We start from the raw sequence: 72,089 nt of genomic DNA on the forward strand, positions 1-72,089 counted from the left end.
CACCCGCGTTCCCTCACCGGCCTGGGCCTGGGACGGGTGGGTCGGGTTACCCGGGCCTGGCGGGGCCCGCCGTGCAGCCTGGGGTGCCTTCTGGCGGTGCTGGATCCCCCCGGGGAGGGGGAAACGGTGCGTGATCGTATGTCTGTGTCGGTGAGAATGCGGTATGGAAGGGTCCTGCCATGGAGGATTTGAGCCTCCATTGGCAGGACATCAAAAACTTAATAATTTATCAATATTATATTATACAAAGATGGTTATTATTATTATTATTATTAGTATTATTATTAGTATTATTATTATTATTATTATGTATAGTATATTATATTATTATTAGTATAGGTATCGGATAGGTGAATGGATGAATGAATGGGATGCCTGGGTCTGGCGCCCTCCGTTGTCGGGCCTGCGCGGGTGTCGCCTTGTTGGGGGGTTCCCTCTCTCCGGGCCCGTCTCCGGTCCCCCCCGCTGCCTCTACGGCGGGGCGCCCCTCTGGTCTTGGAGGGCCACTTTCGTGGGGGACGGGTGCGCCTGCCCGCGTCGGCGGCCGGGGCGGCTCTGTCTCTCCGGGCAGGCTGGCCCCCTGCCGGGTGGGGGTCGTTGGCCTGAAGGGTGAGGGCCTCCTGGCCGCGTGTCCGGCCCGGACCGGGTGGCCGGGGATTGCCTGGGTCGCGGTCCGCCGCCGCGGGGTCCCTGGCTGCTTCTTTCCGCGCTGTGGGGGCCCCGCCCGCGGGCCCCCTCGGCCGCCGCCGGGTGGGGGGGGGGGCCTCGCAGGCGGTGGGTTGCCTCCCTCCTACTTCTCCCCTCTGTGGGGTTGCCGGTGGCCTGGGTTCCGGGCTCTTCCTTGTCGGCCTCTGGTCTCACGGGTGGCGGGGTTGCTCCCCCCCCTCCCCCACTATAGATACACTTCAGGTGGAGCTTTGTTTGGTTTATTACACACACACACACACACACACACACACACACACACACACACACACACACACACACACACACACACACACACATATAGTCATTTAGTCACATGCATACATATGCATACACACACACACACACACACACACACACACACACACACACACACACACACACACACATGCATGATCATATACATACACACACACACACATAGACATACACACTGGCTTGTTCACCTGCATGCTGGCTCTCTAGTTTTTGGGTTTAGGTAGCGGTAGCGATAGCTTAGCTCAGACTGCGATCAGATCTCAAGACTTAGGTCGATTGCTGTTCGTGTTTTGGATGGCTCCGTGCCGGTTTCGTGCTTTGTTTGTGGTTTTTTTGTTGCAGATTTCCAGTGCTTGACGTGTGTCTCCGTGTGTTCCTGCTTCCTGGATTGGCAGTGGATGTCGTCACCACCCCCCCCCACCCCCTCCCCCCCCAAAAAAAAAAAAAAAAAAAAAAAAAAAAAAAAAAAAAAAAAAAAAAAAAACACTGGGTTTGTATGTGTATATTTATGTATGTGTACGCATATGTGTGCGTATATATATGTATATATCACATATAGTAATAATGCACATATATACACTTTTGGTTTCTACCGTCATGGTATCAATCAATAATATGTGTGCAGACAAGGTAAAAAAAAACATACAGTAAGATAAATAGGGAACAATCAAAGTGCTTTACATCAACATTAAAAGCGGCAAGACACAATTAAACAGTAAATAACAAATAAAATGAAATAAAATGATAAGAAAAGAGGTAAAAAAAAACCCATGAGGGCTTGTCGAGTGGTCCTCCTGTAATGAAACAAACAATATCTACAGAGATATGTACATAGGACAACTGAGGAGAATAAGCTAAATTAAAGCTGCAAGCAGCAATGAACGGGCCCTCACACTCACGGCCACCGCCCCCCATAAGCATATCAGAAATGACACCAGCCACGACTTCCTATGTCAAACCATTCAAAAGTTATAGCAGAAAGTAGGGACAACCAATCAGAAGAAGGGGTGGGGCTAATTCAGGCCAAATAAGGTCAAGGGCTCAATACCGAGTCCGATGACACCACCCACGACTCTTTATGTCAAACCATTCAAAAGTTATGGCAGAGAAAAGTATTCTAGGGGGCGCTGTTGAGCCGTTAGGCCACGCCCATTAATGCAAACCATGAAATATCAAATTTATCGTCAGGCCTGACTTGCATGTAAAATTTGGTGACTTTTGGGGAACTGTCAAATATAGACCAAACAGATGAAGGGGGGCGCGCTTTTTGGCGTCCAGCGTCGCCACGGTAACACTTTTGAAAGAGAAAAGTAATGCGTGTTGTCGCAGGATGGAGACGCACATTTTGATGTATAACACACCTGGGTGCACGTTACGGTTCGGGCCGTATTAATTGCCGAAGAAATGGCATAAATTTCGCCAAAATTACACAATTAATTCAAAATGGCCGACTTCCTGTTCGGTTTCGGCCATGGCGCCAAGAGACTTTTCTTTAAGTTGTGACATGATACAGGTGTGTAGTGATTTTCGTGCATGTACGTCAAACCGTATGGTGGGGCTTGAGGTACAAAGTTTTCTAGGGGGCGCTGTTGAGCCATTAGGCCATGCCCATTAATGCAAACCAGTAAATATCAAATTTATCACCAGGCCTGGCTTGCCTGCAAAATTTGGTGACTTTTGGGCCACGTTTAGGGGGGCAGAAAGGCCCTCCTTTCGTCAGAACAATAATAATAATAAGAAGAATTCCTACAGATACAATAGGGCCTTCGCACTGCAAGTGCTCGGGCCCTAATTACCGTATTTTCTGGACTATAAGCCGCACCTGCATACAAGCCGCATCCGTTCTATTTAAAAAAAAAAAAGATATGCGAGCCGCAGATATTTCTGTTGTTAGATTAGATATTTACTACATGTACAGAAGGATTTTGAACTGTAAATGATGTACATGTTTGTACCTAAATAGTACCTTTCCTAACAGTGTCTTTTAACACCGGTGTAGCGGCTTATAATCCAGAAAATACGGTACTAGAAAAACAGGAATCTGATGAGGATGTGCAGAGAAGTTCTGGAAATGAGTGGTTAAGCTTTGCTAAGCTGGGTTAGCAAAAAAGTGGTGATTTGTTTTTTGAAATGATTTGTGCTCGAGCATTGTCTAATATTGAGTGGTAAGGTGTTCCAATAAAGAGGAACCTCTGAATCTAACTGAAAATTGGGAAAAAGTAGTCCTGAAAAAGATGGGATGGAGATTGTTTGCAGACCTAGTATTAAAGTGATTAATTTGGGAATTGAATTGAAATAAAGAATGAAAACAGGTTGGTTGGTTCTGTTTCTGGAACCACAACAAACCAGATCCAGATGAATCTCAGGGGTCTGGGAGCTTCATAGGAACTAACAGATCCAGATGAACCTCAGGGGTCTGGGAGCTTCATAGGAACTAACAGATCCAGATGAACCTCAGGGGTCTGGGAGCTTCATAGGAACTAACAGATCCAGATGAAGCTCAGGGGTCTGGGAGCTTCATAGGAACTAACAGATCCAGATGAACCTCAGGGGTCTGGGAGCTTCATAGGAACTAACAGATCCAGATGAACCTCAGGGGTCTGGGAGCTTCATAGGAACTAACAGATCCAGATGAACCTCAGGGGTCTGGGAGCTTCATAGGAACTAACAGATCCAGATGAAGCTCAGGGGTCTGGGAGCTTCATAGGAACTAACAGATCCAGATGAACCTCAGGGGTCTGGGAGCTTCATAGGGAACTAACAGATCCAGATGAAGCTCAGGGGTCTGGGAGCTTCATAGGGAAACATTAAGAGTGTGTTCACTGAAGCCTGTGATCCAATGAGCAAACTTTGTACAAAAAAGGCTGTTAATCCAAACTTTTTAGCTTGTGACCTCCACAAGCAAATAGATTTTAGTCGCGCCTGTGTGATCACAGGGTAGAAGCATAGTTTAGATAGAGCAAGGCACTGCAAGAGGTTGCACTGTTTTCTTCTTGTAAAGCATTTTCAGAAAAAGGAGATAAAAACATTTGACCAAAAAAAGAGGAGAAATCTGTCCAGAGAAGTAGTTTCATCAGTTTTCTTTGACCCTTCAGATTTATCTTGGAGCCAACGGTGGACTCCCCACGTCGACATCAACTACATTAGTCAATCAATTGATTGAAAGATGGATTCTGTGTCTGTTCTGTTTTGATAATTGATTAATGGTTTAACTCGTATCTGGGTTACAAAACCAAAAATGTGGAGTCCAGTGGATTGATGCACCCTAAAAGGGAGCAACGCTTCGGTGGATTTTGCCAGTCTTGGGGGAGAAGTCGGCATCCTTCAGCGTAAACGTCCGTGTCACGCAGACGCAGCGTCTGCTGATCCTGCAGATCCTGCAGCACGTCTGCAGATCCTGCAGCACGTCTGCAGATCCTGCAGCACGTCTGCAGATCCTGCAGCACGTCTGCAGATCCTGCAGCACGTCTGTAGATCCTGCAGCACGTCTGCAGATCCTGCAGCACGTCTGCAGATCCTGCAGCACGTCTGCAGATCCTGCAGCACGTCTGCAGATCCTGCAGCACGTCGGCAGATCCTGCAGCACGTCGGCAGATCCTGCAGCACGTCGGCAGATCCTGCAGCACGTCTGCAGATCCTGCAGCACGTCTGCAGATCCTGCAGCACGTCTGTAGATCCTGCAGCACGTCTGCAGATCCTGCAGCACGTCTGCAGATCCTGCAGCACGTCTGTAGATCCTGCAGCACGTCTGCAGATCCTGCAGCACGTCGGCAGATCCTGCAGCACGTCTGCAGATCCTGCAGCACGTCTGCAGATCCTGCAGCACGTCTGCAGATCCTTCAAGCCAGACAGCATATGGAAAAATCAGACTGTGTTTATGAATGTTGACTGTTTTTGCCACATTCAATTCAATTTTATTTATATAGCGTCTATCTAATACAACAAAAGTTGTCTCTAGACGCTTTCCAGAGACCCAGAACATGAACATAAACCCCGAGCAATTATTACATAAACAATGGCAGGTAAAAACTCGCCTAGTGGGAGAAAAACCTAAGGCCCCGTTTACACGGAGCAAAAACGGAGGCGTTTTCATGCGTTTTTGGCCGTTCGTTTACACGAAAACGAAGCTCAAAGTCACCAAAAACGATCATTTCTGAAAACTCCAGCCAAAGTGGAGATTTTCAAAAACTCCGTTTTCACGTTTGCGTCTAAACGGAGGAAAACGGAGAAAACTGAGATTTAGGCTCAGAACGTCACATTATGCAACAGAAACGTCACCAGCGTCATGTGTGCGACCTGTGTTTAGTTTGGTCACTCCAAACCAAAGACTCTCGTTCCGTCTTGGAAGTAAAACCTGAATTATGGTTCTGCGTTAAATCAACGCAGAGCTACGGCGTAGGGTACGCGGCGATGCGCGCCGTACGGTGTGCGGCGCCGCGTCCCCTACGCCGTAGCTCTGCGTTGATTTAACGCAGAACCATAAATCAGCCTTGACTGGAAGTTACACGTGTCATTTGTTGATGTTTTTCCAGAATTCTGATTGGCTGGCATGACGTTAACAGCCTATTTATGCGGATTCGTGTAAACGAGGAGATTTTTGAAAACGTGGAGGGGAAAATATCCGTTTTTGCAAATACCTGGCTACGTGTAAACGTGACCTTAAGCCAAACAGTGGCAAGAAAAACTCCCCTTTACAACAGCTGTTTTTAGACAGAATTTTCCAGTATTTTCTCCTTCTTCATTATTAGACAGTGTTACAATCTTTTTTTTTTTTGTCTTTATGGATCCTAACCAACAGTAGCTATAAATGCTGTTTTTAGCAGCGTTCATAAATGACACCAACATTTGGAAGCGCCGACCGGTACGCCAGTGCACCTTCACTAACGCTAACTACAATAACCTTTACAAAGGCGGACTGGTTTTGGAGAGAGACACTGATTTCAGTATCCTTTGTGAATCTTTTACAGAAAGGGTACAGTTGTTCATTATTTGATTAGACGTAATGATGTAATGCGGAACAGCAGCCAGGTTTTTAGAGGAAACAGAAGCAGCTCCGAAGCAGCTCCAGCTCCAGCAGCAGCTCCAGCTCCAGCAGCAGCTCCAGCTCCAGCAGCAGCTCCAGCTCCAGCTCCAGCAGCGGCTCCAGCTCCAGCAGCGGCTCCAGCTCCAGCAGCGGCTCCAGCTCCAGCAGCGGCTCCAGCTCCAGCAGCGGCTCCAGCTCCAGCAGCGGCTCCAGCTCCAGCAGCGGCTCCAGCTCCAGCAGCAGCAGCAGCTCCAGCAGCAGCAGCAGCTTCACGTTGGTTGCAAAGGGGCATGCGTGAAGAATGGGGAGATTTGTGATGGAGCAGACGGGGGAGGGGAAGTCAAACAAAAGAAATGCCCTTTGTAGCTCAGATGTTCAGGGAAATGCAGAGCACAAGTCACAAAACAGCTCAATTAAGATGAAATCTAGTCCAATTAGCATTGCAGTAGGTTTTTAAAAGGACTTTTTAGCACGTATGTGAGAGGAGCAAGGTTCAGAAAATAAGAACCATGGCAGGAATACTGAAGTCTTGTTTTGAAACTCTTTCACGTTACATGTGCTTTTGTTTCCTTTAGTGTCTGCAGCAGTGGTCAAACTTACTATTGAAGTTATAACTGCAGTAATTCCATCGAATGCATACAGGACTGTCTCAGAAAATTAGAATATTGTGATTTTCTGTAATACAATAACAAAAACAAAAATGTCATACATTCTGGATTCATTACAAACCAACTGAAATATTTCAAGCCTTTTATTATTTTAATATTGCTGATCATGGCTTACAGCTTAAGAAAACTCAAATATCCTATCTCAAAAAATTAGAATATTCTGGGAATCTTAATCTTAAACTGTAAACCATAATCAGCAATATTAAAATAATAAAAGGCTTGCAATATTTCAGTTGATTTGTAATGAATCCAGAATGTATGACATTTTAGTTTTTTTAACTGCATTACAGAAAATAAAGAACTTTATCACAATATTCTAATTTTCTGAGACAGTCCTGTATATTAATAGTGATAAAGATGCTGATGACGATAATCTGCATTGTACTTTACCACCTATCTTATTGTGATACTGTAGGTGCTGATCGTCATCACAATTATTAAAGCCCGGGAAACTGACACGGATTCATTTGCTTTAAATAAAAATGGTGAAAGCCAAAATACATATTGTGAAATAATATAATAAAAGGGATCATGCTCTGGGTCTCTGGAAAGCGACCAGAGACAATTAGACACTAAAAAGTAAAACTGAATTGAATAAATTATAACATTCTTGCACATAACAGGAAAAAAACAACAAACAAAGACAACAATTGTGTCCAGTTCATCTCTTCATAAATGGTAAATAAGCACAGGACGCAACACAAGGAGCGCTACAAAGGTGATGTCAAGGGTCGTGTGTGTGTGTGTGTGTGTGTGTGTGTGTGTGTGTGTGTGTGTGTGTGTGTGTGTGTGTGTGTGTGTGTGTGTGTACCATCATTTCATCAACAGAGAGCTGATCCAGTCTGACCTTGGGGTTGTGCTTGATCACAAACTTAGTGTGACTGTCTGTGGCCAAAGACTGTACTTTTGAAAGAAACTGTTAATGGCAAAATGGTCCACATGTTTTACTGGACTTTTATTGAAAGTGATTTAACTTTCTGCATCATCTGCTGGTTTGGGAATAGCTCAGAGGCACAAAAGAGGTCTGTTAGGCCTGGGATATACAGGACTGTCTCAGAAAATTTGAATATTCTATATAGAATAAAGTTCTTTTCTGTAATGCAATTTAAAAAAAAAAAAAAAAAAAAAAAAAAATGTCATACATTCTGGATTCATTACAAATCAACTGAAATATTGCAAGCCTTTTATTATTTTAATATTGCTGATCATGGTTTACAGTTTAAGATTAAGATTCCCAGAATATTCTAATTTTTTGAGATAGGATATTTGAGTTTTCTTAAACTGTTAGCCATGATCTATTTAAAAGTTTGGACACACTTCCCATTTGCTTGAATGAGAAGGTGTCCAAACTTTTGGTCTGTACTGTGTGTATGTGTATATGTATGTGTGTCCAAACTTTAGGTCTGTACCGTATTTTAGGGCTGTAGCGATAATACACTGATCTTACAATACGAATCATGATATTCAGCCAAATATACGATTCAATGGGATTCCATATAATCTGATACACTTACATCATTTCAATTAATTGAACCGAAAACTCCAAACATCAATTAGAGTATAGCTTGAAAATGCTGAACAAATGAATCAAAGATGTATTGAGAAAATGAGTTCCATTTATTGCAAACTGTAGTTAAGCAGCCTTTGAAGTAATGCAAGTGCAGTATTACAATTACTGTAACATTAGAGAGTTAAAAAGTGCAGCAAGAGGCGTGTTCTGAACACATTCTACCATGGCTTCTCCAAACCATCCAATAATCCAAGTCACTAAGAATAACATTTAAAGAATGAATATAAAATGTACTAGTCCTACAGGGCTGGATATCACCAGGCACGATACGATACTATCACCATATTTTGCCAACGAAAATACCACGAGTCAGCGATTCTGCGATAATCGATATGTTGCATTTCATCCACGACACATTACAATATCTGTCTCTGAAGAAATTCAGAATGTATTAACTGCACTGAATCCACTTCACACAAATATTTGCTGTCTATACAAATTAACAGAAAATGATAAAAAAAAACAAAATGAATGCAGAAAATACACATTTCCGTGCTCGTATTCTCAACTTTTATGTAAACATGGACATGTCAGTGCTGCTTAAGCAGAATCAAATGATTTAACCCCATGTATACAATAAAGTCGTACTGGATATACTACCAGTCTGAAACATGATTTATTATTTAAAAATAATAAATAAATAAATACAATTTAAAAAAATATATATATATATTTATTCACATTTTGGATATCGAATTGGCCAGCAAAGTATTACGATATATTGACATATCAATATTTTTGCCCACTCCTAATATATACGTGTGTGTGTACAGGACTGTCTCAGAAAATTAGAATATTGTGATAAAGTCCTTTATTTTCTGTAATTCAAAAATGTCATACATTCTGGATTCATTACAAATCAACTGAAATATTGCAAGCCTTTTATTATTTTAATATTGCTGATCATGGCTTACAGTTTAAGAAAACTCAAATATCCTATCTCAAAAAATTAGAATATTCTGGGAATCTTAATCTTAAACTGTAAACCATAATCAGCAATATTAAAATAATAAAAGGCTTGTAATATTTCAGTTGATTTGTAATTAATCCAGAATGTATGACACTTTTGTTTTTTTAATTGCATTACAGAAACTCACAATATTCTAATTTTCTGAGACAGTCCTGTAAGATTTATGTTGTTTTTTTTAACAATGTCTTTGTATTTATAAAATAATTAGTTTTTCCTTTTGCTTATTTTTCAAATGTTAACGCTTGTTGAAATAAGTTTATTGCATAAATCTGCGTATAGACACACATCCACCCACATCCTTTCTGCAAGTCTTACAGTCAACACAGCGACAAATGGTAGTAAAGTGTTAATAGTGTGGGAGACAGTGAGACTGGATGTGATCACCACAGCAGGTTAGACATGTCCTCATATTTCTACCTCCCTCCCAACGGGCCCATCAAGCCCTCCAGGTACTGCCAGGAATCCTCTGGATTTCAGCAACACAGCGCTGTTTCTCTCCACCTGTATCCATTCATAAGAAGCAACTTGGTTGGGTTTGAATGTGAAAAGCTTCTTATTTGTGACTTAGTGTGAGCAGGGTCATTAGCATTCACATGGGGGGCAGGGCCCCTGGGGGAATATGGCTGAGCCCTGGTGCTGGGAGAGGGAACAAGTGGTATTAGGCGAGGTGGAGCTCTGGAGAGGGAGGACTGGAGAGGGAGGACTGGAGAGGGAGGACTGGAGAGGGAGGACTGGAGAGGGAGGACTGGAGAGGGACGACTGGAGAGGGACGACTGGAGAGGTTGACCAGGAAAGGCTCGTCCAGCCAGCGCTGGGAGGTTGGGAGAAGGTAGAGAGGAAGCTTCTGGGTGTGGTAAGAGTCAGCTCGGGCAGGGGTGGCTGTCTCCTGAAATACTGGATGCTTCTCACTCTGATCCCCTGGCCAGACCACTGGAGGGGATGAAGGAAGAGAACCCACAGTATGGTAAGATCTCTGTAAGATCTCTGTAAGATCTCTGTAGCCCACGAAAGACTAAAGGCTGAATTCTGGTTCAGAGCCTACGCCGTAGGGTAGGCGGCTACGCGGGAGTCTCTCCGTAGCTACACCGTAGGGTACGTGGCTACGCGGGAGTCTCTCCGTAGCTACACCGTAGGGTACGTGGCTACGCGGGAGTCTCTCCGTAGCTACGCCGTAGGGTACGCGGCTACGCGGGAGTCTCTCCGTAGCTACACCGTAGGGTACGTGGCTACGCGGGAGTCTCTCCGTAGCTACACCGTAGGGTACGTGGCTACGCGGGAGTCTCTCCGTAGCTACGCCGTAGGGTACGCGGCTACGCGGGAGTCTCTCCGTAGCTACACCGTAGGGTACGTGGCTACGCGGGAGTCTCTCCGTAGCTACGCCGTAGGGTACGCGGCTACGCGGGAGTCTCGCCGTAGCTACGCCGTAGGGTACGTGGCTACGCGGGAGTCTCTCCGTAGCTACGCCGTAGGGTACGTGGCTACGCAGGAGTCTCTCCGTAGCTACGCCGTAGGGTAGGCGGCTACGCGGGAGTCTCTCCGTAGCTACACCGTAGGGTAGGCGGCTACGCGGGAGTCTCTCCGTAGCTACACCGTAGGGTACGTGGCTACGCGGGAGTCTCTCCGTAGCTACGCCGTAGGGTAGGCGGCTACGCGGGAGTCTCTCCGTAGCTACGCCGTAGGGTAGGCGGCTACGCGGGAGTCTCTCCGTAGCTACTACGTAGGGTACGTGGCTACGCGGGAGTCTCTCCGTAGCTACGCCGTAGGGTACGTGGCTACGCGGGAGTCTCTCCGTAGCTACTACGTAGGGTACGTGGCTACGCGGGAGTCTCTCCGTAGCTACACCGTAGGGTACGTGGCTACGCGGGAGTCTCTCCGTAGCTACGCCGTAGGGTAGGCGGCTACGCGGGAGTCTCTCCGTAGCTACGCCGTAGGGTAGGCGGCTACGCGGGAGTCTCTCCGTAGCTACTACGTAGGGTACGTGGCTACGCGGGAGTCTCTCCGTAGCTACACCGTAGGGTAGGCGGCTACGCGGGAGTCTCTCCGTAGCTACGCCGTAGGGTACGTGGCTACGCGGGAGTCTCTCCGTAGCTACGCCGTAGGGTAGGCGGCTACGCGGGAGTCTCTCCGTAGCTACGCCGTAGGGTAGGCGGCTACGCGGGAGTCTCTCCGTAGCTACTACGTAGGGTACGTGGCTACGCGGGAGTCTCTCCGTAGCTACACCGTAGGGTACGTGGCTACGCGGGAGTCTCTCCGTAGCCTACACCGTGGCCTGACCTGCACCTCCAAAAAATGGAACTACGCAGACAAGAGGGCTGTGATTGGTCTGCTTGGTAGCAACGCATTTCTGGTTCTGGTTCTCTCTCGGTGGCCATTGTTCACTGTGACCAGAACAACCGGAAGCTAAACAAAGAATCAACTAGAGACGACGATAACAATAAAATGGTTGTAATTCAGCCACATTGGAGGGTTTGAGCATGAATCACCTTTTCTTTTATCCAGAAAAGAACGCGCCCCCCTAGTGCTCTGGGGGGGTACTGCACCGTGGAGAAATGGAGTGACGGAGAAGTCTGAAGGTTCACGATGGCGTCACAACGGCGTAGGCACTGTGCTGGTTTAACTCAATAAATCAGGCTTAACACAACAGGAGGAGGTGATTGTGGGGTCATTACAATCAAAAATCTTTCTCTTATCTTTTTCCCCCACTTTTTACTGCAAACTAGGGATGGGTATGGACTAAAAAATGTATCACGATAATTTCTGGCATTTATCCCGATAACGATAAAAATGACGATAGATTTATAGTTAAAAAGGTGGAGTTGAATTGGTATTTTTTCTATCTCCACATTCAGTCTTTGGAGCCCCCTAAACACTGCTCTAAAAGATACTAAATGCTACTAAACTACACTAATTAAATGTAATTAATAAAAACCAATTAAATGAGTACACCTGTACTGCAAAACTGTAATGACTCAAATGAATCAAGTTTGAAATGTAAGAACAGATTCAACATTTATTCAAACTGTATGGTTAAACAGTGGGATAACAGTGCAAACAGGCTTCACACAAAAACGGCATCAATGGGGATTTATCGTTTTTACCGCGAAATGACAAATTCTTACCGCGGGGAATGTTTTTGACGGTATATCGTGAATGGTAAAATATCGCCCATTCCTACTGCAAACATTCTGATCTTATAATCATTATGAACTTAGTTTTTGTTACCTCACTGAGAGCAACGCAAAGTCTCACTAAGCATTTTGTCAGCTTTTTTTTTCTTAACATTTTTGTCCTCTGTGTATTTATTAAAAGTATTGTCCTAGTCAGTTGGGGATAGAGAGAGTTGAACCTGGAGCAGCTGTCCAAAGGGGGGGCCTCCTCCACCGCATACCACAATGATTAGCTGCTCCAGTGCTCAGCTGATGCTTGTGCAGTAGATGCTTGTGTAATGTATATTTTCAGCCTAATTGTTCGCATTAACGTTTTTTCTGATGCTATTCCCCTAACAACTGGTTTCTTTTGAGCTCTCCTACAACTTTGAGTTTAACCTAACGTGGTTGTTGAACTGCGTGCCTCACTTTGTTAATGTGTGTGTGTTTTGTCAGCTTGAACCTGTGTTTATGCTTGGGCGTGCACTTTGGTTTTCCTCAGCAAAGCCAGAGGCATGGTTGAAGGGAAGGCTAATTTGGGTGAGGGGTTGGGGGTATTGTTGCACGCCGGGGGAAAATAGAACTATCAGTTCCACTCAGATAACCCTAGCTGTCATTGGACCTCAAGCCAAGTGGTGACCTCGGGGGCTTGAACTCTAGTGGCCATGTGACCAGGCAGTAAAGTGACCAGTGGCGGTGCAGGGCTCCGTCCCTGCTGTGGCCAGAGAGGGGCAGGCTGTCGAGGAAAGAGGTAGCTGGGGGAGAGAGCAGAGGAGAAACCTGCAAGAGGCAGACATTGCAGAAGAAAGTAGAATTTTAAAAAAAGGCAGAAAAAGCCAGTCATGAGAAGAGCAGGGCTAGTTTTCTTCAGCAGGGTCTGTGCTTGAATGGGCTCCAGGCAGACTGGGTGAAGCATGAAATGGATACATGGGAAGGTAAGGAAAGCTAGCTGAAAAGCCTGCTACTTTATGCTAAGGGACCACACTCACCACAATCAGATGCAAGTAAGAGAGGCTCCCAATATGTGTGTTGGTTTTTGCAGAAAATGTATATTGTAGTAAATGTATGAGTATTTTTCCATGTAAAGCTTGGTAGTTTGATTGGGGGAGCTGGGTGTCCTTGATTCAGTAGAGCCTCATTGTTGTGTTGCAGGTAAAGCCATCACACTCTTGTGTAATATCAACATTGTATTTTCTAGGAAATGTTCTTTTCTTCTTTTTTTTTTTAAATTTCTTTGAAATTGTTACTAAATATATTTAAGAAATGATGAAGTACGGTTCTTATAAGATCTTAATCCTGACATGGGTAAATGATTTTCAGAGCAGTTGGATTCCAGCTCTTTTCAATATGATCAATGATCAATGCTCTCAGGTGCTTTGTCTGTTTGTTTGTCTGTTTGTTTGGGCTGATACATTATTAGTGCTGTAAGCGGAACAGTTGCACCTCCATACGAGCTGATCTTTGGTGTGTGGATGTCGGTTTGTCCATAGTTAGCTCTCTGGTAAAAACGTGAGGGCACTTTTGTCATGCTGTTGACTTGTCTTTTCCCCCGTTTTTCCTTTTTATATATGTGTATATATATATATATATATATATATATATATATATATATATATATATATATATATATATATATATATGTGTATATATATATATATATATATATATATATATATATACTCTTGTTCTCTCAGACTTTTTTAGGACTTTCCTTTGTTGGTCCACAAGTGTTGGAGTAAGAATAATGTAAGAAAAGAATAACCTTCTTTTGGTAGCTTTCACATTACTGTCCCACCCACCCAACCACCAAACTGCCCCTCCCTCGTTCTCTTGTATTGCAGGAATTTGGAATGTGATCCCTCCTTAACTCTTCAGAATCGGCCCACATGGCCAAGCAAAATGAATCTGCATGGCCGGCTGACGTTGGTCCTGGTTAATCACTTGTCCTTCTCTCACACAACCTACTAAAATGATGTTCTCTGTAGTGTCGTTCCTTGCAGTGTCCTTGGTTAGTTATCTTTCCTTGAAGTGGCATGTGAAAGAGGCATGTTACTGTATTCCTCCCCTCCCCCCCGCGTTAATCCCCCGGCCAGCACTGCTGTTTGTTTGTGCTCCTGCTGAAGGAGGGTTAAGTCCTTACTATTACCCAGGCACCACAACATGCATATGTTCTGCTTTCCCATTCCTTTGCGGGTGAGGAGGTCTGTTTAAAGGCCAAACTAACCTCAGGAGAGAGCAGGAAATGGAGAATGAGCGGTTGTTTATGTGGCTGTAGTTGGAGGCAGCAGATCAATGTGTGAACATCAATAGCTGGCGTGGGGGGAGGTCAGGGAATCTGGTGACTCCGTAATGCTCGCCTATAAATAGCCAATGACGGAGCGCCCGTTGCTGCCGTACATTTCCCCTAATTTCACTGAAACGTGTATATCTGTGTCACACTCAACCATCAGGTCCGTCATGTTGCATATCTTTGTCTTCAAGGGTGTGTTGTTTCAACCGCCCCTTCCCCCAGCACAAACACGCACACACACGCTCGCACAACTAAACTATATGTTGCATTTTCAATTTCATTTTCATTTTAATGAAAGAAATATAGATAAATATACAAATTGAGCCAGAAAAAAATGTCATGATCAGTTATTTGCAATATTTAAAACCCCCATGCTTGTTATAAATTGCATACAAACAAACACACACACTTAAATAAGAGACAATGTTCAGTGATATATAATTGCATTTCCTTTCAGTTCTGACTAAAACCACCATAGTGTTTAACTGATAGATGCAAAATGAGCTAACAAAGACACAAAACATCAAAATGAGAAAGGAAAAAAGAGGCTAACTTTAAAGTGAGAAGCAGCAGAAAACTAAGTTTTGGCCTGCTCTACACTGGTGTCGCGTTTAACCTCAACACTACTGGCTATATGCTGCAGTTTTTAAAACCAAACTGAAATGCCATAATCTGGCATTATTTCCAATCACATTTATTAATTGTAGTACAGTAAACGCAGATATAATTGCAGAAAATTTTGATTTTGAAAGAAATATTTTGCTATTGCGGCTTTGGATCAGCACAGCTTTAATAGGTAGCCTTTCTTTTCTTTTTTTTTTTTGGTCTGCTTTTACTCAATGTTAATGAGTTAGCCTTTAAACAAGTTGTATATTATCAAGATAGCGAGTCAACAGGTCACCATTGTCTCGCGGCCGAGCTCGGCCTGCGACTGCATGCATGTTACTTTGAAGATTAGCATCACAGTGTGGGCTGCTGGAATGCTGGATGGCAGTCCCACAGGGTCTTCACATGCCTTTCACCTCTGTGTTCATGTACATACCAGCCCCGGTACACCTAGCTGATCCGTGTGTGTGTGTGTGTTTTTATTTAATTTAATGTTTGGGTGGGCTGGGGTTGGTGTTCCCCCGTCAACCTCCACCCACCCAGGTAGCTGAGATAAGTTCCAGAGAAGAGATAGAAGGAGAATGAAAGGAAGATCTGGGTTGAGGGAGGAGGAAGGGTGTAGGGTGTAGGGAGCGGAAAAGTACAGCAGATTCCTGCAGCCCCCACTCTCTGTCTCAGCTGGGCGTGATTGTGATGGAAAGCCCAATACAAAAACCTCTAAAGTGGCAGGCCTGCTCCGTCAGCCATTCAAAAGGCAGCATTACACTATGCATCAGCCTTTGTGCTCGTGGGGGGGGGGGACAATAGGAGGATTTGTTCATGATGCACCTCTGTTCTCAACAAGTTGCAACTCAAAGGGTTGAAAAAAAAGACTTGGAGGAAAAATAAAGATGTCAGCAGCAGCATTAACATTTCCTGTGTTTTCAGAGCTGGTTTCTAAGGCCCCGTTTACACGGAGCAAAAACGGAGGCGTTTTCATGCGTTTTTGGCCGTTCGTTTACACGAAAACGGAGCTCAAAGTCACCAAAAACGTTCATTTCTGAAAACTCCGGCCAAAGTGGAGATTTTCAAAAACTCTGTTTTCACGTTTGCGTCTAAACAGAGGAAAACGGAGATTTAGGCTTCAGAACGTCACATTATGGGACAGAAACGTCACCAACGTCATGTGTGCGACCTGTGTTTAGTTTGGCCACCGTCAATATTTTCTTGTATTTTAGTTTTATATTCTAAAGTCACACTTAAAAGTAACTCCACTTCTCTGTCACTCCAAACCAAAGACTCTCGTTCATCTTGGAAGTAAAGCCTGAATTATGATCCCGCGTTAAATCGACGCAGAGCTACGGCGTAGGGTACGCGGTGATGCGCGCCGTACGGTGTGCGTGGCCGCGTACCCTACGCCGTAGGCTCTGGTTGGTGTAACGCGGAACCATAAATCAGCCTTGACTGGAAGTTACACGTGTCATTTGTTGATGTTTTTTCCAGGATTCTGATTGGCTGGCATGACGTTAACAGCCTATTTATGCGGATTCGTGTAAACGAGGAGATTTTGAAAACGATCTCGTGTAAACGATGGAATCTTTCAAAACGTAGAGGGGGAAATATCCGTTTTTGTAAATACCCGGCTATGTGGAAACGGGGCCTCAGGTCTTGCTTCTGTTCAAGTCCAGGCAGAACTGGTGTTCTGGAGAATGGTGCAGCCCAATCTGCTTCTGAGACGACGAGAAAAATGAATGAACCGAAATGAAGTGGCATGTATGTGATAAGGGGCTTCTTGGCTTCCTGCACACCCCGATGGCACTGAACTGCCTCTGTACGGTGCACAGTGGCCACGGTTACGGGATGGTTTTTAATTTGGAATTAATTATTCCGAATTAAATAATTCCGAATTAAACTATTTTCCTTCCAGTTTACATGGAAATAGTAATTCTGAATTGAAGTTTACATGGAAAACACGTTTGATGGTCTTTCTCCAATTCCTCTCCAGGTCTGGGGGTTGGGAAGGTTCTGATTGGATAGGGGGGGGACCGGAAGTTAAACTACCGGAAGAAAAACTAACTTAGCCGCTACAACTTTGAAAAGCTCACCATTTTAATGTTTCCTGTTTCCATCTGTTCTTTTAATGATTTCTATTTATTAAATAAATGGTCTCTGCTCTTGACCAGTGTTTACTGCTGCTGCATCTTGAAACTTTGTTTGGAAAACCAGCCCAGCAGGAATATAAGATCATGGAGACAGACGGGTGAGGGAACGAGCAGAAAGAAAGACCGGGATTAATTTAAAGAGGAATGAGTGTAAACATGATCTGGAATTATTCTATTCTGATTTAAAATGTACCATTCTAGCACTAATATGACACAGCTGTTGAATAATGGTTATAGACACACACTTGGTACGTTTATTTGCACATTTAATCAGAACTTCAGCTTTAGCTCCACTAGTTTAATTGAACTCAGTCCCAGTATACGTGCTTGTGAGGGAAATCAGTTTATCCAGCAAAGGAGTCAGTGTGGTCACTTACATGGACAAATGTCCAATTACTGCATCATTGTAGTTTTAATATGCATGTAAAAATCTTAGTTCAGATTTGTCCAGAAGAACCTAACAAGCTGATAGCTGTGTAGTTTTTATTATAGCTTAGCTCCAGCTTTAGCTCCAGCTTTAGCTCCGCTGGGCTGTTAAAATTGACTCCTTTCTTTGTCCCAGTATCCATCAAGGAAATTGGTGTATTTATCACGTAATACACCCAATCCACACATAAATATCTGGTTTAACTGGTTGAAACAAATTGGGAAAAATGGTGAACGGTGATTTGGAGAAACAAACAAAATGGCCAAACTCTGGGCATTTTGTTCATCCTGTATACTTGAGTTAGTTTTAGTTTTTACCCCTGGGTTGGGCAGGAACCGTGGCTCCTGCCCATCCAAGGGTGGACCAGTTTCAGTCAGGTGGAATATGGACATGACTCACGTGATTTAAACCACATTACTTGGACGTGTTAGTCCAACGATGCAACATTTGGTCTAGCGTGATTTAGCCAGGCTAGGATCTTTACATGCATTATGAAAATACAGTTTCAGTCAGACGAATGCATTCAGTTTATCTAACATAGCATTTGAGGTGCAAATGCAGACATAAGATTGTCAATAAATGCATTAGAAATCATAAAAACCTTATATAATAACAGACGGTGTATTCATTTGTGTATGCTAGCTTAGTTTTTCTGGCTGACCCATGACAATCTCTTCTATCTCATGGAAGCTGCATGAGAATAGATCACAGATTTAAAGATTAGCGTGTTCACTTATGAACCTTTTAACTTCACCTTGCAGTGTTTACACTGGATCCATATTTGTGTTTTTTTTTTTTTTTTTTTTAAGATTCCACGCAGAATGACTTTAGCTTTCTCTCTTTTTTTCTATTTCATTTTGGGTCTATATTAGTATGTTTTCATTTGAAAATGTAAAGCTTTTACTTTAGTTAACCCTGGCATCCATAACTACCTAAACTTAACCCTTGAAGATCCCAGGGGACCAAGCCAGTATCATGTGGCCATCGCTGGAATATTCTGCTTAAATAAGGTGCAAAGCAGCAGAGAGAAAAGCCGGCGGTGCTGCTGTTCCTCGGTATCAACGGTTACGTAGCCAAACTTTGCAACTACCTGCATGCATTGGATTGAAGCCATCATAAGATATTATAAGAATAATTCAATTCAATTGTATTTCTATAGCGTCTATTACAACAGAAGTTGTCTCTAGGATCTTTCCAGAGACCAGAACATAAACCCCCAAGCAATTATTACATCATTACATCGTCTGCAGCAGTGATTATTTTCAGCATGTTTCCCTTGCATGTGCAGGACCAATGATCATGTATGGCCCTTGGGTGTTTGTAAGCGGTGGTGTAAACGTGTATCATACTGACACAGAGCTTGAAATTTCGACGTTTTTCTCGACATTTCCACTTTTTTCTCGAAATTTCACCTTTTTTCTCAACATATCAACTTTTTTCTCGAAATTTCAAGCTTTCTCGACATTTCGACTTTTTTCTCAACATTTTGACTTTTTTCTCAAGATTGTACTTCAAGATTAATCTTGACATTTCCACTTTTTTCTCGAAATTTCCACTTTTTTCTCGAAGTGCATAATGAAAAAATCTCCCCCCAGTTCTAACTAATATAGAAACATGCAGCATGTGTTGTCTTCATTCTAAGGCTTATACAAGACTTTTCATTTTTTGCGGCTCCAGACATATTAGTGTTTTGTGTTTTTGGTCCACTATGGCTCTAAAACATTTTGGGTGGTCCAGCCTAGCAGGACGGATGCTGGCGTTCTGGCTCGTCCGTTGTCGTTTGCGTTGCCCTGTCACGCTGGTGGTGAGGGTGCGGGTCCTTCTCTGTGCTGCTGCAGCTGCATTCTCCATCCTCTCTCTGACTCTCTACCCGAGGCTCAGACGCGGCAGCAGAGCTCGTCCTCTGTGAGGAGTTGCAGCTGATACAAGTTGAGCTTCAGTCATTTTTTTCAGTAGTAGGCAACAAGCAACCGAGCACACCATTCATAATGACTTCAGTTCACCTGAACTGATGCCACGAGACACATCCATGTGAGGGTTTAAGTTTAAGTTTATTTTAGACGGGACAATGCATATTAATGAACACTACATGAATCAGTGTAAATACACCGGGTTTTAGCAGAAATGCTAGTTTCCATCTGCAGTCCCCACAGAAAACATAAAAACTATTCAGTCAAACAATACAATCAAACGAGGGAACAAACATAAAACATACATAGTAGCAAAATACGTTACGTTACGGATTCCCCATGACCAGGGGTCGGCAACCCAAAATGTTTTAGAGCCATATTGGACCAAAAACACAAAAAACAAATATGTCTGGAGCAAAACATGAAGTCTTGTATAAGCCTTAGAATGAAGGCAACACATGCTGCATGTATCTATATTAGTTAGAACTGGGGGAAGATTTTTTTTTTCATTATGCACTTCGAGAAAAAAGTCGAAATCTCGAGAAAAAAGTCGAAATGTCGAGATTAAAAAGGAAAGGAAAAAGAGAAGAAAAAAAAGAGGAAAAAAAAGAAAAAAGAAAAAAAGGTCAAACATTTTTGAAAAAGCTCCAGGAGCCACTAGGGCGGCGCTACAGAGCTGCATGCGGCTCTAGAGCCGCGGGTTGCCGACCCTGCCCATGGCGGTGTGGGTACACCATGACGGTGTGAGTACACCATGACGGTGTGGGTACACCATGACGGTGTGGGTACACCATGACGGTGTGGGTACACCATGACGGTGTGGGTACACCATGACTGTGTGGGTACACCGTTGGTTCCAAGCTGAAGCACAAACATGCTGTCATTTACGCCACGGCCAACCAGAGCCGGGTCCAGGCCTCGTGCTGCATACTCTGAAGGTTTCTTTTAGCCGCTACAATGAATGTCCAGTTTAGATGAAAGACAGGTTCTGTTTGTTATAAATGAGAGAAGGGTTTTGGTTTGGAATAAAAATGGAGGTCTCCTTCCACCACTCCCGTTTGTGATGGGGTCCTAGAGGGGCACCTAGAGGGGCACCTAGAGGGGCACCTAGAGACCACTCGTGTTGTAATAGACGCTATAGAAAGGAAATGGAATTGAATTAAAAAAAGGTGACTTCTCCAACCATCAAAGCGCGACAATGTGTAGGTGATTTAGTCTCGTCTGGTACAAACTGTCACACTGTGATCAGTATTGTGCCAGTAGACGTATCTGCTTGTGGTACAATCAGGACTTTACTTTAAACTTCCACATGGATTGAAATGTGTGTAAAAATGTACAACAGTTAACCCGTTACGTAAAATGGGATGTAAAAAGTATGTTGACAGAGCTGTGGCTACGGCACTTCTCTTCTCTTTAAAGTCATTGAACTAGTGAAAAACAGTAAGTCTTGTCTGCATGTCAGTTACCAAAATGGTTTAAATGTTTTCTACTTGTCTCCAAAGAACCAGGTCCTTTTTTCAGGTGTGTCAGGTCATTTGAGTGAGTTGTTCCAAAGCCATTCACTACTGGTTGAACGTACCGCTTCCTTTTCTCACGCTTATTTGGATCTTTAATGAACATTATGCACCACAGATGATGAATTTTAACATTGAGAAACACTTTCTTTCAAATACAGTACATCATACACAAATGAGTCCATTCATTATTACCAGTACTCGAGTTGTAAAAACATCAGGGGGGATGGTGGATTTGATCATATGGGGACAGATAATTTGTGCTGATTACAAATAATATAATATATTACAAATAATAGCAGTGACCAAAACACCTGCAGAAATACTGCAGGAATGACATAGCAGCAGTTAAATGCAGCCTTCTGTAAGCTTTAAATATCCACTGGGCTTACATCAAATACATCAAAACACAACAATAAAAAACACTTTTCTGAACTTATCAATATGACTCTGTCCTTCACAGGATAAGTAACATGGATCACTGCAAAAACTCACAATCTTAACAAGAATATTTGTCTTATTTCTAGTTAAAATGTCTCATTTTAGTAAAAAAAATCTCATTACACTTAAAACAAGACTCATCACTGGAAAAAACAACAATTTTCACCTGTTTCAAGTAGATTTTCACTTGAAATAAGTAGAAAAATCTGCCAGTGGAACAAGATTTTTTTGCTTGTAATGAGAAGATAAATCTTGTCCCACTGGCAGATTTTTCTACTTATTTCAAGTGAAAATTTACTTTAAACAGGTGAAAATTGTCAAATAAGTTATTTTTCTGGTGTTATTTTTCTGGTGATGACTCTAAATGTTGAAATAGCAGTAAAACCACATTCATTGATGAAATGACATAAGGGATGGAAAGGAGGGATGGAAGTTTTACAGGGGGGATGATTTGGACCGTTTTTATTTCAGGGGGGATGATTAAGACCGTTTTTATTTCAGGAGGGATGTCATCCCCCCTCATCCCCCCTCATCTCCAGTACTTATTATTACTTCTGAAAGGCTCAATCTCTTAAAGACGGTAGTTGATGGTTGTTTCACTGTATTTTTTCTTTCTTTTTTTTCCAAATGTGATACAAGCTTTCTTGTCTTCATTTCCCCATAGCAAGATTTTTGAGCAATTTTACCCCAATGAACTTAAAAATGAGCAACAGTTTGATTTCTTTTTACTATTTTCAGTTGAATTTAAATCCTGATTGATTTGTAAATGTTCTTTATTTAGTTCATGCTTCTTGACTTCCAGAATCCTGACATTTCCATCGCGGGAAGCCTCTGTAACGGAACCGCTTCCCGCCATGGAAATGTCCCAGTTTGGATCAAACGTGTATCAGATGCAGCTCTTTGAAAGTGAAATCCTGCTGTAGATGTCATGAATATTTAAGTGACATGTGTGGAGGAGAGGAGGAGGGATGGTAGGACACGACACGCCGGCATCAAGTGTGTGGAGGTGTAAATCAGCTGCTTTATATGGTGGCCATGCACTTGAAAGAGAAGGTGAGAGATCTGGCAAATAAACTTGAGCTAATGGCTATTGTGCTTTTCACTTGGAGAAGGAAGTCAGGCATTTCACATGGGGTGGCCGGTTCCCCGGCCGGCACATGGACCGACAAATGGCTGGCCCAGGGTGTGACGGGATTTCCACTCATTTATTTAAATACATGGATTTCAGCTACTTTACTCCATATGTAAGGTTTTTTTTCTCCCTTTTTTTCCCCCTTGCTGTTTTAGAAATTCAGTTCTATGTTTGGTCCTTCTGTTACTTCAGAGAGATGTTACAGGACTGGCTCCGAAAATTACAATATTGTGATTTTCTGTAATGCAATTACAAAAACAAAAATGTCACACATTCTGGATTCATTACAAATCAACTGAAATATTACAAGCCTTTTATTATTTTAATATTGCTGATCATGGCTTACAGCTTAAGAAAACTCAAATATCCTATCTCAAAAAATTAGAATATTCTGGGAATCTTAATTTTAAACTGTAAACCATAATCAGCAATATTAAAATAATAAAAGGCTTGCAATATTTCAGTTGATTTGTAATGAATCCAGATTGGATGACATTTTTGTTTTTTTAATTGCATTACAGAAAATAAAGAACTTTATCACAATATTCTAATTTTCTGAGACAGTCCTGTATGTCTGTTTTTATTTGAAAAACAAATCTGCTACAAAGATGTTGGTGTCCAATCTGTGACTGAACATTTCCTCTCTTGAAATAGACAAACGGATGAAATTCATACAGACAAGCCTTCAGCGCATTCAGTCATTTACGTTGTTTGTAAGAACTTTTTAAAATGTGGTAATAAGGCAGTAAATTCCCTGTTTTGTTTTAGCCCCCCCTCCATCTTCCCCGGGTTAGAGACTCACTCACAATTATTACACACCACATAAGCATGATAAGAAGAGGTAGATAAAATGAGTAACATAAGCATGTAGACGGCTCGTGCACCTCGTGCCTCATGACACATTTAAAGTTGCAGTTGTCAACATTATTTTTGTCACGTTGAATGAAATAAGCACTATTTTATGAAAACAGGATATAAAGTCAGTTATTTCAGAAACAACTGTACACATTTCCATTTCTCAGCCACTTTTTGGGGAAGTTTGAGACTGCAGCTTGATTTGAAACACCGTTTCTAGGATGGCAGCTGTAAATCCTGATATTAGAAAAGAAGAAGAATCTTTCCTTATAAAATTAAGATGTACAATTCCTGTCTTTGCTGCTTCTTTCTTTTAATTTACAGATTTTTTTTCCCCATTTTTAAACATGTACCCCATTTTAATTTCTTAGAATATTCTCTTATTTTAGCTCTGTTGTTTCTGTCACACTAGTTGGCTTGAACGATGTGTCTTGTATTCAAGGCAATAAAGAGATGCTGCTCATGTGACTCCAGCTTCATCTCAGGATGACTGATCCTCACCATGCACACTTAATCACCAGAAGAGTTAAGTTCTAATCCCAGGACGGCTCCTGGCTAACGCTCCATTGTCTGTGTACAGTCGACCCCTGCGACAGACGCATAAAGCTCCACATTTAAATGCTGATGGCTCTCCAGGTGTTAGAAGAATGTATTCACCGTTGGTTATCTGGCCAGGGCTTAATGCCACACTCCTCCACCCCTCCACCTCTTTCTAATTACCTTCAGTACATGAAGTGTGAAAAGCCTCTCTCTGCGGGGGGTTAGTCCCCCCTTAAAACCGGACCAAACACAAGAACTTCATCATGCTTATTTGAATATTCAAGGCTGACTAGAATCTGTTTATTGTCAAAAACAATATACCCACAGAGCTCTGGTCTGAATTGTGTGGAAAAAGTCTTAACTGCCGCTATTAACTCCAGATAAAGGCTGACCTGTTATAACTTTCTCCATCAGTCCTGTCTTACGCCACTGAACCCACCAGTCTGGACCTCGGCAGGAGGGTCCCCCCTTATGAGCCTGGTCCTGCTCAAGGTTTCTTCCCTCCTAAAGGGGAGTTTTTTCTTGCCACTGTTTGGCTTAAGGTTTTTCTCCCACTAGGGGAGTTTTTACCTGCCATTGTTTATGTATTAACTGCTCGGGGGTTTATGTTGTTCTGGGTCTCTGTAAAGCGTCTAGAGACAACTCTGTTGTATTAGACGCTATATAAATAAAATTGAATTGAATTGAATTGAAATGGCATAAATGTAAAGCTGAGATATCCAGCCTGTGTTTTACATGTGGTGTAGAAGAGGAGCTCATTCCTGCAATGCTCTTGGTTATGCACAAAGCTTAACACATTCTGGCAGGATTTTTCTAGAAGTGATTCTTCCATTAGATCCTCAAACATGCTTATTAGGAGATATTACAAATATTGATGCAAGATTAAGAAAAGCTCAAAAGAAGTTTCTCTCCCTGGCCTGGTGTGTTGCAGGAAGTGAATCCCCGTCACACGGAAGTCTGACTCCCAACTTTCTACAGAAAGATGAGTTTCACAAATGAATAGCTGTGTTCCACTTGAAAAACATGACATATACCGTACACTCAGGAAAGACTATCATACTATTACAGAGATGTGGCAACCCTATCTGGGATATATGGACACATTGACTACGTTTACATGCAGTCAAAATTGGGGTTACGGTCAATATTCCGTTTACTGAAACATTGGGAATAATGTGTTTCCATGTGTGAGCAAACAGGGTTATCCCTGTTTCCATGGTTATTAATCATTAGGATATCTGGATCAAACCAGCGACGCACGGAGAACGTGATGACGCAATTCCTGTCATTTCTGCTTCTTCTTCCTGTATCCAGATTCAAAACAAATTATGTTTCGCGTAACTTTTCTCTCACCTTCTTGTAAATCTTCTATCCCGGTACTTTGTACCGTCTACAAATGCAGAAATGTTCATATCCTTCATTACATTTATGAAGTGATTAGTCTCCTCCTGGTCTTGTTTCTCCGTGTTTATAAGAACTTCCTGGACTCAAAAGACCAGGATTCCTTGTGAACAGAGCATGTGCAGAAAACTAATTCCTGTTCCGTTTGATGGGGATATTCCGTTTGGCGTTTACATGACCCAATATTCAGGTTTTAAAAGGAGTAACCCAGGGCTCATATTGGGGTTTTTAAAAACCCGAATATGAGCAAATTCAGGTTATTCAAAGCAGGGGTTATTGGTGTTTAAAGGAGCTTGAGGCCGGATTGAGGCAGGATTTATGAAAAAAATGTGTATACGTTTTAAGTTTTCTAGTAATAATGTCAGATGAAGCGTTCCAAACCAAAAGAATGTTTCCTCTAGTGTATCTCTCCGTTGCCTTGAACAGGCTGTGTGCTGCAAAATGTGCTGCAATTCCGGTCCCGAATTTCCCGCGCTGGGCTGTGGATGTGACGTCACATGACGCTGCATGCACGTTCTCCCCGTTCTCCCGTGCCGGCTTCACTGTTGGCTGCAGTACCCCCGACGGCCGTCGTGGTGAAGGGTGGCGCTAGAGAGTCTCATTTCTTAAAAGGAGCCTCATGCTCCTTTAAATGGCCGTGCAAAACCGGGTTATTGCCAATATTCAGGTTTTAAAAGGGTTATTAATGCATGGAAACAGTCATTGTCAGCCTCTATGATGGACGGGTTGTAGATTTATAAACTTGTTTTTGCTGTCAGTGCTAACTGTTGTCTATCTTGCCTCTCAACCTCATTTATTTGTTATTTATGTTTTCTCTCTCTCTCTCTTTTTTTTTGGGGGGGGGGGGCGGGTTGGGGAGGGTTTTGAAATATACCCTGTAATCAGGGAGCCGGGGCTTGGAGTCAACATAGCTGGGATCGTGAAGTCCCAGAATGCACTGGGGGTTCTCTGAGCTGCTGTGTGGACGACACCAGTGTGTTGGGCAGGGAAACACTTTCACTAGATGACAGTTGAAGATTAGGTGGTTTACACAACACTGGCCACGGTTACGTGATGATTTCTAATTCAGAATGAATTATTCCCAATTAAATCATTCAGAATTAAACTATTTTCTTTCCAGTTTACATGGAAATAGTAATTCTGAATTGAGGTTTACATGGAAACACGTTTGATGGTCTTTCTCCAATTCCTCTCCAGGTCTGGGGGTTGGGAAGGTTCTGATTGGATAGGGGGGGGGACCGGAAGTTACACTACCGGAAGAAAAACTAACTTAGCCGCTACAACTTTGAAAAGATCACCATTTTGATGTTTCCTGTTTCCATCTGTTCTTTTAATTATTTCCAGGTCCTCCAAGCTATTTATTAGATAAATGGTCTTGAAACGATTCTTGAAACTTTGTTTGGAAAACCAGCCCAGCGGAATATAAGCGTCATGGAGACAGACGGGAGAGGGAACGAGCAGAAAGAAAGACCGGGATTAATTTAAAGAGGAATGAGTTTATACATGATCTGGAATTATTCTATTCAGATTTAAAATCAGAATAAACCAGCCACTTACTTCGGAATTAAGTTTAATTCTGAATGGCCATTTTCATTCGGAATTAGGTGTTTACATGGTCATTTTTAACCATTTTAAATCGGATTTTAATTCTGAATTAAAGAGAAATTAAACTTCCCATGTAAACGCACTGATTGTTAAAAGTTTGATTGACGTTAATTCACTGCATCATCTTCATGTGCATCCATCCGTTGTCCTGGTCCGTTCACTGACTGATGAGTTGATGAGCAGGGCTGGATTAACAAGTAAATGAGATAAAAACACGTCTGTTCATCAAACATTTTAAAAGTAAAAAAAAAATGTTATCTTAAAGAATAAAGTATCATTTAATATCACCATATTTGGAGAAAAATAATGTGTCTAAAATGTGGATAAATGTACACATGCAATAGTAAATGATCAGACCTGCCTGTGTGACGAGCTGTAATTGAGTGATTAAAGCTGCAAGGACGGGTGTTGGAAGTGGATAATGGAGTGGGTTTCAGGAAACGGGTTCTTCTGGCTCCGTTACTGGCCTTGCAGGAACTCCGTCCCAGCCTGTGATGGACTGCAGTTTGATGCTCATACGAGGCTGGCGTTAATCAGATACAGAGTTCCCCTGGAGGCTCAGCAGCCAGCATGAACCGGTCTGACAGAACACTCATCCTCCTGGAGCTGCACATCTGTAGCATCACAACCTCACACTTCACTGCCCAGGAACATCACGCTGGTTAGACGTCACTATTGTTCTGTAACTCACATGAGCAGAAACAGCTCAGCGTTGTCTAGGGGGTTGATTCTGCTGGAGATTGGGAGGTCAGAAACACAGAAACAGCACCTGTAACCTAAACACACGACTACCGTACTAGAGAATAACATCAAACTGCAGGAATAGCCATATACAGGACTGGTACAGGAAGTACAGGACCGTCTCAGAACATTAGAATACTGTGATAAAGTTCTTTATTTTCTGTAATGCAAATTAAAAAAACAAAAATGTCAAACATTCTGGATTCATTACAAATCAACTGAAATATTGCAAGCCTTTTATTATTTTAATATTGCTGATTATGGCTTACAGTTTAAGATTCCCAGAATATTCTATTTTTTTGAGATAGGATATTTGAGTTTTGAGAACTTTATCACAATATTCTAATTTTCTGAGACAGTCCTTTATTGTAACGTCATTTTGAACAGAAGCATAACTACAGTTTCTGTAGTTTCTGAGCCTTTTCTGATCCATTTATTTACTGATGATGTGGTACTTCCCTCTCTCTCCACATGAGGGTTTATTCTGCTCCGTGACCTCCTCCCTGCTCAATCACAAGTGTCTGTGGTTCATCCGGTTTACAATCTGGATTCCAGTAAGTCCATCCATATGGAGGCTAAGCGTGATAATAATAATAATAATTCATTTTATTTAGATGCACCTTTCAGGTCACCCAAGGTCACCTTACAAGTGATACAAACACACATTATATAAAATACAGTTAATGCAAAAGCAAAAATACAATCCAAAAGCAGCAACAGACAGCATTAACAAAGTGCATAGACTAATAAATAAAAGAGTAGCGTAGCGTGGTGTCGGTGCAGCTGCACCTGCAGGAAACAGCCTAGCGGCCGGTACTGGAGCATCAGCCAGTCCATCGGGGGTAAAACGACATGCATGTCCCCAGAATCCCAGGATAAGGCCAGCAGAACGCTAGTTAGAGAGGTCATTAAGGTCTTTTCAATCAACAGCACTTGAAGCTTTTTTAAAGGACCCAAGTGTTGTTTCTCCTTCCCCTCCCCTCCCCTCGCCTGCTCCGCTCCGCTGACGTCTAAACTACACATCCCCTCAGGCAGATTGCGTCCAGTGAAGTGTGCAAGGTAGCAGTGTAGCCATTACCAACGAGACGGGCCAATTTTCCACTTGATCTGCTCCCACTGCTCATTGGCTGATCACACTTTTATTTATTTATTTATTTATTAATATACATGGCCACTCACACATGTTGATTTGATACCCGGAGCTGCGTTCACTGCTTTTATTTCACTTTTCTGTTCTCTAAAATGTGACACTCGAGGCCAAAATACAAACGAGCAGGACATCCTTGAGAACAGCAGACAACGCCCGGATCTGACATGTTTCACTCAAGTTTAGAGTCCCATGATGCATCTGTTGGGTTTGCTCCCTGAGCAGTCAGAGCTTGCAGAGAGAGGGAGAGGGAGAGAGAGAGAGAGAGAGAGTTTCCACTAGCACCTACTCCACTTGCCCTCGTTTCTTTTCTACACCCGGATCAGCAGTAGGAGGTTGGAGAAGCTGCTGTGACGTATTTGATTGTGTATCTAAACAAAGAAGACAACAACACTAAAGATGTAGAACCTGGAGGAGATGATGTACAGGACTGTCTCAGAAAATTAGAATATTGTGATAAAGTCCTTTATTTTCTGTAATGCTAAAATGTCATCCATTCTGGATTCATTACAAATCAACTGAAATATTGCAAGCCTTTTATTATTTTAATATTGCTGATCATGGCTTACAGTTTAAGAAAACTCAAATATCCTATCTCAAAAAATTAGAATATTCTGGGAATCTTAATCTTAAACTAAGCTATAATCAGCAATATTAAAATAATAAAAGGCTTGCAATATTTCAGTTGATTTGTAATGAATCCAGAATGTATGACATTTTAGTTTTTTTAATTGCATTACAGAAAATAAAGAACTTTATCACAATGTTCTAATTTTCTGAGACAGACCTGTAAATGTGCTGCTGGGTCTGTGGCTTGTGTTCCATATCAAGTTAAAAAATGAGAGTGATAGAAGCTTCAAACTTTTTCATTTTAGTTCATCTCTGTGCTGCTGAAAAGTCAGCTGCAGCCGTGAGCAGCTATGAAGAGACAGAGCTCCTGGTAGATCTGGTCGTTCCTTATCTCCGTCTAGATCCCTTTTTAATTCTCTCCTCAGCACCAGGTTTATGAACATCTGACCCTCAGAGTTGGATCATGAAACAGACTTTTACTGCCGTTGCTGTTGAATAAAATGAACAAGAATCCGTCAGAGTCTCTTTCTCTGATTTCCTCCTCCTGACTCAGACGTCTGACTCCAACCCCCCGACCAATCGGTGTCCTGTATTGTGATGATGTCAGATACAGCTGACTCAGCAGCTTAGAACCTCGGCAGAATAGATACAGAAAAGTATTTGTCTCAGGAAACACAATCCTCCTGGTGCTTCCCCGTGTTCCAGGCCCATCCATCCATCCATCCATCCATCCATCCATCCATCCATCCATCCATCCATCCATCCATCCATCCATCCATCCATCCATCCATCCATCCATCCATCCATCCGACACCTGTTGCATAAATTATATGACTGTAGTTCTGCAACATATTAATACTAGTATTATATTGAGATTCAACAGCAAGTATTGCAGCTAATGATGCTGTAAGGACCAATCAGCTCCCAGAATGCTGATAGAACTGCTTTCAGAAACATCGTGGGTCAGAATTACCAAACAGATCAGGGAGGAAACTTATTTTCTCCCACATTCTATTTAAATTTTTTTCCATTTTCATACTATTTCGGTTTTTGAGAATTTGGTTTTTATCATTTTATGCAAATGTAACCCCATGACAGTATATAAAGTAATGAAATATAGGCAATTTATGCAATTATAACTGAAAACTTTAATGTTTTCATGCCTTTAAACATATTTAATGGCAAAAACATTCCTTTTTTGGGCATAAAAAAAAACAACCAAAAGTTGTAATGTAATGATGTAAATGAGGGGCAGGGTTATGGGGCAGGGTTATGGGTCAGGGTTGAGGTGCGTTCAGGCGCTGCTGGTAAATCGTGAGCGTGTGCTCAGACCTAACCCAGCCTGCAGGTAGACGGAGGGCTAGAAGAAGATTTTCAAAAGCTTTTTTGAAAAGTCCTGCCATTTCCATTTGACAGCAGATGCAGATGCTGAGTGTGATGTTTTTCCTCTAACATGTGCCACATGTTTGTGTAAACCTGCAACACCTGGACCCGTTGATTTCCCCCCCCCCCCCGAAATCTGCTTGTGCTTTTGTTTACTGGCCAGTGAAAGGCCCAGCCGGCCCGGCCTGGTCTTTAATGCTGTTGAAGCATCACACCCCCTACTCCATCACCAGCTCTGCATCTCAGCATCGGAGAGTCTAGCAGTCTAGGAGATTAGGAATCCTCCGGATTACCGTCGCCTGCTTCTTAAGCTTCAGCTCCAACCCCATGATGTCAATGAGAAAAGTTTTTTGCTCCCACTTTCTATTTAGTTTTGTACAGAGCTGGTAGAGGAGCCAAAAATTGTACTCAAGTAAAAGTACTGTTACTTCAGAATAATATGACTCAAGTAGAAGTAAAAAGTAGTCATCCAAATAATTGAGTAAAAGTAAAAAAGTACTTGGTGAAAAAACTACTCAAGTACTGAGTAACTATTGAGTAACGTCTGATTTATTTTTTTAACACAACCATTGAAACAGACAAAAGTACAAAATAATCATCTTCAGGCAAATTAAATCAATAAAATAATAACATTAATAAAAGATAGCTTAAATTGAAATAATCTTAAAGTAAATTCAAGTACTTTAATAAATAATAACAGATAAAAAAAATAAATTAAGCACAAGTAGCACAAAATTTCCAGCCTTTGTACTTTTCTTTTTTAACCAGCAGAACTAGAACAAACATGAACTCATAGAAACTCTGTGTGTTTGAGTCTGTGTAAATGTGACAAAACATGCAAAAACAAACATTTTTCCCAAAGAATCACCCAGTGATGTCATGAGATTGACGCGTACGTGGATAAAAGGAATAAAAGAAAAGTAACAGCTCAACGTAGCCTAATGTAGCGGAGTAAGAGGAACAGTTTCTTCTTCACAAATCTACTCAAGTAAAAGTAACAAGTATAGTGATTCAAAACTACTCCTAAAAGTACAACATTTCCCAAAACTTACTCAAGTAAATGTAACTGAGTAAATGTAACTCGTTACTACCACCTCTGGTTTTGTACGACTTACGGTGCAAAGGAAATGGTGCAGAGAAGTGTTTGTAAATCCCTCTCCCGTCCTCCCCGGCAGATGATACAGCGGACCAGCGGACCTGCCTTATCTGTGGAGATCGCGCCACGGGCCTGCACTATGGCATCATCTCCTGCGAGGGCTGCAAGGGCTTCTTCAAGCGCAGCATCTGCAACAAGAGAGTGTATCGCTGCAGCCGCGACAAGAACTGCGAGATGTCGCGCAAGCAGCGGAACCGCTGCCAGTACTGCCGGCTGCTCAAGTGCCTGCAGATGGGGATGAACCGCAAAGGTAAAGAGGCTTAAATCATCATGGAAAAGATCCTTCTTTGTAGAAATGAAATGATCTAGCTGGAAATAAGCAGACGATATTAAGATAAATAAATAACCCAAAACACAAGTCTCGTAGAAAACAAATCAGGCTGATCACTCAGAACAAACGGGTAAATATCCTCCATTTAAATTCTATTCATTGCCAGTGTTGCAGGTTTTATCTTGTTCCTAGTGAATTTTAAGGCGGTGGATGTGTTGCCATGGTTACCCCCCCCCAGTTCCCAGCTTCTAATGTACTTACTTTTGATTAATGTGATCCACAATCAACAATAATAATGATAACAATACATTATATTTATAATGCACAAATGCTCAAAGTGCTACAGTTTGATAATTAAGAGGAAACAGAAATCATAAAATCAAGATAAGAGATACAAGGGATAAAAAGTCAAGACATGGCAGAAAAGAGAATAAAACAATTAAAAACAGCAACTATGGGAACTATGTGGGACTGAGGTCCAGACCTCTATGGGACTGAGGTCCAGACCTCTCTTACCCCTTTTACACCAAGCTGGTTCCAGGGCTGGTGCTAGTGCTGGTGCTAGAGCCGGTTCGCGGCTGGTTCTAAGTAAGAACCGGTTGCTTTTACACAAGCTGGTGCTGGCCTGCAGCTGGCCAGAGAGCCACGTCATCACGTCACCACGCCCCCTCGTTTTCATCCCCACCCTGATCCCTGATCAGGAAGCTGAGAGCCAAAAGCTGTTTTAATTGCAGCTGTAGCGCTGTTAATATGGCACTTTATTAAGTTTTAATATTTTTTCAGGTAAAGTAACCTTTAAGATCCCCAACCTGGGCTCAGTTTATCCAAATAACGCCTGTTAAGAAATTTGCTCTGAAAATTTCGGAATTTCTGGCTGACTGCCGGCTCCGGAGCTGATTTATGGTTCCGCGTTAAATCGACGCAGACCCTACGGCGTGGGGTACGGCGCCCGTCGCCCGTCGCCGCGTAACCTACGCCGTAGGCTCTGCGTCGATCGTCACACCATATGAGGAAGCAGACAGTTAAAAGCTGTTTTAATTCCTGCTGTAGCGCTGTTAATATGGCACTTTATTAAGTTTTAATATTTTTTCAGGTAAAGTAACCTTTAAGATCCCCAACCTGGGCTCAGTTTATCCAAATAACGCCTGTTAACAAATTTGACTCGAAAGCCAGCAGCCCCGGGGGACAGCAGCTCCTCTCCTCTCCTCAGGAGCTCCGCCGTAGGCTCTGCGTTGGTGTAACGCGGCGGAACCAGAACGGCGGGCTGGGAGGCGTCCCCTCGGGCCGGGAATTTTTATGAAATAAATGGATGGAGCTGCGCTGCATCGGCGGGCTCCGCAGCCTCGCGTCTAAGCGTCCCGGGGCTGGAACGCTCCCCCGCGGGCTCGGACGCGAGGCTGCGCCGCTGCATCGGCGGCACGGAGCCCGCAGACGTTACTGTTGATGGATTGTACCGTAGACCACTGCTGCTTCTGTTTTACATCCACTATTAAATAAATGGATGTAATAATAAAAGAGTCTACTAACTTAACCGCCGTCTTCAACGCTACGTTGTTTAAAAACGGCGCTCTTCCGGGTTTACTCTGCTCTGGTTGTTCAGTAACACCGTCCATAGCCCCGCCCCCAACCCCCAGCGTAACTGGTTCTTTGAGCTGGCCCAGCAGCTCAAAGGGGCTGGCGTAGCACCCGTTTTGAGAGCCAGGAGCCGGCGCTTAGGCTGTGTAAAACCAAAGAACTGGTGCTAACTCTGGCTCTAGCCCAGAACCAGCCCTGGAACCAGCTTGGTGTAAAAGGGGTATCTGTGGGGCTGAGGTCCAGACCTCTGACAGCTGATCAGCTGGAGCTGCAGAGCTGCAGCTCTGGCTCTTACACATGACCACACTGCCCTCTAGTGGCAGGACCAGGCTGACCTCCTGCTCGTCTGCTCGTCTTTGCTTAAAAGGTCCCCTTTAAAATGATTCCATTCATTCAAGCAAGTTGTGTGGGTATATTATACATTTCCTGAATCCTTATGGTCCTGTGATTATTCCAATTTTTGTATTTTGTGTCTCTGTTGTTCCTAGATGACACAGGGATAAAAGATAGTATATCATTTAGGTGAAAATTGTGTAAAAATGTGTGTTGTTTATAGTTTAAAGAGCTGCAGTGACCTCTATGTCGGTCAGAAAGATTCACATCTCAGCTTGAATGAATGCTTAAAAGGTCCCCTTTAAAATGATACCAAAGACAATATAGTGAAACATTAACAGATCTAAAATGTAATGTTCTGAACTTCATGAGCTGATAACTCTGATCCAGCTGCCACTCAGGAAGGTTATCATACCAGAATATCATCTATAATGTGGATATTTTCAAAAATTATAAGTAAGTTTAAGTTTTGTCACCTTGAGTGGTGCTGACAGGTGAATGTTTATGTTGGGGTCAGTGGCCACGCCCCCCCCCCCCCCTTTTAGTTTTGGTTCCACCCCAAGAATTAGCGTGGCCCCCTCTGGCCCCCCCTATGAAACATGTTTGGAGCCGGCCCTGCTTGGGACGGGAAACAAATACACAACCAGAATCTGACAATTAGTTTCCAGGAAGCAGAAACGCAACAGAAATGCAGAAATGAAACCCCGGTGAGAGGATCACCGTGCTGCAGCCACTAGGTAGCACTGTGATACTTAGCTATTTATCAGGAGAAAATGTTGACTTTGCCTCTTTCTTTTTTATCATATAGCAATCAGGGAGGACGGCATGCCCGGAGGGAGGAATAAAAGCATTGGTCCTGTGCAGGTAAATCATGTGAAATGTTGTTTTTACTCTGACTTTTCTCCAACACAGAATAAGTCTGCACACTTATTCTCCGCTGGCTCATTTTCACAGATCGCATGCAACAATAAGTGCAATTAAAGAACAACCCATTCACTTGAATAACGGAGTTTGAGAGCTGTAGTGGTTCTCATTTGGCTGTAGGGACACTTGTGGAGCAATGAGATTGAACCCTGACCTCGTTATATCAGCAATTATGTAGCCGTTGATTATTGCTATTCAGCTGTGTCTTCATGGGCAAAGGCAGCGCTGGGTGACACGAGCAGAGACACCAAAGAGCAGCCATTCAGCAGCAGGATGTGGTCAATTCTTCCCTTCCTGCTTTATTCTCAGCCCACATGGAAGGAGAGCCGCTCTCTCATTAATACGGGATGAATTGCCTGTTTCTGTTTATGTGCTGAATTGATGCAAATGAAATGAATTGACCCTCGTCACAGATGGAAGTCATAGCATTTTCTCGGATGGAAAAGGCTTTTAAAATGTTTTTTTTTTTTTTTTTTTTTTGTCTGTGTTTTCTGCCTGTACCGATGTGCAAAGATTCTGGTATTTTAGGTGAAAGCAGCACTCGAGTTCTGCCTCTCTCTCCCTCTCTTCTCATTCTCTCTCTCTCTCTCTCTGTCACACACACACACACACACACACACACACACACACACACACACACACACACCTCCAGTCGTCATTGCTCCGGCTCCTCACCTCATTGTGCGATTGTGTCCTTGCTCCCCGGTATGGGAGTGAAAGGCAGTGCAGGGCTAGTCAATGTTAATCAATCGACCCGAGACAAACACACATCTGTTACTTTTAGTTAGGTAGTTTAAGTTTATTTCAGTCATATATAGCTTTCAAGGCAACAAGGAAAAGACAAATTTTACAATTTGACTGAAAAAGGCTAAGGCAGAAGCAGAGCTTATTAATGTTAACGCCTACTATACAACTACTACACAATACATGGTGTCAAGTGTGAGGAAAAAAACAAGCATATCATATATACATATACTGTACATACACTTGCATACATACATTCAATTCAATGTTATTTGTATAGCGTCTAATACAACACATGTTGTCTCTAGGATCTTTCCAGAGACCCAGAACATAAACCCCGAGCAATTATTACATAAACAATGACAGGTAAAAACTCCCCTTTAGGAGGAAGAAACCTGGACCAGGACCTGGATCATAAGGGGGTAGAAACCTGGACCAGGACCAGGATCATAAGGGGGTAGAAACCTGGACCAGGACCTGGATCATAAGGGGGTAGAAACCTGGACCAGGACCTGGATCATAAGGGGGGTAGAAACCTGGACCAGGACCTGGATCATAAGGGGGGAAGCAGCAACGGGATGACCAGAGGGGGGGTGGGGGGTACCACAGGCAGGTGGAAGCAGCAACGGGATGACCAAAGGGGGGGTGGGGGTGGGACTGCAGGCCAGCACGCAGCTCCCGAGGCTCCGGCCTGCAAACATGCACAAAAGAGAAAAAGGGGGGCCGGCACAAGAAACTACAGGAACGATGGACAAAAATGATAGCTATGAGATACTTATAATAAATAAAAATGGTAATGGAGAAGAGAGGAAGGGAAGAGGAGAGGAGAAGAAGGGTGAGAGGCACCGCCCAGTGGATCATGTCGGTGCCCCCCTGCAGCATAAGCCTATAGCAGCATATCTACCACCAAGCTATATTTGAGACTAACTATTATAGTCTTGTTCTATAGCTGCAACTATGACTACTGACTCTAACACACTAGAGTTTACACTACCTAGAGATTTACCAACACCAGCTAGAGGTTTACTAAAGACTAACTAGAGATTTACCAACACCAGCTAGAGGTTTACTAATGGCTCAACAGCGCCCCCTAGAATACTTTTCTCTGCCATAACTTTTGAAGGGTTTGACATAAAGAGGCGTGGGTGGTGTCATCAGACTCAGTATTGAGTCCTTGACCTTAATTGGCCTGAATTAGCCCCGCCCCTTCTTCTGATTGGTCGATATGTGATACTTCCTATTTTCTGCAATAACTTGAATGGTTTGACATAAAGACTCGTGGGTGGTGTCATCGGACATGGTTTTGTGTCTTTGACCATAATTGGTGCAAATTAGTCCCGCTCCTTCTTCTGATTGGTCGATATTTCATAGTTCCTATTTTCTGCTATATCTTTTGACTGATTTGACATAGGAAGTCGTGGGTGGTGTCATTTCTGATATGCTTATGGGGGCGGTGGCCATGAGTGCGAGGGCCCGTTCATCGCTGCTTGCAGCTTTAATTTGTGTTACGTTTGAAAATGTGCAGCAAGTGTTTTGTGCATTTCAGATCACAGAGGAGGAGATAGAGCGGATCATGTCGGGGCAGGAGTTCAAGGAGGACGCCCCGGAGCACACCTGGGGCAACAACGGAGACAGTGACCACAGCTCCCCCAGCAACGGAGCCTCGGAGGGCAACCAGCCCTCCCCCGCCTCCACCCTGTCCTCCAAGTGAGTCCCCCGCCTCCACCCTGTCCTCCCCCGCCTCCACCCTGTCCTCCCCCGCCTCCACCCTGTCCTCCCCCGCCTCCACCCTGTCCTCCCCCGCCTCCACCCTGTCCTCCCCCGCCTCCACCCTGTCCTCCAAGTGAGTCCCCCGCCTCCACCCTGTCCTCCCCCGCCTCCACCCTGTCCTCCCCCGCCTCCACCCTGTCCTCCAAGGCCCAGTCCCAATCCCCCCCCCCTACTTTTCAGCACTAGCCCTAACTTTTGCGCGTTCCTGTGAGGGTAGTGGTGTCCCAATTCCTCTTTTCACCTAGGGGGAGTGGGGAAAAGGAGGGCTAGTGGACATAACGAGGGCTAGTGTGTATGAATCTGGCCCTTCAGAGTGAGGGATTTCAGATGCTGACTAGCTGACCGAGGGCCAGAAAACTTTCCCAGAATGCTTTTCGTCGTCATTTGCCGACTGAATTAAAAAAAAAACATGGCGGACATTTCTTATTTTTTAGTGAAATCAAAATTTTGCAAAATCAATATTTTGAGTTAGTTTCTGCATAAAAATGCATTTTGATTACATTTCTAGCGAGAAATATATATTTTACTTTCAGAATATTCACTCAGTGAACGTACATAATCATTTCAATTTTATTTATATAGTGTCTAATACAACAAAAGTTGTCTCTAGACGCTTTTCAGAGATCCAGAACATGAACATAAACCCCCGAGCAGTTATTACATAAACAATGGCAGGTAAAAACTCCCCTAGTTGGAGAAAAACCTTAAAGGAGCCGTCTGTAAGAAATGGTCAAAACTGGTACTGCAGTCACTTTCAAAATATTGTTGAGCGGCGTGTACCCTCCCCCTCCTCCCCCCGACCAGAGGTTGCCAGGTAGGCTGCAGAATGCAGCAGGAACGTAGGCTGCCATGGCTGCGATAATTAGAGCCGAGCTGGCAATCCGGATGCCGAAACAATACTGACTTGGTGATTGGGAGATAGGTGGAGGGTGGAGCTTCAGAAACAATACTGACTTGGTGATTGGGAGATAGGTGGAGGGTGGAGCTTCAGAAACAATACTGACTTGGTGATTGGGAGATAGGTGGAGGGTGGAGCTTCAGAAACAATACTGACTTGGTGATTGGGAGATAGGTGGAGGGTGGAGCTTCAGAAACAATACTGACTTGGTGATTGGGAGATAGGTGGAGGGTGGAGCTTCAGAAACAATACTGACTTGGTGATTGGGAGATAGGTGGAGGGTGGAGCTTCAGAAACAATACTGACTTGGTGATTGGGAGATAGGTGGAGGGTGGAGCTTCAGAAACAATACTGACTTGGTGATTGGGAGATAGGTGGAGGGTGGAGCTTCAGAAACAATACTGACTTGGTGATTGGGAGATAGGTGGAGGGTGGAGCTTCAGGCCAAAACAAAAAATGACAACATAAACATCAGTTGAGGGCTGCAACTCCTCTTTTTAAACTGGAATATCCTGGCTTGAGTGCTGTTGTCAGTGACATAAGTATTTGAAATTAACATGATTTTTAAATGTCTGTTGACATATCAGGGTCATTTTATGATTCGTTTTATTATTGCTCTTACATACAGCTCCTTTAAGCCAAACAGTGACAAGGAAAAACTCCCCTTTAGGAGGGAAGAAACCTTGAGCAGGACCAGGCTCATAAGGGGGGCCCTCCTGCTGAGGGCCAGACTGGGGGTCAGGGACGTCAGCAGCACACAGCAGGCAGGTGGAAGCAGCAACGGGATGACCCGGGGTGGGGACCGCAGGCCAGCATGCAGCTCCCGAAGCTCCGGCCCAATCAGCAAGTCCCAGGTTAGGTTCAGGGTCGGGGAAAGGTTGAGAAGGGGCAAGGCCAGGGAGAGGAGTCTTGAGGGACGACCCTTTTCCTCCGCCCAAAAGGGGCAGTTACCCTGCCCCCCTCACTCCCACACTGCAGGATCCGGTGTTTTGCATTCAGAGATGCAATCACTCGTTTGCCCGTTGTTGCGAAGTCTTTTTCAAACCTCGCCAGAATAAAGGCTGGTTACGCTTTACACCAACGCAGAGCCTACGGCGTAGGTTACGCGGCGACGCACGCCGTACCCTACGCCGTAGGCTCTGCGTCGATTTAACGCAGAACCATAAATCAGCTCCTGAGCCGGCGGCTCTTCTCATCCTGAAAACGTCAGAGCAAATTTCTTAACAGGCGTTATTTGGATAAACTGAGCCCAGGTTGGAGATCTTAACGATTACTTTTACACCTGAAAAAATATTAAAACTTAATAAAGTGGCATATTAACAGCACTACAGCTGAAATTAAAACAGCTTTTAGCTCGGGGCTTCCTGATATGGTGTGACGTATGTGCAAACGTAACTACGCAGTCGCTTACGTACCCGAACGTAAACCACGCAGTGACGTAGCAAGTGGTGTCCCAATCCCTAGGGAAGATTACAAGGGCCCTACGGCACAGGCTTCATTTTTAGGGCTAGTGGTAGAAAGTAGGGGGTGTATTGGGATTGGCCACAAGCGAGTCTCTCTTCTCACCCGCCGTGCCACTCGGTGCCACATCCCGGCCCGTCACTGAGACAGTGAGCCGGCCATGACTACCTGAACACCTCCTCTCCACCTCCTCTCCACCTCAGCCAGACTTTAGTTAAAGGTATTCAGCGACCAAAGAATGCCTGAATATGCAGCTCCTCATGTTTGGAGGATGATGGCAAACACAAAGAACTCACTGCACAATCTGCTTTTCTTGCCGTGGAGTCGAGCACATTGTCTATCTGCACTCATCAAGGACAAATATTGTCTAGGTGCTTGCATGACTGCATTTATTTTAGTCTCATTTTGTGTAAACATGGGGTTTATCTCAGCAACCAGATTGCCCAATAGCTATTCAGCGGAATAGTTGTTTTATCAAAATAAATCTGAGGAAAAATGAACAGCAGCCACACAACGGCTCTGCGGTGTAGGCTCCGGTATGCGGCTCCAAAATGCTAAGTTTTGTCTGCAAGTTTGTGAAAAAATGTTAAAATTGTTAATAGAAAAGAAAAAGCTGCTACATCATGCTTCATTTCCAGATAAATATGAAAGGTTATGCAGTTCACGGAGCTTCTCACGTCCACGGTGCATAAGTGCGATATAGTGTTCAGCCTCGCTCAGCATAATCTCTTTTAATTCCTTCATAAAAAAATATGAAGTCTTTTTTTTGCGCGACCTTGAATCCTTTTGTGCTTGCAGCCGCTCTGTGGAGATGAACGGCTACACGGCGGCGCTGCGGGACCAGTACATCAACACGTCCATGTCCACGCACTACCAGCTCCTGCCCCACCTGTTCAGCTACGCCGCCCAGTCGGGGCTGCTCACGCCCCAGCCCCGCAGCCTCTACCCCCAGTCCCACCCGCTGGTGCTGCAGCTGGTGGCGGCCGAGGACCTGGCCCCCCTCACCACGCCCATGCTCATCGAGGACGGGTGAGTCAAGACAGACACAGCAGGACACAGACATGCCAGGCCCAGACCCAGACCACTGGTGACCACGTTTACAGGCAGTCAGGTCAATATTCCGGTTACTGAAACATTGGGAATATTTAGTTATTTATTTATTTAATTGGATCCCCATTAGCTGCCACCACAGTGGGGTTTATTTGCATCTGTATTTTGAATAGAATGTGAGAGGGGAAGATTTTTTTTATTGTGCACTTCGAGAAAAAAGTCGAAATGTCGAGAATAATGTTGAAATACAAAAGTCTAAATTTCGCCTTTTTTCTCAACATTTCAACTTCATTCACAAAATTTTGACTCTCTTCTCAACATTACGACTTTTTTCTCGAAATTGTACTTCAACATTAATCTCGATATTTTGACTTTTTTCTCGAGATTTCAACTTTTTTCTCGACATTTCAACTTTTTTCTCGAAGTGCATAATGGAGAAAAAAAATCTTCCTCCTCTAAAATATTATTTTATTTTTTCCTGCCTGGTCCTAATACTCTTCCGTAGAAAACCGGCCCTTTGTTTCCTGTCTAGTGGCATATGGATACGACTCTAGATTGTGTCTTAACTGATTGTACTGATATAATGGAGTTTTAGATTGTAAAACCTTCCATATTGAAACCAGGAGTGCAGCATTCATTCTGACCATGTAGACAGCAGCGTCTGCTGTTGAGTCTGCTGTTGAGTCTGGGGTTGAGTCTGGGGTTGAGTCTGGTCTCTGCTCTGTCCCGGTCCCCCAGGTACAAGGTGACCCAGGTGGAGCTGTTCGCCCTGCTGTGTCGCCTGGCAGACGAGCTGCTCTTCCGCCAGATCTCCTGGATCAAGAAGCTTCCGTTCTTCTGCGAGCTGTCCATCGAGGACTACACGTGCCTGCTGAGCTCCACCTGGCAGGAGCTCATCCTGCTGTCCTGCCTCACCATCTACAGCGCCCAGATCTTCGGAGACCTGGCCGACGTCACGGCCAAGTACACCCCGTCTGACGACGAGCTCCAGGGGTGAGTGTACCGGATCTGGAGGCAGAACAGAGTGGCGTTGTTTCATCCCAGTGATCTTTGACAGGTTTACTACTAAGTATGCCACACTTTTTCTTATTTGTTTGCTTTTTGGTGGGTATAATTGCATTAAGCATCACAAAAGAGTGGCCAGGCTTCAAACTGTCTAGCCCGGGGGTCGGCAAGCCGCGGCTCCAGAGCCACATGCGGCTCTTTAGCGCCGCCGTAGTGGCTCCTGGAGCTTTTAAAAATATGTTTGTTCTTCTTTTTCTTCTTTTTTTCCTTTTTTTCAAATTTTTTCCCTTTTTATTCTCTTTTTCTTTTTTTCTTTTTTTTTTCCTTTTTTTCCTTTTTTCTTTTTTCCTTTCCTTTTTAATCTCGACATTCAGACTTTTTTCTCAACTTTTCGACTTTTCTCAAGATTGTTCTTCAACATTAATCTCAACATTTCCACTTTTTTCTTTAAGTGCACAATGAAAAAATCTTCCCCCAGTGATAGCTAATATAGAAACATGCAGCATGTGTTGTCTTCATTCTAAGGCTTATACAAGACTTTTCATTTTTTGCGGCTCCAGACATATTTGTTTTTTGTGTTTTTGGTCCAATATGGATCTAAAACATTTTGGGTTGCCGACCCCTGATCTAGCCAGTTAAAGTCAGCGCTGCAGGGATCTACTAGAGAGGCTGAAGGGCCTTCTGTTTGTCAGCAGACAGCGGGGGCCGATCCCCCGCCAGGACACGCAGGCCAGCCCCCTCCATCTCCCTGCACATCCACACAGACCTGTATCCTCCGAGCCCGGCTGGAGCCGCTCGGACCACACAATCAATATTATGGAGCTTTTCCACTAGCACCTTCATGTGCAAAAAACCAAAACAACCCAAAAAAAAAAAAATCACACACGAAGAAAAGAGCGCTGAAAGTTCACAACTTCACGAACCGGAACTGGAAATGCGTTGCTACCAAGCGAACCAATCACAGCCCTCTCAGTCTGCGTTGGGTCGTAGTTCCATTTTTTGGGAGGTGCAGGTCAGGCTACGGCGTAGCTACGGAGAGACTCCCGCGTAGCCGCGTAGCCTACGGCGTAGGTTTAACCAGAACCATAATTCAATTCAATTCAATTTTATTTGTATAGTATGCAGCTAGAACAGTCTCATAATTCACAAACGCACAGACCGATTCACAAATGCACAGAACAATTCACACGTGTGTAGGACAAGATACACAAATGCATTTTTGATGCACACACAAATATAACCTGATTTACAAACGTTTTTTTGTCTGTGAGCTGCACTGGATTTGCAAGTGACTTTTGAGACTCCCCTGACGTGACTGATCCACAAATGCGTATTTTTACCACTGAAGGATCTGCAACCAATCAGATGTCTTCCCTTGTTTCAGCCAATCATAAGAGCGCACCCCGTGTGAATTGTTCTGTGCATTTGTGAATCGGTCTGTGCATTTGTGAATTATGAGACTGTTCTAGCTCCATAGTATAGCGTCTAATACAACAAAAGTTGTCTCTAGACGCTTTCCATAATTCAGCCTTTACATGTGGCCTGCTGGACCCGAGCCAATCCCACATCTATTAAGAAGGCAGGTGGATAAGAGGAGTTAATGTTCCACACTGTCATAATAAACCTCCACAAAGCCAGGCGTTCCAGTCAGTGAGCCCGGTATATCTGATGTTCCTCCACCCGGCCCAGCAGGGTTGTTGTTGGTGCGGTGCCAGCCCGGCGGCCCTGCAGCACCGGCCCACATGGGAGATCCCCCCCCGTCCAGCGCCAGGTACAGGAGGATGAGGGGGAGGAACGTTGGCTCTGGTGTAAATCACAGCAGAATGATCTGACCCCGTGACACACCTTCTCCTAATAGACAGCGCTGCTCTGCCACGCGGGACGGTTAGCTCTCGCTCCCAGAGTACTTCATTTCCTCTGGTGTTTTATGAGGCCCAGAGATGCAGGAGCGGGAGGTTTGATGGAGCAAATCACACTTCAAGACTCTTTCTAACTAGGCCTGTGTTGAAAAAATCAATTTTCCAATTCTAAATCGATTCTCATATTAATTCCTAAAAATCGATTTGTATGTCTAAAGATACATTTTTTGTAAATTTTTTTTTTCATCATTACATTACAACTTTTGGTATTTTTTTTGTTTATGTGCCTTAGAGTATTAGGGCGAAGAGAAATTGTCTGCGTTAAGAGAACGTTAAGTTAACGCACCGTTAACGCGTTAACTTTGACAGCCCCAGTATATATATTATATTAGGGCTGACTAATAAATCATTCTCAATTGATCATATTTTCAAACGTGTGTGTGTGTGTGTGTGTGTGTGTGTGTGTGTGTGTGTGTGTGTGTGTGTGTGTGTGTGTGTGTGTGTGTGTGTGTGTGTGTGTGTGTGTGTGTGTGTGTGTGTGTGTGTGTGTGTGTGTGTGTGTGTGTGTGTGTGTGTGTGTGTGTGTGTGTGTGTGTGTGTGTGTGTGTGTGTGTGTGTGTGTATTATAGGTTTGAAAATCTAATGAAACTCCCTCTACACTGAATTAATCTGAAGTTTACTTGGTCCACAGCTTCAGCGAGGACGGCATGGAAGTGATGGAGAGATTGATATATTTGTTTCGCAAGTTCCACCAGCTGAAGATCAGCAACGAAGAGTACGCCTGCATGAAAGCAATCAACTTCCTGAACCAAGGTAAGTCCGGCAGCTCTGCTGCTGCTGCGGCGCAGTGTCTCCGGCGGCGCGGTGTCTCCGGCGCAGCGTCTCCGGCGCGCCGTCTCCGGCGGCGCGGCGTCTCACCCGCACGTCCCTCCCTGACTAAGAGCTGTGTCCTTGTGTCCTTGTGTCCTTGTGTCCTTGCTGCAGATATCCGAGGCCTGTCCAACGTGTCCCAGCTGGAGCAGCTGAACAAGCGCTACTGGTACGTGTGCCAGGACTACACGGAGTACAAGTACCCGCACCAGCCCAAGCGCTTCCCTGAGATCATGATGTGTCTGCCGGAGATCCGCTGCATCGCAGGTGAGGCCTGAAGTACCGTCTGGACTCGGGTCTGGACTCGGGTCTGGACCCGGGTCTGGACCCGGGTCTGGACCCGGGTCTGGACCCGGGTCTGGACTCGGGTCTGGACTCGGGTCTGGACTCGGGTCTGGACTCGGGTCTGGACTCGGGTCTGAAGCTGCTGCCTGAAGGGATAAGGGGGGTTTCACACTTGCACTTCTGTTTCAAATACTAACAACAAATCCTTGAATCATCCAAGAAGACGTTTCACTTCCCCAAATGAGCTGGTACATAATGAGGGAAACATGAATGTGTAAATGTCCTAGCTGGTGTACATGTAGCTCCACCCCCACCAGCTATACTACAGTTGTATTATCAATAACATACCGTGTGTCAGGGCCAGGCAGGAGAAAAAATATTTGAAGAGAAGATTTTATTGTTTTATTGTGCACTTTGAGGAAAAAAGTCGAAATGTCGAGATTAATGTTGAAATACAATTTTAAGAAAAATGTAGAAATTTCGTGAATAAAGTCGAAATTTTGTGAATAAAGTCGAAATATCAGAATAAACTTGAAATGCATTTCGACTTTTTTCTCGAAATTGTACTTCAACATTAATCTCGACATTCCGACTTTTTTCTCGACATTTCGACTTTTTTCTCGAAGTGCATAATAAAAAAAAAGTCTTCCTCCTCTAAAATATTATTTTTATTGTTCTCCTGGCCCTAATACTCTTCCGTAATAACAAGCTGCTATAAACAAAGCTGTAAAGACATGGGTGGAAAGGGAGCTTCTGTGCTCTACCTCTGCTTTTTTCTTCTTGCTTTCTTTTTCAAACCCAAAGCACTCCACACGTGTATATTTTTAAGGCCTCATGAAATAATTTAAACTCATAGATGCTTCCTATTTGTAAAGTGGAGTGTGTCTGTCCCCCCAGGGAAGCTGGTGAACGTCCCGCTGGAGCAGCTCCCCCTCTTGTTCAAGGCGGTCCTGCACTCCTGCAAGTCCAGCCTGAGCAGCTACCGGAGCGGGCCGTCCCCCTGCATGACCGCCTCCTCCGGAAACTAGAAACTAGGACCTGCGGCCGCCGTCCAGGCTCCGGGCTCCGGTCTGCGGTCTCTCCTCCTGTGAATGTGACAAGCAGCTATTTTTTTCTTCCTTTGTTTTTCTTTTTCTTTTTTTTTTTTGGTAATATTTTTCTTTATCTATTTATTACACGACAGAGCTGAATGTATACTGATTTACACTGTGCACATGCTTCTGTATAAATCAAATGCTCATAGATGCATTGGTCTTTGGAGTTTACAAGTGTATATCTAGTTTGCTCAATGTGTCAGTATTGCCATTGTTAGACTAGACTTTAAAAGAGTTTATTTTATTCAGATGGGGCAGCGAGACACATTTATGATTTGTAACTACCTCAGGAAGATGATGTTGCTATTTTCAGGTACCTTTTTCTTACTTTTAGACGAAGAGTTGCCCAGTCTAAAGCTAAACCTGCGGGTGCTTTGGCTCCCCAATCAGAGACTCCATGTTCCACGGAGCTGCAGGAATGGGAGTTTGAACAGCAGTGTGTTCTGCTACACTGGAAATGCAAAATGAATTAGCTACTTTATATGCACCAACTCTGGGATATCCTGTAACGGGAGGCGGTCTTATCAGTTTAACATTCCATGAGTTAAGATGACAGTTGCTCGATCTGTAGGATCGTTGAAAAAGGAGCATACGGGTATTTTTTACAATCGTAGACTAGGGATGTAAGTATTGCTGGGGGGGCGGGGGGGCGGGGGGCATAGATAGATTTGGTGTTTTTGTTTTATTGTTCTTGATTGTTCTTGTTTCTTGACCAAAGTGTTATGCAATGCTTTTTTTTCAAACACCCAGTGATGGGTAGGGAGCTGACAGCTCACCAGAGAAAGAAAAAAAAAAAAATCTTATCAATGAAGGATCAGGATAAGAAACTAATCAATATGTATCGGAGGGAGACGGACGTTTACGTCACAGGAATTCATCGTGAACGCTGCTAGACGCGCATGTTTCTGCACACCGGTGCGCGTGCAGCAGGCGAGGAGCAGAACCTACTCTGACTAACCTGAACATGCACACTTTAAGAAAAGAAAAAAAAATATCCAACACCCTGCTTTGGGAGTGGTTTTGGCAGCAGAACTTAGTTGTAGTTTGGGTGATGAGACTAGTTTCCAGCCGTTACCCAGAAGCCCCCACAACTCCTGCTTCTGATTGAAGCTTAAACGGCATCGCCTCCATGAACCGCTGCACCGACGTACAAGTGACGCTTTTACTAACGTCTTTTATCTAAATAGGAATAAAGAAGTGACAAAGAAAAGACGTTAATATGCAGACTTCCAAAAAGCTGTGTTGGATCCAGTTCTGAGGAAGCCGGGAGCTGAGGTTTCCTCTGGTTTCCAGGGCCCGAGCTGACATTTCAGACCAACGCGTCACGTTTACCTATGGTTGAATTCCCCAGAGTGCCAGTAAAACCCTGCTCCGCCGGCTCCGGGTGCGTTTCAGTTCAGTGTGCTCGCCGGCTCACGTCTCGGTGAATTCCAGCCGCAACAGGTGGCTGGCGTCTGTTTTGGGTACCCTCCGTACCAGATATGCACATTGTTTTAAAAAAAGAGTAGCCATAGAAGAAGATGGTCTTTTATTTTTGAAGTGTGACAGCTTGGAGCGTTTCTCGTTAGACCCTTCCCACACTTTTTAGCCATTTCATGACGTGCGAACAATTAGAAAATGCAGTCCTGGCAACGACTCTATTTTTTGCACACGCCGGTGCGGTCCAGAGACCTGCCCCCCCCCCCGGTGAGGTCCAGAGACCTGCCCCCCCCCGGTGAGGTCCAGACCTGCCCCCCCCGGCGTGCTCCTCCCAGGTCCTGAGGTCCAGGACCTGGGTCCAAACAGGGTAAAAGTGCTGGGACTGGCATCAGTCCTCCAGTGAGCACGCTGGGGGCTGTAGTGGTGGTAGATGTAGTTTCTAGGACATCGTAGGTCCTCTTGTAGAAAATAGTCTTTTTTTCTCCCTCTTTTCCGAGCTTTCAGCCAGGGAAAGCTGCTTTAGTGTGAAGGTGAGGTGCAGGACGGCTCTCCCTCTTGACATCGGTGATGGCTGGCTGGAGAGGAGGCAGCATCTTAAGAATGCTGCAGGCTCTTTGTCACACACAAATGGATGTTTCCATGTTTTCATGCGTTTGTGTGAGCGGCCGGCGGTAACAAAGCCCCCGTCCTGCTGAAGGTTCACACGGATTCTTTCCAGCCTTTGATTTTTTTTTTCTTCACATTTTTGTTCAACGCTTTTTTGGAAATGTTATACTTTTGATTTTCATTGTATTTTTTTTTGTTGACGGCTCCTATCACTTTCTTAACCTTCAGTGAATGCTTTACTTTTATTTTTAGCCATAACTGGCTTCCTTGCCAGAGTGTAGTCTACAGAAACACAGAGTCGGCTGCAGTTTTTCATCCACACGACTGAAACGGCAAAGCAAGAGCCGTTCCTCAGTTTGACTGATCCAACACTAGTGAGGAGCAGCTCTGGTAGGGGGAGAAGTGCTTAGTTCACTTCAGCCAAAGCTTTACTTCTGTCTGCGTCACCAGAACAAGAACATGGAAGAACGTTGGTGCAAACACATCTGTCACCAGATCGATCAGAGTGTTGGCCTACACGGTGTGGGCCAGAGAAACAGCAGCGTAGCCGCGTTACACTGCTGTGAACCAGGAGAAGCTGTCGTGTGTTTAATGGCGTCATCTCAGGGATAGATCCTTTTATGCAAGAAAGTCGGAGCAATGGGTTGTATTTCTGAAGCCAAACCCTGCCGTCTCAGTTGGATCCTTCCCCCAGACCCGGACGTTAGGGTTCCTCCTCCACAGACCCGGACGTTAGGGTTCCTCCTCCACAGACCCGGACGTTAGGGTTCCTCCTCCACAGACCCGGACGTTAGGGTTCCTCCTCCCCAGACCCGGACGTTAGGGTTCCTCCTCCACAGACCCGGACGTTAGGGTTCCTCCTCCACAGACCCGGACGTTAGGGTTCCTCCTCCACAGACCCGGACGTTAGGGTTCCTCCTCCACAGACCCGGACGTTAGGGTTCCTCCTCCACAGACCCGGACGTTAGGGTTCCTCTTCCACAGACCCGGACGTTAGGGTTCCTCCTCCACAGACCCGGACGTTAGGGTTCCTCCTCCACAGACCCGGACGTTAGGGTTCCTCCTCCCCAGACCCGGACGTTAGGGTTCCTCCTCCGTAGCAGCTCAGGGTGGATCTGTACCCGGGCCGTACCCGGTAACTGGGCCGTACCCGGTACCCGGGCCGTACCCGGTACCCGGGCCTCCTTGCTGCCCGGCTTCTCGTCCCACTTTGATCCACTCGTCCTGGACATAGTGCGCCTTTAACTTCCTGTGTCATGGCTTCCTTTCGAGCATCATTTCTACTTTAAAACTACCTCTTTATTTGTCATCATGTTTCCATTTTTTTTTCTTATTTATTGGTTTCATTGCAACAATATTATTGTCTTCTTTTTTTATTTTCTTATCCAGCGACTGATTTAGACGGAGCGCTAATAACCCGTTCTACATGTGAACATGTTGCCTCAGACACTCTGACAGCTTTAACTTCTCTTCCATATTTAACTGCAGAATGTTCCCCTTAGCAGGGATCCCCCTCCTCCTTTTCCTCTTTATTTTATGTCATATTAGCAACTCATATTTCACTCCTGCCTTGTTATTGCGAATGCATTACCAAAGATGAAAGAATGTCAATGACAATGTCAAAGTCCTGATGAGACAAATATTCACGTGATGCCGCCCGGCTGCAGCGGCGCAGCAGCAGCGCTGCATGTTTCTGTTTCTGAGCTTATCAGAGCAAAGCCTTGCTATCTCACCCATGCCTGTTTCTGTGTACACCGTATTCTCGCCATGGCGATACGCCCGTGTGTGAGCGTGAGTCGTGTTCCTCGGCTCGTGGGTCGGTGAGGCGGTTCAAGGTGACAGAGCTCTCATATCTGACCGCTAATGTGATCGATTATCAATCAGAGAACTGTGGTCAAACTGACATCTCCTCGTGTGAGTATTGCTGTTTTTGCTCGTGTGACCTTGACGTATGTGGCACGAGACGGCGAGGGCAGCGAGGCGGTGTCGTCCCCGGGGTGGGAGTGTCCCACCCCGGGGACGACACCGCCCCGGTGGAGATTGGGGAGGAAAGCGCTTCCCGGCTCAGCTCTCCAGGGTTTTGGTCTCATTTCATGTCACTTATTAACTTTTATACTCAGATCTGGAGATTTGCAGTCCGTCCACATTCTTTCCTAGTTCCTATTTCTTTGTGCTGAGAAGTCAAATGTCCTTCAGACATGTTCCACTGAATTGATGTGCGTGTTTCTGGTCTGTATGTGTGTGTTTCTGAGTTATTGGTGTGATTTGGGGGTGTGTTTGTTTGAAGGCGGGCCCCCGTTCCGGCCCGGCCACAGTGCTTTAGCAGTCAGAACCCTGTCACCAGATGAGAGGAGCTGGCTGCACACGCCAGGAAACTGCCCACATTTATCTCAGGGAAGACGTTTGGACACGCCATCGTCAAACAACTGAAATGTCTTGATTTTTTTTTTTTCTGTCTGCTCCTGTTACTGTAACTACCTGTGAAGAATGTGATCCAATACGTGTTAAAAGCATGTTTAGAATGTGTTAGGACATGAAACCAAATAAATGTGAACGTTATGCAATTGCAAACGCTGTCCTCCAGTTCATTCCTCCGTGTGTCCAGCTGATCGTGATCCCAGCTTTCATGTGCAGAAGAAAACGGAGGAGGAGACTCCGTTTGGGACGTCTGATGGGAGTCACGAGGACGCAGTTTTGTGGCGCTTTTCCACTAGTACCTACTCAGCCCAACTCTCCTCAGTTTGGTTCTTTTCCACTAGGGGTCTAATCAGTGGCGTTTTTAGCTATGGGCTTCCGAGGCTGGAGCCCCGAATGTATTTCCTCTAGCCCCGAACCTAAAACACACAAAAAAAAAAAAAATTTTTTTTTTTTTTTTTTTTTTTTCTTTTTAGGATTTAGGCGCTCGGGATTTATTATAGGCGGCGGGAAGATCGGCTAAGGCCGCCGCCCAAATTTTCTCTATGGAGGAAAAAGGACTATACTATACTCTAGCTATATCTATTATGATACAATATAGCACTAGCTAAACTAAGCCATAGCACTCGCTAGCTTTGTTAGCTAACCAGTAGATTACAACTCACTACGTGGTATTTTGTGCATACAAAGAGGCAGCGAACATGTCCTCAGATAACAGTTGGGGGATACTGTGTGTACGACTGATTTAATGAGACAAAAATAAGACAGGAATAGTGACTGTGTGGTTACATGCAGACCATAATCCGATTATTGTAGGTTCATGGTGAACTAGTTGGCTTATTCGATATCAACATTTATGCCAATTGTTTATAAACATATAGTGGGAGTAAGCTAGGATCAGTAATCGGTCTATTCAATAATCGGTCTATGCCAATGTTTATAAACAAAGGCGAGTATACATGGCAAAGACAGCAGAAACCATAAACCAACAAGAGCACCATAAACCTACAATAATCGGATTATGGTCTGCATGTAACCGCAGTTACGTGTCACACTCTAAGCCGCCATTTTGTGATGGCCCTTTCCGCTAAAACTCCTAGGAGGGCAAGAAATACAAGCTCCTAGCCATGAAGGAACGCAGTCAACGCACCATAACTATTTCTAACGTTATCTATGTAGCTAGCTAAATTAAGCCAGCTACTATAAATACTATTTGGAATAACATAGCTAGATGTGAAAAGGGACGATTTATTTATCTAGCTATCTATCAACATTCAGTACCGCCAACATTGCCAAATTTGTTATTGATGACATGCTGTGAAAACACTATATAGCCTCCCGTTGGGAAAAAAAGAAAATAGGTAGGCTATTTTTTCCACAGTTTGCTTGTTTTTGTGCATTGCTAAAAACTAACTAACAGAGGCGTCACCAGACCCTTTTTATTGGGTCACATGACCCAGTAAAAAATCATTAGTGACCCAGTAAAAAATGTCACCAGAATTGTTTTTCTTCTGGTTTTAAATCTCATATTTTCGGTCATTGATTAACTGTAGGCCTGCTGACAACAAGAAATAATCTACAATATTGTCAAAGCATGCAATTTATCACTAAAATACCATGCGAACACATTATGATCCTAGATCCTTGTCTGTGCGCCTTGAATGTGCTGCCGTTATGCGCGAGCTGCAAGATCACCACCACCTGAAATCTCCACTGTCTGTGATAGTCTAAATTAGATTAAGGTTAGGCAAAGGGCATGCATCAGTTCATTCAGGTGATTAATTAAAGATCCAGTCAATAAAATACATGTATTTGTACAGTTTAAAGCATTATTTATGTGTTATTTATGTGTTATTTATGCGTTTTTCATCATAAATAAGAGACAAAAAATAATAATAATGCCGATGGTTTCAGCCCCTGATCATTTCTCATTAGCCCCTGATGTCTTTGGATCCTAAAAACGCCCCTGGGTCTAATGTGCTGAGTAAATACTTTTTCTGTTTCTACTCTGCCGAGGTTTTAAGCGGCTGAGTCGGCTGTATCTGACATCATCACACTACAGGCCACCGATTGGTCGGGGGGTTGGAGTCAGACGTCTGAGTCAGGATGTGACATCAGCTAAAGAGAGACTCTGACGGATTCTTGTTCATTTTATTCGACCAGCAATGGCAGCAAAAGTCTGTTTCATGATCCAACTCTGAGGGTCAGATGTTCATAAACCTGGTGCTGAGGAGAGAATTCAAAATTAATCTAGACGGTGATAAGGAACGACCAGATTCACCAGGATCTCTGTCTCTTCATAGCTGCTCACGGCTCCAGCTGACTTTTCAGCAGCAGAACCAAACTAAAAAAAAAAGGTAACCCTTTCTTTTACAGTACAGTAATAACCAGGTAATACCATGGTAATTACACTGTAATAACCTAGTAGTACCTTGTATTTACAAGGTAATTACATGGTAACTACCGGGTAATTTACCCAGTAAGTACTAGGTAATTACTACGTATTTTCTTGTACCATGTAATTATGTGTATTTACTATGTAATAACATGGTAAATACCTGGTTGTTTAAACTAAACATTACTAGGTAATTACAAAGACATTAGATGGGAACTATGAGGGAAATTACAGGTATTTACTAGGTTAATATTGGTAACTACCAGTCAATTTACCATGTAATTACTCTGAAATTACATGAATTATTTCTAAGTAAGTACCAGGTAATTACTAAGTATTTTTCTGCAAACTACCAGGAAATGATAACCTATATTTGAGGTAGTTACCAGCTAATTACACTTCAATGACCATGTAGTTACCTTGTATTTACGATACATTTCATGGATAACTACCGGGTATTTACCCATTCATTATTGATTTATGTATTATCAATGGATTGGTGCATGTACCCCCGAGGGTGTAAATGACTCTATTGACCTTGTAATTAACCTGATAGTTACCATGTTTTACCTGGTAATTGGCAGGTACTTACCTTGTAGTTACTTGCCCAGTAATTCTATTTCCTAAGTATTTACCCAATAAGTACAGACCTTTTTACCTGGCTTTTACTCAGTAATTAAAGTGAAACTGGACTGTAAAAGAAAGCGTGTGTTGTTTCCATAAGATTACCTGGTACTTCCTCATATAGTACAGAAATAATTACCTGATATTTACCCATTAATGAAAGTGAAACTGGACTGTAAAAGAAAGCGTGTGTTGTTTCCATAATATTACCTGGTAATTGTAGATTATGATTATAAAGATTTGAACAATTGGCAAAACGTCTGATAATTACCTCCCCTTTACCCCGCAATTAGAAAGTTGGACCACACCCCCTCACATATACACCCTCACATATACACCCTCACTCACCACCACCACCTTGTAACAAATACACCAAAACAGGTGATCCGTCAAAGACTTTTTTTTTCTTCAAAAGGATAAAGAAAAAAATACAAAGTTCTGTATAAAAACATATTGTACAGTGTAAAACGTATTGCATAGTGTAAAACATAAAACTAGGCACAGTGTTGAAAATATAGGCACATTCAGTCAATCAATGCAACAAATAAAAAATAGTGCTTTCAATAACGATATAACGTATTTAGATCTCAGACTGGCATGTCAAGGACCCCAGTATTATCTGCATTTGGCCATCACCCTTTATCTCACATTTTTTTTGCAGAGACCCTCACAGAAGCAAAGATTTGAGACATGTAAACAACAAAAACACGGGGTGAACCACAATAAAATAACTTTTCATAGTTTAAAATAGATAAAATAAGTAAATTAAATGTCTGCAGAAATGTTTTAGCTTGTGGAACCAACACCGTTTTCTAGTTACAAGTGCGATGAACGGGCCCTCGCAAGTGCAATTTTCACCAATGAAGGTTAAGGACTCTAAACCAAATCCAATGACACCACCCACCACTCTCTATATCAAACCATTTAAAAGTTATGGCAGAAAGTAGGAACTATCAGATATGGACCAACCAGATGAAGGGTGGGTGCGCTTTTTGGCGTCTATCGTCGCCACAGTAACGCTTTTGACTGAGAAAAGTAATGCGCATCGCCGCAGGATGGAGACGCACATTTTGATGTATAACACACCTGGGTGCACGTTACGGTTCGGGCCGCATTAACGGCCGAAGACATGGCATAAATTGCGCCAAAATTACACTATTAATTAAAAATGGCCGACTTCCTGTTCGGTTTCGGCCATGGCGCCAAGAGACTTTTCTTTAAGTTGCGACATGATACAGGTGTGTAACAATTTTCGTGCATGTACGTCAAACCGTATTGTGGGGCTTGAGGCACAAAGTTTTCTAGGGGGTGCTGTTGAGCCATTAGGCCACGCCCATTAATGCAAACCATTAAATATCAAATTTTTCGCCAGGCCTGGCTTGGTGCAAAATTTGGTGACTTTTGGGGCACGTTAGGGGGGGAAAAAAGGCCCTCATTTCGTCAGAAGAAAAACGAGAACCAAAAAAAAAAAAAAATCCTACAGATACAATAAAAAACGCATACACACTGTCAGTGCTCAGGCCCTTATTACATAAAGCGGTAATACTGTCATCAACGAATTTCACGTTGTTTTGATATGGAAGAGTATTAGGAGAAAAATATTTGAGAGGGGAAGATTTTTTTTTTATTGTGCACTTTAAGAAAAAAGTCGAAATGTCGAGATAAATGTAACCTTTTTTTTTTTTTTATCCCAGATTTTTTCCCCCCATTTTCATCTACCCAAGTGACAGTCCTGGGCGTTGCTCCCTCTACCAACCCCGGGAGGGCCCTACACTGAGCTCAGGTCTCCCCCTGAGGAACAGCAGCATCTTTTCACCAGACAGGGTGGGGTTTCTCCGGCCGGACGTAGCGCGTGGAAGGATCACGTTATTCTGGCTGGATCCTCCCACCCCATCTGTTCCCCGGTTGGCCAGAGGGGGCAGTAGAGCCCAGGACTGCTGCATGTTTTTGTGAGAGTAGCTCACATTAGCTACCCAGGGGAACACGGGGAGAACATGCAAACTCCACACAGAAAGATCCTTTCACAAACCCCAGCCAGGGTGTAGTGCTGAAGTCATGGGGGAACTAACACGCACTTCAGCGCCCACAGCATCCCCGGCGGGAATTGAACCCAGGACCTTCTTGCTTTGAGACGGTTGCACTAAAGTACCTGCTGCGCCACCATGCCCCCCCTTTTTTCTCACATTTCAACTTTATTCACGAAATTTCTACTTTTTTCTCAAAATTGTACTTCAACATTAATCTCGACATTTCGACTTTTTTCTCTGCATTTTGACCGTTTTCTCGAGGTGCATAATGAAAAAAACATCTTCCCCCTATAAAATATTATTTGTATTTTTCTCCTGGCCGGCCCGAATACTCTTCCGTATTTTGATGACTTTTACATTTTGTTTTCCAATATTGCTGGATGGGTGTGATGGTACGGTGGAGCTGCCCACTTCTCCACGACTGAAGAACCAGAACAAAAAGGCGTCTTGTTCTTCTCATTTGGTTCTTCTTATCAAAAACTGTAAAAAAAAAAAAAAAAAAATGTCTTGTTTACCATCTGTTTATTTTAAAATTTCTTTTTGCACAGTACTGTATACAGGATTGTCTCAGAAAATTAGAATATTGTGATAAAGTTTTTTATTTTCTGTAATGCAATTAAAAAAAAGAAGGCCTTTTTGCCCCCCTAAACGTGCCCAAAAAGTCACCAAATTTTGCATGCAATCCAGGCCTGGCGAAAAATGTGATATTTAATGGTTTGCATTCATTGGCGTGGCAAAATGGCTCAACAGCGCCCCCTTGAAAACTTTGTGCCTCAAGCCCCACGATACGGTGTGACGTACATGCACGAAAATCGGTATACACCTGTATCATGGCACAACTTAAAGAAAAGTCTCTTGGCCTCATGCCCGAAACCGAACAGGAAATCGGCCATTTTGAATTAATTGTGTAATTTTGGCGCAATTTATGCCATTCCTTCGGCAGTTAATACGGCCCGAACCGTAACGTGCACCCAGGTGTGTTATACATCAAAATGTGCGTCTCCATCCTCCGACACCACGCATTACTTTTCTCTTTCAAAAGCGTTACCTTGGCGACGCTAGACGCCAAAAAGCGCGCCCACCCTTCATCTGATTGGTTCAGACAGAAAAAACTTTGCGCCTCAAGCCCCATAATACGGTTTGACGTACATGGACGAAAATCGGTACACACCTGTATCATGTCGCTACTTAAAGAAAAGTCTCTTGGCGCCATGGCCGAAACCGAACAGGAAGTCGGCCATTTTGAACATTCTGAATTAATCGCTTAATTTTGGACCAATATATGCCATTCCTTCGAGAGTTAATTCAGCCCTAACCGTAACGTGCCCCCAGGTGTGTTATACATCAAAATGTGCGTCTCCATCCTGCGACTACGCGCATTACTTTTCTCTTTCAAAAGTGTTACCGTGTCGACGCTAGACGCCAAAAAGCGCGCCCCCCCTTCATCTGATTGGTCCATATTTGATAGTTGCCCAAAAGGCACCAAATTTTGCATGCAAGCCAGGCTTGGCGATAAATTTGATATTTCATGGTTTGCATTAATGGGCGTGGCCTAACGGCTCAACAGCGCCCCCTAGAATACTTTTCTCTGCCATAACTTTTGAATGGTTTGACATAGAGAGTTGTGGGTGGTGTCATGGGACTCGGTATTGAGTCCTTGAGCTTCATTGGCCTGAATTAGCCCCGCCCCTTCTTCTGATTGGTTGTTCCTATTTTCTGCTATAACTTTTGAATTGTTTGACATTGAGAGTCGTGGGTGGTGTCACCTGAATCGGTATTGAGTCCTTGAGCTTCATTGGCCTGAATTAGCCATGCCCCTCATTCTGATTGGTTCTTCCTATTTTCTGTTATAACTTTTGAATGGTTTCACATAGAGAGTCGTGGGTGGTGTCATCCAACGCTGTATTGAGTCCTTGAGCTTCATTGGCCTGAATGAGCCCCGCCCCTTCCTCTGATTGGTTGGCCCTATTTTCTGCTATAACTTTTGAATGGTTTGACATAGAGAGTCGTGGGTGGTATCATAAGACTTGGTATTGAGTCCTTGACCTTCCTTGGCCTGAATTAGCCCTGCCCTTTCTTCTGATTGGTTCTCCCTAATTTCTGTTATAACTTTTAAATGGTTTGACATAAAGACTCGTGGGTGGTGTCATCAGACTCTGTATTGAGTCCTTGACCTTCATTGGCCTGAATTAGTCCCGCCCCTTCTTCTGATTGGTTGTCCCTATTTTCTGCTATATCTTTTGAATGGTTTGACATAGGAAGTCGTGGGTGGTGTCATTTCTGATATGCTTATGGGGGGCGGTGGCCGTGAGTGCGAGGGCCCGTTCATCGCTGCTTGCAGCTTTAATTGTTTTTGTAATTGCATTACAGAAAATCACAATATTCTAATTTTCTCAGACAGTCCTGTATTTCCTGAAATGTTGGAAATTGTGTTCAACATAAACACTCATCCGTGCTTTCTGTGTAAAAAGCCACCCAAACTGGTGCGGGTTGCAGGTTATCTGGCGGGTGACTGATGGTTGTCATCGGGGGACTGGGCCAGGAGTCCAGGAGGCATCACTTTATCTCCTCAAGGTTGACAGGATGGCTTTTGACAAACTGTCCTGCCCCCCCCCCCCACCCGCCAATTCAAGCAAACCTCTAATCAGATCAGCGTTAGTCAAGGCTGTGGATCCTCCTGGGGGCTGGAAGGGTGGGGTGTGGGGTGGAGGAGGAGGTGGAGAAAGTGGAGGAGCCGCTGTTGGAGCCGGTATGGAAGAGTGCAGGACCGGGCATCTCCCTCATCTGGACGATAACCATCTCCCAGGTTATTGGCCTCATGTGTTGGTGTTTCTGGTTTCACCTTGGCACCAGCGCCCTGCACACATGCCAGCCACCTCCTTATCTGGACCCAACGTCCAACATCCTCCGTCTTTTCGATAAAGGAAATAGGTGTTTTAAGTTCCCAGTACAACTGGTGGAACCTCTGCCTCGTGCAGACTCCTGCATGTAATCTGAGGTCGTTACCCAACGCAGGTCCACTCACTTTAATTACTTGATACCAGAACTCGAGTTGTAAAAAATAATCAGGGGGGATGGTGGATTTGATCATATGGGGACAGATAATTTGTGCTGATTACAAATAATATAATATATTACAAATAATAGCAGTGACCAAAACACCTGCAGAAATACTGCAGGAATGACATAGCAGCAGTTAAATGCAGCCTTCTGTAAGCTTTAAATATCCACTGGGCTTACATCAAATACATCAAAACACAACAATAAAAAACACTTTTCTGAACTTATCAATATGACTCTGTCCTTCACAGGATAAGTCAAATGGATCACTGCAAAAACTCTAAATCTTAACAGGAATATTTGTCTTATTTCTAGTTAAAATGTCTCATTTTAGCAAAAAAATCTCATTACACTTAAAACAAGACTCATCACTGGAAAAAACAACAATTTTCACCTGTTTCAAGTAGATTTTCACTTGAAATTAGTAGAAAAATCTGCCAGTGGAACAAGATTTTTTTGCTTGTAATGAGAAGATAAATCTTGTCCCACTGGCAGATTTTCCTACTTATTTCAAGTGAAAATTAACTTAAAACGAAAATAAAATTGTCAAATAAGTTACTTTTCTGGTGACTCTAAATGTTGAAATAGCAGTAAAACCACATTCATTGATGAAATGACATAAGGGATGGAAAGGGGGGATGGCAGTTTTACAGGGGGGATGATTTGGACCGTTTTTATTTCAGGGGGGGATGATTTGGACCGTTTCTATTTCAGGGGGGGGTGTCATCCCCCTCATCCCCCCTTAACTCCAATACTGCTTGATACGTTTTCAAAATACAGAAAAGTGCCAGATTGTTTCAGGTCAAAGTGGGTGGTCTGCATTCCCTAAAAAAAACATTGGTTTTGAACTTGTCAACTTCAGAAAAGTTACAAGGAGTCTTCATCAAAAAGATTCTCTTCCAACCGAGAGGCGACGACTGACCTGGTGGAAAGACGCCAGACGTCCTCCGACCGTCTTCCTCTACTCTAACGCACGTCGCCTGCCAAACGTTCAGAGTCTCGTCAAACAAATCATTAACTTCTGTTCTGCATCTTTGAATGTTCAAAAAGATTTTCTTCATTTTTTTTAATTTTTTTTTTGGTTGGTTGTTTTTCTGGAGACTGGCATACGCGTTAAGCATTCCCTGTAAATGTCTGCAGCAGCTCAAGTCCTTCAGGACATGGTCGGAGCTGAACTGGACATTAAAATGCCAACGGTTGACGTCTCTGTTGAGGACCTGAGACATTCTAATGTAACGGATGTGTGTGTTTTATATGCACCCATATTATTATGATCTGTTTATTACAGTCTGTGTCTTAAGTTTGGGTTAGGGTTAGAAGAAAGCAGCTGTTCTCTATACAATAAAGTCACAACTCAGGCAGGCAGGTGGAAGCAGCAGCGGGATGACCAGAGGGGGGGGCGGGGCCGCAGGCAGGTGGAAGCAGCAGCGGGATGACCGGGGGGGGGGGGCGGGGCCGCAGGCAGGTGGAAGCAGCAACGGGATGACCTGGGGTGGAGGGGGTTCCGGGACCGCAGGCCAGCACGCAGCTCCCGAGGCTCCGGCCTGCAAACATGCACAAAAGAGGAAAAAGGGGGGCCGGCACAAGAAACTACAGGAGCGATGGACAAAAATGATAGCTATGAGATATTTATAATAAATAAAAATGGAGAAGAGAGGAAGGGGAGAGGAGAAGAAGGGTGAGAGCAAGGACGGATTATCATGACCACGGGCCCTGGACACAAACTCGCTATGGGCCTCTACCTACAATAATATCCTACGTGCACGGTGCATGCCCTCCCCAATCACTCAGTTTGGTCACACAATTAGACCCTCCAGGAATCCGCGATTCCGTGATCGCGGAATTTTTCGCGGATTTCACGGCTGTCCGTGGATTTACAGACCTTCCGTGGATTTCAATGTCTGGTGCAGAAAAATCACTTTTACTGGGGTTAATATTGCATATGTCCGCGCTGAATATGCAAATTATGCGGGGCTCGCTTGATTTCACCGCATCATCGCCGACATTTTCGCATAAAGTTTGGAAAAAGGGGGGAGTGTTGTCAGTGACATGTCGGGACACCCAGTCGCGACGTGCGGGACCCGCCCAGGGACCTCTGCACCCCTCGCAGAAACCGCCACCCCCCAAACAGCAGCTCTCACCTGCGGGGGTGAGAGGAAAAAGAGAGCCTGCTTGCGCGGTGGGCGCGGCTGCCGGTGGACTCAGGTCTCCGCGCTGACCGCGTACCACTGCGCCTGCGAGGGCCGGCGGAGGCGGAGCTCCCATCCACTTGGGGGATAGTGGCGGCGGACGCGTGGGGTGACGGAGCTGTCTCGTCCCCGTCGTCGCGCCGGTGCGCCCGGCAATCACCCGAGCACCGAGCCGCGGGCTGGAGGGAGAGAGGCGGCCGGCCCCCAGGCTGCCACCGCCCCTCTCCTCTCCACCCGCGCTCTCCTTTTTTTTTTCTCCTACGACCTCAGATCAGACGAACCGCTGAATTTAAGAGGGAAGAGCTCAGCGCCGAATCCGCAACTTCCTGCATATTTCGCATGTTTTGCAACTTCCCGCATATTCCGCAACTTCCAGCATATTCCGCAATTTCACCGCATAAAAGCACATAAAAAACCTGCACATGTAATCGCATAATCAATGATTTTAGCCCGCAGAATCAATGATTTTAGCCCGCGGAATCAAGGATTTTAGCCCGCGGAATCAAGGATTTTAGCCCGCGGAATCAAGGATTTTAGTCCGCGGAATCAAGGATTTTAGTCCGTGGAATCAAGGATTTTAGCCCGCGGAATCAAGGATTTTAGCCCGCGGAATCAAGGATTTTAGCCCGCGGAATCAAGGATTTTAGTCCGCGGAATCAAGGATTTTAGCCCGCGGAATCAAGGATTTTAGCCCGCGGAATCAAGGATTTTAGCCCGCGGAATCAAGGATTTTAGCCCGCGGAATCAAGGATTTTAGTCCGCGGAATCAAAGATTTTAGTCCGCGGAATCAAGGATTTTTGCCCGCGTTTTTCTGGAGGGTCTAACACAATGGCGCAGAGAATCCACAATCACACCGTGTGATTGTGGATGGCGGAGTGGCGGAGCGCAGGTCTCAGTACCGAGGGGGCGGAGCATTCTCCATGGGCCCTTATGATAGTCATTTTAACGTTCAACAACATCATCCTGCCCCTCAAACAACATTTATTCTCACGTTTATTGAGCTAAGCCTATAGGACTATGCTGCAGAAAGCAGAGTAAAGTCACAAACTTGTTCAGAAGAACACACACACACACACACACACACACACACACACACACACACACACACACACACACACACACACACACACACACACACACACACACACACACACACAGGCCTGACAGCTGTCAATCACCTGGAGCTGAAAACTCAGATAGTCACAGACTGACTCAGTTCCATCTTTGATACAGCTTAAATATAAAAAAAAACATTACACAATCTATTTAGATAGATAGACACAGCGGTCTATAACATAATTTCTGAGCTCTATAACAGAAAATAGACTCTAGTCTAGTTGACAACAACACAAAGCTCATTCAAATAGGCAGCTGGTCAAGAATACCACAACATTCTGATAAAGAAATTATTTATGAAGGTTACACTGACTCACCAATGGTAGTTGACTCTTCCATAAAACTTTGTACATGCTTAGTCCTCTTTTAAAGTTTAGCTCATCTCCTTCATGGCAGCAAATTTGCCGAGTCTGCAAATTGGCTCTCTCTGTTAAGGCTGATTTATGGTTCTGCGTTACACCAACGCAGCGCCTACGGTGTAGGATACATGGCGATGCGCGGAGGCTCTGCGTCGATTTAACGCGGAACCATAAATCAGGCTTTCCAGCCAATCAGCGTTGGCTCACAGCCCTGATGCGTTCAGGACAGTTGTAAAGTAAGAATTAGTCTACACTGGCCGCACAATGCACATTTTATCGTAATTATAGCCTACAATTTACGATTATATATGAACGTATCACACAAAACGGGGCCCTATCATTGGGCCCTATGAGCTTGCAAATTTATTTTAATTTAAAAAAAAAAAACAAAATGTTTGAAAGCCGAGGGCCCCCATTGGCTCCAGGGCCCTGGGCACACGCCCACTTTGCCCATGCGGTAATCCGTCTATGGGTGAGAGGCACCGCCCAGTGGATCATGTCGGTCCCCCCTGCAGCATAAGCCTATAGCAGCGTATCTACCATAAAGCTATGTTTGAGACTAACTATTATAGTCTTGTTCTATTCAGACTGTCAACAGCATCAAGTCAGTGTTGTCACCATTGCTGCGGTGTAACATTTTCAAATCTTTCAATCTTCTGCCTGTCAGGATGACGTGGTTTTCGTGGTCCCGGTCGGTTGGACAGCGGTCCACATCTCTCCCCAACACAGTTTGTATGGAGTCTTTTGAACAGAAAAATGCCACACAAAACAACCGTGACTTTGTTTTTCTTTTGACTTTCAACACTGGTGCACACAATATTGGAACAAAATAATATCTGAAATTCTTGATGGCTTGGTATCCTCAATGCCAGAACATCTTTTGAGAGCTGAGAGAAGGAATGGCAGATCTATAGTGATGGCAGCCTCGCTGTCCCAACTCTTCTAACGTGTTCTGAGCTGGAAGTGCAGAACTGGAGCTACAGTATGTTCAGATGAAATGTCTTGGGTTCATATTTCCTGCAAAGAAATGACGGTCAAAGCAAATCTAAGAATATGTTTTCTTCTTTTTTTTAACCTTTTCCATTATTCCCATTAATATCCAGTGTTTTGGCACATCTGCATTTTATGCTGACTCACCGATCATCCCCTTCCCTTCATTTCTCTATAATTATACATTTCATTAATGCAAATAATGCTGTTGGAAATCGATCATTCATGTTTGGATGCTGGTGAGCTTTTGAAAATGTTACCAAGCAACACTAGCTGAACCTGGCACGGGTCTCTGGCTGCATTATAGTCTGTGTTCATTTTGTTTTCTTTCCTTGCTCTACATTCTGAGAACTGCTATGTCAATACTTTTGCTTGTTATTTCAAAGAATGACCCTGGAAGGTGTTGCGTCATTGGTGCCTTGCAAATGGAACACTTCTCACATTAAATCTGAGGTGCCCAAACATTAGCAGCAGGATCAGCAAGCTGTTGGAAGAAGGCTGTGTGTAATGCGATGAAGTAAAATGTCACATATTGTTCCTTTGCACTGTTGCTTTTCCAATAAAAGGCAATGTTAATGAGTGATGTTCAAGGACTACTGGAGATAACTTCCGCTCGTGCAACTCAGTAAAATAATTATCTGTTTTATACATCAATTTTGCAAATGGAGTTTTGGACACGGACGACGCACGCATGGGGATATTTCCCAGGTCAGCTGATGTTGCACAGACTTTGTTTTTCAGGCTCTGTGGTGCAGCTTAGTCTAAAAAAACAAGGACTTTCTTCTTCTTTGGAGGGCGAAAAAAAACATTTATTAGTTAATGTCTCAATGCTTGCAAATACCAGCAATTTGAACATGACAACAAGGAATAATAGGATCATCAGAAATTCCAAACAGGTGTGAGTGGAGCTGAGTATAGTATAGTATAGTATAGTATAGTATAGTATTAGTTTACTGCATAGTGTAACAAGCTGAATCAAGCTGATGTATCCGATACAGGAGAAACTGCAGCTGTTGTGGTATAATTTGATGATTATATCAATTATTATGGATATTGATATAACATTTATGTATGTGTATGTGTCATTTCATCGGAAAAATAAAAACCAGAACATTTTTTTTTGAAAAAAAAAAAAAAAAAAATCCCACAGATACAATAGGGCCTTCGTACGACGGAGTATTAGGGCCAAACTAAGACAAAAAAAAATGGGAAATTACGAGAATAAAGTCATAATAATATGAGAATAAAGTCGTAAAATTACGAAAATAAAGTCATAATATTGCGAGAATAAAGTCGTGATATTTTGAGAATAAAGTCGTAATATTAAATATATTATAAATATATAAATATAACTTCATAAGATGCTCAATATTCCTCATTTTAACACAGGGAGAAGAAGCTCTTCTCATAAATTATATTCTCATAATATTACGACTTTATTCTCGTAATATTAAGACTTTATTCTCGTAATATTACGACTTTATTCTCGTAATATTACGACTTTATTCTCGTAATATTACGACTTTATTCTCGTAATATTACGACTTTATTCTCGTAATATAACGACTTTATTCTATTACGACTTTATTCTCGTAATATTACGACTTTATTCTCGCAACATTATGACTTTATTTTCGTAATTTTACAACTTTATTCTAATATTATTATGACTTTATTCTCGTAATTTCCTTTTTTTTTGTCTTAGTTTGGCCCTAATACTCCGTCGTACCTTCGCACTGTCAGTGCAATTCAATTCAATACAATGATTTCTTTATATTTATTTCTTTTTTTTATTTATAATTTTTATTTTTCAAAATGAAGACAAAAAAAAGAGGTTAACAACACCACATTTTTACATAGCAAAAAGAAAAACATTACAATGACAAAATAAAAAAGTAAACTAAAAAAAAGACAAGGGGGTAGGGGGAAGGGTTGGGATTCAATGACTGCTTAATATAACGGGATTTCACTGTTGGTAGTTACTACTTTTATTTGTGTTTCCCTGTATTTCCCAGATTCAGTACAGTCAATAATCCCCCGCTTGATCACAAACTTAAATGGGACAATTGGTCTGACTGCCTGTGCACTAAGGCCCAACAAAGACTACTTTTTAAAGAAACTGTTGTCTTTTAATGTTAATGGCAAAATGGTCCACATGTTTTTTTGTTTTACTGTGCTCTCCAAAGCAGATACAGAGACGGCGAACAAACAAGGCAAAGGCCATTATGGCTGATGAGAGGCTCCCACTTACCTCCAGTTTTAAACCAAGTTTCACTAAAAACAGGTCAAACAAGCCCTTTATACCCCAAGCCATTAAACTTTTAAATATCGCTAGGAAATAGCCCCCCAGCTGGCTGGGCAATAGTTAGTTTCAGAAACAGTGTTACAACAGTGAAAAAAACAACATCCGCAGTCACACACTATAATCAGGGACACAAATAACACACAACATAAACTTAGGAACACGACAGGTCCGTATAATGTCAAACTTTTCAGTACTATTCCATTAAAAACAATCACATTGGCCAAGAGAACTAGTTTCTCGATCCTTTAAAATGGAAGTAAATTCCCCCAGAGTGATGAGTTCAGGTAAACTCAGATCATCCTGAAGGTCATCCTGAAGGTCATTCTGAAGGTCATCCTGAAGGTCGTTCTGAAGGTCATCCTGAAGGTCATTCTGAAGGTCGTTCCAGGACCAGGGAGCAGCAGATCTGAAGGCTTTTTTTCCCAAAGTTCAGTGTTGGCTGGAGGAACCAACATGGAAAACGTCCTGTGAGCGTAGGTTGTAAGGATTAGCGTCTCTACACATGTATGAACATAGATAAGTACGAACCAGCCCAAGAAGAGATTTATATATAAAAACTAACCATGGAGAAAGTCTACGGGCAGATAAGGATGGACAATTTGCAGTTGCATACAAAGTGCAGTGGTGAACAAGATTGCCACATCCTGTAATAAATACCATGTACGAGTGGATGCACCGTGTTGTGTTACTGTTCTGTGTCCCTGTTTTTATGGCCATGTTTGTCAAATTGCCATGTGTGTCTTGCTGTAAACAAATGTCCCCACAGGGACAATAAACACATATCTATCTATATCAAATTAAATCCAGTGATTCCCTTGAGACACTTTAAAAGTGCATCTGAAAACCAGAGTTGGTAGTAACGAGTTACATTTACTCCGTTACATTTACTTGAGTAAGTTTTGGGAAATGTTGTACTTTTAGGAGTAGTTTTGAATCACTATACTTTGTACTTTTACTTGAGTAGATTTGTGAAGAAGAAACTGTTCCTCTTACTCCGCTACATTAGGCTACGTTGAGCTGTTACTTTTCTTTTATCCCTTTTATCCACGTACGCGTCAATCTCATGACATCACTGGGTGATTCTTTGGGAAAAATGTTTGTTTTTGCATGTTTTGTCACATTTACACAGACTCAAACACACACAGAGTTTCTATGAGTTCATGTTTGTTCTAGTTCTGCCTGGTTAAAAAAGAAAAGTACAAAGGCTGGAAATTTTGTGCTACTTGTGCTTAATTTATTTTGTATTCCTTTTTTATTTTATTTATTTTATTATTTATTAAAGTACTTGAATTTATTTTAAGATTATTTTAATTTAAGCTATTTTTTATTTTTATTAATTCTAATTAATTTTATTATTTTATTGATTTAATTTGCCTGAAGATGATTATTTTTTACTTTTGTCTGTTTGAATGGTTGTGTTACTCAGTACTTGAGTAGTTTTTTCACCAAGTACTTTTTTACTTTTACTCAAGTAATTATTTGGATGACTACTTTTTACTTCTACTTCATATTATCCTGAAGTAACAGTACTTTTACTTGGCTCCTCTCCCCGGCTCTGCTGAAAACCCTGCCCTCTCCCCAGCTCTTCATCGTCTGATGTTTCCCTACTGTACTTACGTCAGTCATGCCAAGGTCAGAACTGGCTGTGCGGCTTCGCCTCAACTCTCCTCCGGCTGCTGCGTTCTGGCTGCTGCGTTCTGGCTGCTGCGTTCTGGCTGGCGTTGGCGGCGTCCGCACGCTTCTCCACGCTTCTCCACGCTCCCGGAGCGTGCCTTCACCTGGTGTGGTCCTCCGGCGCTCCGCCCTCCCATCTCCCTCTCATCTCGTTCCCCTTGACCCTGACACACTGTGGCCTAGACGCTGATAACAGGAAAACAACCCCACCATTCCTCACCCCTCGCCAACTGACACACTTCCAGAGAGGGGAATAACCTTGTTCCCTTGCATTTTTCTGAAGCCTCTACTGCCGTTTCCTCCGTCTTTCTGAGAGAGCTTGTTCCTTTATCGCTCTTTATATGTCTCATTGCTCTTCATTTAATACCAGTTAACTACAGTTAATTTAATGAGGTCCCCTTACCAATGCTTGATACAGTGACAGTAAAACTTTATATATTTATTTCTCTTTTCTTGAAAAGTTTTTTATTACCCAGAAATATCTATATCTATATGGTTTGTAGTAGTAATATTCAGTATTTGTGTAGAAACACCCTTGTATATAATATATAACCAGTACTCGAGTTGTAAAAATAAATCAGGGGGGGTGGTGGATTTTATCATATGGGGACAGATAATTTGTGCTGATTAAAAATAATATAATATATTACAAATAATAGCAGTGACCAAAACACCTGCAGAAATACTGCAGGAATGACATAGCAGCAGTTAAATGCAGCCTTCTGTAAGTTTTAAATATCCACTGGACTTACATCAAATACATCAAAACACAACAATAAAAAACACTTTTCTGAACTTATCAATATGACTCTGTCCTTCACAGGATAAGTAACATGGATCACTGCAAAAACTCAAAATTTTAACAAGAATATTTGTTTTATTTCTACTTAAAATGTCTCATTTTAGTAAAAAAATCTCGTTACACTTAAAACAAGACTCATCACTGGAAAAAACAACAATTTTCACCTGTTTCAAGTAGATTCTCACTTAAAATAAGTAGAAAAATCTGCCAGTGGAACAAGATTTTTTTGCTTGTAATAAGAAGATAAATCTTGTCCCACTGGCAGATTTTTCTACTTATTTCAAGTGAAAATTTACTTGAAACAGGTGATAATTGTCAAATAAGTTATTTTTCTGGTGATGACTCTAAATGTTGAAATAGCAGTAAAACCACATTCATTGATGAAATGACATAAGGGATGGAAAGGGGGGATGGCAGTTTTACAGGGGGGATGATTTGGACCGTTTTTATTTCAGGGGGGAAGCCACCCCCCTCACCCCCCCTCAACTCCAGTACTGTATATAACCTAATGTATACTGTACCTGGCTTCAGGTATGCCCGACAAAATACACACTACGATCCTTTTCAAAAGCACACAATAAGGTTAAGGTTTTCATTCTTTCTTATGCAGCATTTTTAATTGGCTAACGTGATACTGCAGCCATCCCTAGCAAAGGGATGAACCTCAACATAGCAACAGATCATTCAGTTCAGTTCAGCTGGAGGCACTTCAAAAACACAATTAAACTACAAATTAGTCCAATTAATATAAGGGCAAAAAAGAATAACACTGATCCTTGTGAACTTGCTTAGCTAAGGAAACCAATAGATGTTGTAGCTACAATCACCCATCCCAAGCAAGCACCAGGGGCCTCATTTATAAAGCTTGCTTACGCACAAAACAGGGCTTGAAAGATGTGCAAGCCACCTTCTACGCAAAGAAAAAAATTAACGGGAAAATGTGCGTATCTCTAGGCAAACTTTGATCCTAGCGCACGAACATTTTGAAGATATGGGGAACTGGCGACGCAGACGGTGAGGTGGTGAAATGAAGCCAGATTCATGTCATACTTTTAATGTCATCACATATCAGACTTATAGATCCATGTACACCCAAGCCGGCAGTGTTATAGATCTATGTGTTCCATAAGTGAGCCATTACGCCTGTATTTGCAGTAGGTACTACTCATTCATATATCATACTTCCATCTTCAAATGGTATGGAGTGGTGAATAGCATCAGAATTATTATTTATCGTGACAAGGTGTGTAACAATCAGTCCAATTGCTGAGACAGACGTGCGTAATGCTGCACAATGGAGGTGCTGGCACTGCTTGAAGATCACGTAAATGGCACAACCTGATCTCATAAAAATCAGTGAAATGCCCACGACCTCTCACCACTATTTTCCGTGGTATATACACGGAAAATTGTATAATTCCGTGTGAGCACCACGGATATTGTACCATGCAAAGTCAATGGGATCCGTTGTCGTGATATATACACGGATTATGACATTATTATTATTTATATATTATTCTTTGTTATTTTGGCTAAATTATGAGTTTCTGTCGCGCAAGGTACTGTTTGTTACTGTCAGTTTGTAAAAGCATGTTTTTAACACTGTTTTAGCAGTGTTTTATTGAGGTTTTAATGGGAGCACCACGGATATTGTACCATGCAAAGTCAATGGGATGCGTGTTCGTGATATATACACGGATTATGACATTATTATTTATATATTATTCTTTGTTATAGTGGATAAATTATGAGGTTTTGTCGCTTAAGGTACTGTTTGTTACTGTCAGTTTGTAAAAGCCTGTTTTTAATGCTGTTTTAGCAGTGTTTTATTGAGGTTTTAATGGGAGCACCACTGATATAGTACTATGCGAAGTCAAAGGGATCCGTCACCCGATTTTACTGCTGTAATACCATTGAATGAAGGACAAAACGATAACAATCATCCCATAGATATGGGCCAGTAGGGCCCTACTCTACCTACTAGTAGGCGCAGGAGGCTGTTATCACCCATGTTATTAATGCTTGCTATGGAGCTCACAACTCATTATCACCCCTTTCTATGGCTAACCCCATGTTATTAATGCTTGCTATGGAGCTCACAACTCATTATCGCCCCTTTCTATGGCTAACCCCATGTTATTAATGCTTGCTATGGAGCTCACACCTCATTATCACCCTTTTCTATGGCTAACCCCATGTTATTAATGCTCAGTAGGCACAGAAGTTTTGTTATGAAGCTCACACCTCACCTCCCTTTTTTATGTATTTAGTTAGAATTTTAAAACCTGAACAATAGAATTCATCGTAAAATGCCGGATCTTGTCCATTAATGCGAATCAATGGATACCGTTGTCGTGATATATACACGGATTATGACATTATTATTATTATTTACCGGTATATATTATTCTTTATTATAGTGGCTAAATTATGAGTTTTTGTCGCGCAAGGTCAGTGGTGTAAAGTAACAAAGTACAAGTACTTCGTTACTGTACTTAATTATGATTTTTGAGAATTTGTACTTTTATTGATACTTTTATTTTTCTGTACTTTTACTTTTACTTCGTTACATTTTCAAGGAAAAAATCTTACTTTTAATCCACTATATTTCTTTTTTTTGTCATGAGAACAGCACAGCGGGGCTGCGCTCATAGAGTAGCCTATAAGGGGCTGCGCTCCAAGGTGGGCGGAGTTCTGCTGCGTGGCTACTTTGAAGACACAAGGAGTGCTGAAAATGGAGGAGGAACGACACACGCTCTCAGAAGAAAAGCAAACTCAGCAAAGAATATATTCTGACCTGGACATGGATTCCTCTTCAGAAGAAGTCTACAGGCTGGGGGTGTACCTGTCAGCGGGGCCAATGGGGTACAGCAGCAGTGATGAGCAAAGGGAGAAATTAAAATGGGGTAATGAGGACAAACGCTAAAGGGGTCAGAATAATATCACCATTATTTAGAGTTGTAAGCAAATTCTTGGAATAAAGCCACTTTCGATAGCATGACAATGTTGGGACTTCATTTCTTTGCAATCCTTTTGAAAATAATTTTGTACTTTGTACTTTTTACTTTTGTACTTAAATACATTTTACACCATGTACTTTTGGTACTTTATTATATTTAATTTTAGGTACTTTTATGCTTTTAATTAAGTAATGTTCTTAATGGGTACTTTTTACTTTTACTTAAGTAATTTTCAAGCATAAAATCTGTACTTTTACTTAAGTACAATATTTTTGTACTTTTTCCACCTCTGCGCAAGGTACTGTTTGTTACTGTCAGTTTGTAAAAGCATGTTTTTAATGCTGTTTTAGCAGTGTTTTAATGAGGTTTTAATGGGAACACCACGGATATAGTACTATGCCAGTAGTAACAAACAGTACCTTGCGCATCAAAAATGTATAACTTAGCCACTATAATAAAGAATAATATATACATATATATATATAAATAGCCGGCTAATGTGCAAAATAACCGGCAGGGCGGTGAATATGTAAAATAGCCGGCCAAACGGCTATTTTGCAAAATAGCCGGCTAATGTGCAAAATAACCGTCAGGGCGGCTAATGTAGAAAAACGGCAGTAGCCGGTTAATGCTGTGGACGTGTCAGACCCGACACTTTTTCGGGGAGTGTAACGTTAGGCTTCTTTAACAGCCATAAATAGCCTTGTCAACAACAAGCATGTGCAGCATATGGGCTTCTTCCATTGGCTGCTATGCACCAACTGCACTGATTGGAGACTGTAAGTGACCGGTTTGAAGCACGAATTTCA

General features: G+C 43.2%; 1 protein-coding gene across 2 annotated transcripts; it reads left to right on the plus strand.

The window, feature by feature from the left end:
* Nucleotides 1–10,072: 10,072 nt before the first annotated feature.
* LOC133451226 (nuclear receptor subfamily 6 group A member 1-A) lies at nt 10,073–47,682 on the plus strand. Of its 2 annotated transcripts, none has more exons than XM_061730195.1 (9): nt 10,073–10,158; nt 32,219–32,449; nt 35,187–35,242; nt 37,593–37,753; nt 40,974–41,204; nt 41,964–42,218; nt 44,781–44,902; nt 45,074–45,226; nt 46,142–47,682. In XM_061730195.1, the coding sequence occupies exons 1-9, from the start codon at nt 10,134–10,136 to the stop codon at nt 46,270–46,272; spliced, it is 1,365 nt and encodes a 454-aa protein (XP_061586179.1). In that variant the 5' UTR covers nt 10,073–10,133; the 3' UTR covers nt 46,273–47,682. The 2 variants fall into 2 exon arrangements, with proteins under 2 accessions (XP_061586179.1, XP_061586180.1); XM_061730196.1 differs by lacking the exon at nt 10,073–10,158 and adding an exon at nt 13,084–13,275.
* Nucleotides 47,683–72,089: the final 24,407 nt, after the last annotated feature.

Source organism: Cololabis saira, chromosome 9, assembly GCF_033807715.1.
Source record: "Cololabis saira isolate AMF1-May2022 chromosome 9, fColSai1.1, whole genome shotgun sequence".
Classification (NCBI taxonomy): domain Eukaryota; kingdom Metazoa; phylum Chordata; class Actinopteri; order Beloniformes; family Belonidae; genus Cololabis; species Cololabis saira.

Excerpts from the sequence above, each read along its gene's own strand:
- LOC133451226 (XM_061730195.1), top strand. The coding sequence starts at position 10,134 with ATGAAGGAAGAGAACCCACAGTATG. Across the intron at positions 37,754-40,973 it reads GCCTCCACCCTGTCCTCCAA|CCGCTCTGTGGAGATGAACG; the intron begins GTGAGTCCCCCG and ends TTGTGCTTGCAG. Across the intron at positions 44,903-45,073 it reads AATCAACTTCCTGAACCAAG|ATATCCGAGGCCTGTCCAAC; the intron begins GTAAGTCCGGCA and ends TCCTTGCTGCAG.